The sequence below is a fragment of the Petromyzon marinus genome, chromosome 16 (assembly GCF_048934315.1).
Source record: "Petromyzon marinus isolate PM22_M1 ecotype Great Lakes invasive population chromosome 16, UKy_Petmar_22M1.pri1.0, whole genome shotgun sequence".
Lineage (NCBI taxonomy): Eukaryota > Metazoa > Chordata > Hyperoartia > Petromyzontiformes > Petromyzontidae > Petromyzon > Petromyzon marinus.
In genome coordinates, this window is record NC_133682.1 from 16302162 (window position 1) to 16374250 (window position 72089).

General features: G+C 45.1%; 2 protein-coding genes and 1 long non-coding RNA gene across 3 annotated transcripts; all 3 read right to left on the bottom strand.

Moving 5' to 3' along the window:
• Positions 1–19448: 19448 nt before the first annotated feature.
• On the bottom strand, positions 19449–22062 carry LOC142924694 (exosome complex exonuclease RRP44-like). The gene is made up of 4 exons (XM_076067349.1): positions 22033–22062; positions 21445–21600; positions 19896–20041; positions 19449–19455 (listed from the first exon to the last, which is right to left on the bottom strand). Exons 1-4 carry the CDS (start codon positions 22060–22062, stop codon positions 19449–19451), a joined length of 339 nt encoding a protein of 112 aa, XP_075923464.1.
• Positions 22063–27882: 5820 nt separating this feature from the next.
• LOC142924763 (uncharacterized) lies at positions 27883–29446 on the bottom strand. Its single transcript, XR_012941845.1, has 3 exons — positions 29349–29446; positions 28615–28679; positions 27883–27962 (listed from the first exon to the last, which is right to left on the bottom strand). It is a non-coding gene; the product is annotated as an uncharacterized LOC142924763 (long non-coding RNA).
• A 2874-nt stretch (positions 29447–32320) lies between these two features.
• On the bottom strand, positions 32321–34284 carry LOC142924695 (exosome complex exonuclease RRP44-like). Its single transcript, XM_076067350.1, has 3 exons — positions 34152–34284; positions 33663–33800; positions 32321–32509 (listed from the first exon to the last, which is right to left on the bottom strand). Exons 1-3 carry the CDS (start codon positions 34239–34241, stop codon positions 32321–32323), a joined length of 417 nt encoding a protein of 138 aa, XP_075923465.1. The 5' UTR covers positions 34242–34284.
• Positions 34285–72089: the final 37805 nt, after the last annotated feature.

Below are 72089 nucleotides of genomic sequence, written 5' to 3' on the forward strand. Positions count from 1 at the left end.
TGTGCGTGCTCCTCGGTGTGTGACGTGCGTGCCGCTGGATGTGTGATGTGCGTGCTCCTTGGTTTGACGTGCGTGCTCCTCGGTGTGACGTGTGTGCTGCTCAGTGTGATGTGTGTGGGTGTAGGAGAGGCCCATTACCCTGGCGCATGGCAGTCGATGACAAGTTCTACCGCTTGATCTGCGATGGCTACTGCATCCAGCCACCCCCCTGCTGTCCACCGCAAGTGTAAGCCGCCGCCCCCCCCCATACCTCCGACGCCAGGTTTTATCCACTGCTGGACTGATGCGTTTCTATTGTCGATGCAGGTGGCTGACGGAGGAGAGTGCGAAGTGTTTGTTCTGGGAGATTCTTTGGTTTTAATTGTAGTGATTCAATTAATTGATTGAACAATTGCTTAAGGGTGAATTATGTGATATGTGTTATTGGCAGTGAGTTGTGCTGGCTGGTTCAGTATCGTTGACATTGCCATCATTAACCCTCTTAGTCTGGAATGTCCTACTTCCAGCCGTACGTGATGTTGCGACCCACAGACTCCTCACATACATTGAGGGGAAAAAGTATTTGATCCCCTGCTGATTTAGTACGTTTGCCCACTGACGAAGAAATGATCAGTCTATAATTTTAATGGTAGGTTTATTTGAACAGTGAGAGACAGAATAACAACAAAATCCAGAAAAACGCATGTAAAAATGTTATAAATTGATTTGCATTTTAATCAGGGAAATAAGCATTTGACCCGTGTGCAAAACATGACTTAGTACTTGGTGGCAAAAGCCTTGTTGGCAATCACAGAGGTTCGACGTTTCTTGTAGTTGGACCACCAGGTTTGTACACATCTCAGGAGGGATTTTGTCCCACTGCTCTTTGCAGATCATCTCCAAGTCATTAAGGTTTCGAGGCTGACGTTTGGCAACTCGAAACTTCAGCTCCCTCCACAGATTTTCTATGGGATTAAGGTCTGGAGACTGGCTAGGGCACTCCAGGACCTTAATGTGCTTCTTCTTGAGCCACTACTTTGTTGCCTTGGCCGTGTGTTTTGAGTCATTGTCATGCTGGAATACCCATCCATGACCCATTTTCAATGCCCTGGCTGAGGGAAGGAGGTTATCACCCAAGATTTGACTATACATGGCCCCGTCCATCGTCCCTTTGATGCGGTGAAGTTGTCCTGTCCCCTTGGCATAAAAATACCCCCAAAGCATAATGTTTCCACCTCCATGTTTGACGGTGGCGATGGTGTTCTTAGGGTCATAGGCAGCATTCCTCCTCCTCCAAACACGGTGAGTTGAGTTGATGCCAAAGAGCTCGATTTTGGTCTCATCTGACCACAACACTTTCACCCAGTTGTCCTCTGAATCATTCAGATGTTCATTGGCAAACTTCAGACGGGCATGTATATGAGTTTTCTTGAGCAGGGGGGCCTTGCGGGCGCTGCAGGATTTCAGTCCTTCACGGCGTAGTGTGTTGCCAATTGTTTTCTTGGTGACTATGGTCCCAGCTGCCTTGAGATCATTGACAAGGTCCTCCCGTGTAGTTCTGGGCTGATTCCTCACCGTTCTCATGATCATTGCAACTCCACGAGGTGAGATCTTGCATGGAGCCCCAGGCCGAGGGAGATTTACAGTTCTTTTGTGTTTCTTCCATTTGCGAATAATCACACCAACTGTTGTCACCTTCGCACCAAGCTGCTTGGCAATGGTCTTGTAGCCCATTCCAGCCTTGTGTAGGTCTACAATCTTGTCCCTGACATCCTTGGAGAGCTCTTTGGTCTTGGCCATGGTGGAGAGTTTGGAATCTGATTGATTGATTGCTTCTGTGGACAGGTGTTTTTTATACAGGTAACAAGCTGAGATTAGGAGCACTCCCTTTAAGAGTGTGCTCCTAATCTCAGCTCATTACCTGTATAAAATACATCTGATAGCCAGAAATATTTCTGATTGAGAGGGGGTCGAATACTCACTTCCCTCATTAAAATGCAAATCAATTTATAACATCTTTGACATGCGTTTTACTGGATTTTGTTGTTGTTATTCTGTCTCTCACTGTTCAAATAAACCTAATATTAAAATTATAGACTGATGATGTATTTGTCAGTGGACAAACGTACAAATCAGCAGGGGATCAAATACTTTTTTCCCTCACTGTAGATCCCTGTCACACCCCACTGTAAACAGGCAATTGATCTGACTCCCGGGCACGCAACTTTATCCGGGCCTGCCCACCATCGTGAAGGTCCTTACTCATTGTGAGCAGATGGTAAGGGACTCTGAAAACACGAATAACAATCCAGAGCCCTGCCCTACTGATTGTATCATAGGCCTTGCCCAGGTCGGCGCTGCAACACTACACATGTAACGCATGGATATGTTACACTGTTCAACCACACACACATACACATTTTAAATAAAACAAGTTCCTTATTTGTAAAAAATAATCAGAGTACCAGTCATCAAATAGGCAATTGACACTTGGTCCAAAGAATATGTGATACTGTAATAGAAATACATGAATAGCTAAATTCAGAATTTAGGTTAATAAGGCATAACCCAGTGCACAATATGACATTCATGAAAAGACAAACAGTGCAACAAAGGAAATCAGCTTTCAGTCTGTATCAGACGGTCTCTGACGCTAGTGTTGAGAAGGTGACATGGCAGGCGTTTAGAAATCCGCTGTGCCGGTGGATGTAAAGTCGTTACACACAGTGTCTTTCGAACAATACAACAGTCAGATGCTTGATGCAGCTGGTGACTTTCCAGGTGTTGTAGGGTATTGACGATGTGTAGAACGATGAAATTGTACTTCTCAAATGTCAGGTGTTGTTGTGCTTTGACGATGCGTAGCACGATGGTTTTCCTTCAGTATCCAACGTATAGAGGTGTCTTCACCATGATAATTATTCACAAGCTTGTTGGTTTACAGTCACGTTTTTTCTAAACTCATGTGATTCATGGCACGTGACCTTGCAGCACAGTTTTGAGCAATGCCTTTCCTTCTCCAAGAGGCACACATGTATCCTCTCTTTCCTCCAAGATTTTTTTAGCAACACACTTTAAGTCTTCTATATTTCAGAAATCTCCACTGTTTTTCCACTATATCATCTCCACTGCTTAACCACTATACCTCTGAGTGGTTACTCAGCGTTTCAGCCATTCTCGTGCAAGGAACGACTTCTGTTGAGAGCAACCTCACATGCACGGGAGCACATGCTATCCAGCCAACATAAACATGAGGGTTGCCCCTGGCTCTCTGGCCCCTCTGGGCACTCTCTGGGCTCCGGGCACCCCGGCCCTCCTCTTCTCCTCTACTCCCATGATCTTCTCCTTCTCTAACGTAGTCCACTAATATACTAATTGTATGCATGGACCAGTGTATAAGAATTAATAGTGTATTTCTTATCCGAGTCATGCTATCTCTTGTGAAACAATGGACATCTCATGAATTTAGGCAGACCTCCACAGCTTGGTCATCAATCCATCTTACTTTTTCGGAGATAACGGAAGTTTATGTTTGGCCTGGAGTTTCAGACCTCGCAAACTTAATATAGCCTCCCCAACCAGCCAATAAATCTAATGAAGTTCCGAAATGGTTTAAAACATCTTTACAATGGTTCTTCATTAATTGTATTTTACGGTTACCGTCAGACCGCAGCTCTTTCGCTGATATTGCCTCTTAATACCTCTCACACCACGGTTAATGGTATGGTTTATAACATGGAGTATAACAACGCATTATGGCTGTCTCTCTCCCTCTTCCGTTCCCGAGCATGGATTGAGTCGTCCGTCTGAACGAAGCTCGTTCGTTGTCCGTGGTGCTGGTCGTTGATGGGAAGAAAAACCGCCATTTTTTGCAATATGGCATTGTGATATATAACGACTTATTGTTGGTGGCTCAGCTGATTGGAGAGTATATAGAGTTTATTGATAACATTGAGGTATTCTTAGTTTTTTCGGTAAAGTCACGTTGAAGGGAAACAACAAAATAATAAAATATATATAAAACACTAAAAAATTCTCACGACGTTTCGACCATAACTGAAACGGTCGTCTTCAGGTGTGTTGGTTTGCATAAATTTATTTTTAAACGGCGCATTTATTTATTTATAAATGCATATCCGACCAGGAACACATAAGCAGTGAACTCAAGCACGTACACCAAGCTCTTAGGGCTAATGGTTTCTCCGACTATACAATCCGCAAAGCTATCACTCAAACCATGAAGAAGAACCCTCTTGAGGAGCCTTTTAAAACCATCACTTTACCCTACATTGCGGGGATCACAAAAAAATCTCCAAAATCTTGAATAAACACAAGATCCAGGTCCGTTTCAACACATTACATAAAATCCGTGATCTGGTTCCGTCTGTAAAAGATGTGATTCCGGACATACAATACCCTGGTGTCTACAAACTAAGTTGCCTCTGTGATAGTAGTTACATTGGAGAAACCAAACGCCATGTCTCGGACCGCATTCGTGAACACAAAGCAGACCTTAAACACGGTAGGACCAACACCTCGGCCGTGGCAGATCATTGTTCTAATTCAGTAGGCTCACATGCCATTGACTTTTCCAAGACAGAGGTTCTTTGTAAGCCATCTGGCTTCCATGAGAGATTCGTTCATGAGGCTATCCACATATACAAGCACAGAGACAATTTCAACCGAGAAGATGGATTCTATCTTAGCAATCATTGGAAAGATTTGATAAACCATTTCAGGTCTTAATTGATTGTTCACGCTTACAGTGGCTTTCAGACAGCATACATTATAAAAAATTTCGTCTCCCCCCTCCTCTTTTCAGAATATAGATGGACTAGTCCTAAATAAACTGCCAAATCGTTGCGCGTGGCGCTAACGTTTTTATAAATAAATAAATGCGCCGTTTAAAAATAAATTTATGCAAACCAACACACCTGAAGACGACCGTTTCAGTTATGGTCGAAACGTCGTGAGAATTTTTTGTTTTATATATATTATTATTTTGTTGTTTCCCTTCAACGTGACTTTACCGAAAAAACTAAGAATATGAATTACTGCAGTCACGAAAGCTTTAAATCAAAACATTGAGGTAGTTTATATTTTGGTTTTCATTGGTTTTACTATATGGTATTAATACTGGAAGGAACGAAGTTGTAAACTGAGTGTACCAACCTGCAATAGACAAAATTCCAATGTTCCTACCAGCCCACCCTGCAGGGACCTGTTTATATAGTGTAGTGTATACCCAGTTGCTTTGTGATTAATAGCTCAGCTTATTGAAGAATATATCAAGTACAATTATTATACTGATGTAATATAGACTTAGTTTTTTCCCACATTGGTTTACTGTATGATAGTTGGGTAGTTGGAGGCCCTTTAGCGTCCATATACTAAATGCCTCTGTTGATATGTAAACTTTGACTTTAACACAGCTATTTTTTGTCACAAGCTAATCCCTAGCTATTTCAATGCTAAATTCTCCTGCTTTCTAGGTCATTCACACCTATCACCGAGCTTAAAAGACGCCACGAATCTCAGCAGCACTCATTGAAGCACTGTCGTCCCAACAGTTATGTTCTTTCACCTGAAGAAGGCCGCTTGTGTTGCGGCCGAAACGTCGTGAGAATTTTATTGTCTTATTTTTATTTTATTATTTTATTCTCATTCTACGTGACTTTACCGAAAGAACCAAAGAAGATAAACAGATACTTTAAACACCTTCATTTGGAAGTGCGCGCTTACGTTTACTATTTGCAAAACATAAACCAGGATCAATCCACTGCTGGATGAAGCCCTCTCCATGCTGCGATTCCTTGCGTCCCTGTGATGTGGCAATCCATTCAGCTCCTGTAAGCGACCTATTTTTATTTGACCAGGTAAGGCCCACCGAGATATATAGCTCTTTTCCAGAAGCAGCCTGGCCACATATGATTGCTCAACGTAGTGGCTTATGTGAATATTTATAGCAGTAATTATCTTAACGCATGTTTTTAGATGTGGAGAAAAAAACCGGAGGACCTGGAGAAAAGGATACGTGACCATGGGGAGAACATGCACACTCCAAATACGGGAGACCCTTGAATATCACGAGTTCATAGTTCGTGGTTTAGACCTATCGCCGGCAAGCTCTATGTATATCAATTTACCTATCATGGGGATTAGTTTTGGTCTTTAGCGGGTATACTGTACAAGGAAGTACTATATCATTGTGTGATATTGTGGTGGGGAGCAGGCGAGGGGATTATTTGTTTACTAGCCTTTTGCCCGTCCAAGGATGGGTGTATTGCAGTAAATCAGACCGCGAAATGATATTCATTGCAGCCATTTGTGTGCAATTTGTAAGGCCGCGGTGACAGACCTATTTAATTTAAAGGTTATAATCCCTTGTTCATCATGACGTCCTTTTTACTTTGATGTCTCAATAGCGTTAGGGAGATCGCGTGACGTGAGGGTTCTGCCTTTGTAGTGAGTTTCTAAGTTGACGCTGAGGAGGGGGGAGGAGGCACCTCGCCCCCCCCCCCATGTGGAGTGACGTCACCCGAAAGTTGCTGAGACAAGGTCTTATATAGGCCTGAGATGAGTGCATCAAGGTAGGTGGGTGGAGCTAGAGATGGTCCAACCACAGAGGCTGGGGCAGTGGCCTTTGTATTGTAAGATTAGCATGTCAATGGCTGTGGCAGTGGCCTTTGTATTGTGAGAGATTAGTCTATTCATGAGTATTAATGAGGGGGCCTGCTCGACGTGGAGTGACGTCACGTGCGGGACACAGACATTATTGGCTCATTATAGTAGTAAATTTGGCATTCAGTACAGCACATTTCCATTGTGATGTGTCTATTTTTGGTTGCGTGTATGTAAGCTCATTATTTAGGTCAAGCTTAAGTATTGAATATCACGCTTTTGGCTTTTGCTACACTTTCCAAAAATGTAACCACCTCGATATCCAAGGTACTCCTTATAAAGGCATCAGGGTCGGGATCAAACCCTCGGCCTCCTCCATACCAGGTGAGGTAGTTAACATCTCCTAGCCACCGAGCTGATTCAGTCTCTGTGGCAATGATTGTCCATGCTTTGCACAAGCAAATACTGTAGAAGCATAACTCGCTTTTTGTGTCTCCACATAAATCAGAATACGATGTTTAAATACATCAGCCTAATGGCTTTTCCCACCAACATTCCCCAGCAGCATTTGTTTTAAGCAATATAATTATACCGGCTCCCATTTGGGTTTCATCAGTTAGGCTTGTTAAACTAATGGTGGTTGTTATTCAAAAAAGAACCGGCCATTTGCGTCAGTGCCACAGTCCAAATTTACCAGACTTTAAATAATACTTTCCAATTATCCAATTGGTTAAAACCACAGAGCAGCATTGCCCTTAATGTGAAACCATGGCACACTCTACCCGTTTGTAAAACATATCACCTTCGTGAGAGCCTTGCATTGTAGGAATGGTGCAAATACATCTGGTAATGATTTCATCTAATTAGATCTGAGGAAGAGTTATTACTATAAATCTTGACTTAAAGCTTTCGTGACTGCAGGAATTCATATTATTTGGGTCTTTCGGTAAAGTCACGTAGATAGGTTCAAATTAATAAAAATAAAATAAACAAAAAAGTTCTGACGTTTTAATCACAACACAAGTGATCGTCATCAGGAAGAAGAAAGAGGGGGAAAGCTGCTGAGGCAGACTGTTTTAAAGGTTGAAAATGGGTGTAGCCCAAGGGTCATAAACGACGTGGCTAGTGATGTTAATGTGAGAAATTAGCACATTAATGTAAGATCGGAGAGCGGCCTTCATGACGAGGGCGCGGAGGTGGTTAGGTTAATGTGAGAGATTGGCATGTTAATGTAAGATCGCGGAGCTGCCGCCACGTCTAGGTCAGCATGCGGAAGGGGCTATGTTGGTGTGAAATTTGTTTCACCTGTTAATGTAAGATCGGAGAGCCGAACCTACGGGGAAAATAAAAACTAACATCGGAAGGTGGCAGGATGAGAACAACACCAGTTATGACTTAAACTGGTTGATGACGTTCTTCCAATGATTGCTGAGTTTGTACCCATCGTCTCGGTCGAAAATGTGACTGTGTCTGTATATGTGGATGGCTTCATGAACGAATTTTTTTGATAGCCAGTGGGCTTACAAAGTACCTTCGTCTTAGAGAAATCAATTGGCGTGTGAGCCAACCGCATTAAAACAATGATCAGCCAAGGCTACCGTGTTGGTCCTACCGTGTTTCAAATCTTCCTTATGCTCATGAACACAGTCCGAGACATGTCGGTTAGTTTCCCCAATGTAACTACTGCCACAGACACGGCTTAGTTTGTAGACGCCAGGGTATTGTATATCAGGGACCCAGCGTATCCGCAGGTGGTGGATAGTGGAACGACCTTCTGTGAACTTTAGCTGCAAAATAAGCAGCGGCAACCCTGGCGGATAAGCAGTTGTGGACCAAGCAGTGACAGCACCACCAGGGTGTGGTTAGGACTGAAAATGCCAATGGTTTTCCTCTTGAAAAGCGACATATACCCTTTAACGATGCTTCCACATGGCGAGTATAGGCCGCCATTATAATAAGCATGTCTGCCACCAGCCATGGGTTAACAAGTCCTCAACAGCAGAGCAGGAGGAAGAAGATGTTAACATCTCAACAGCTGTGAAGGCGGACCAAGACTGCAGCAGAACGATATCTCCAATCGTACTGGTCTCCTTGCCATTGGATTCATGGTCCCATTCTCTCAAGAACTGTGTGGAAGCTACTGTACAACAGCTTTTTGGCGTCATCTGGTCCAACACCATGTGAGACTAGGCTCTAAGGAACGCTGTCTCGGGTGTGGACCAATCAATTTCAAGGACAGTGCATACATTATCAGAGTTATGTTTTTTGTTTGCATTCCGACCGCGGGTATTGTGGTCAATGCAAACATGACTCCTTGTAAAAAACAGGTGTCAGTTTTGTTGCCAGATAACAGGGTAAAAAAACAATTATTAGCTTCTCCACAATAAAATAAATCATGCACAGGCGTGTTTCATTAAAGGAACAACATCTTCTGGCCCATTCAATACAGTGTTTTTGGTGACCAGCTAGTGACGACGGGAGCTTGATTGTGAAGTCTGGAAGCTTCTAGTGGCAGCTACAAGAAGGTCGTCTAACACTCAGCAGAAACAAGAGTGTGTTTCTGCAGCTGTACCTGCGACTAAGAAGTCCTTTCAAATGATCCACTCTGCTCACCCCACGTGGGGAAGGAGCTAGGAAAGTGGCCCTAAACATAGTCTGTCTCACTTCTTCCGGACTGGATAACCACGTTCAGAAGGATCCCCATTACTGTGGTGGAAACAAAACTAAAAGTCAGATAATTACCTTTGGGAACTGGAATGTCAGGACCCTTATGGACAAGACTAAAAGTGAACGCCCAGAATGCTGCACCTTAATCGTGGCCCGGAAACTCAGACGACACAACACTGACGTAGCTGCCCTCAATGATACTCGACGAGAAGAGAAGGGGCAGCTCAAGGAACAAGGAGCTGGCTGTACCCTCTTCTGGAAAGGCAGACAGGAAGAACAGCGGCGGCTGCACAGAGTTGGTTTCTCCATCAAGAATTTACTTGATGAGTGAGCGCCTCATGACTCTATGTCTCAAACTGGTGGGGAGCCAATATTCTACTGTCATCAGCGTATATGCCCTGATTCTTCACTCCGATTATGAATGTTACGTCAACCTTGATCAGGTCCTTTCTACTGTTCCTGTGGGAGACAAACTTATTCTGCTCGGTGATATGCATGCCAGAGTTGGAAGAAACATAAACCTCTGTAATGGAACCAACGGGAAAGAAGGAGTGGGTAAAGTCAATTCCAACGGCATCCTTCCCTTGACTAAATGCACGGAAAATGGAGTCATCATCATCAACACCCTGTTACGCCAGAAAAAACAAATACAAAACATCATAGCATCATCCGTGATCTAAGCACCGCCACTTGATCGATTACGTCATTGTCCATGAACAGGATCCCAAAGATGTCTGCATCATCCAGGCTGTTCTAGTAGCTGCTGGTGGCTGGACTGATCATTGACTCATCTGCTCAACCATGCTCATAAAACTGGCTCGCAAGTGACGGCTTCATCAGAAGAGATGTCTACAGAAGATTAACATTGAAGCTTTATAGGACTCCATTAAGCAAGACCTCTTCCACCAATGCCTCAATGAAAAACTGTCAAACTTGATTAACCAAAAGTGGGAGAATGTAGTTCGTCAGAGAAAGTGCTTCAAGGATGTCCTCAAGTCCAACATGAAGAAGTGCTCCATCGACACTAACTCAAGGGAGTATCTTTCCCAGGATCACCTCAGATGGAGACAGTCTATTTCAAGAAGCCAAACATTTTAAAACTTAATAGCAGAAACAGAAAAAGTGGGAATGGCGGAAACAACAGCCTGCAGCCCAACTAATGCAGTTCCACCCACCACTATTTCTGGACACATGTGCCAGAGTTGCGGCAGAATCTGTCGATCCCAGATTGGTCTCTTCAGCCATCTTTGGACCCACAGAAAATCCAAATTTTCTCTGGAAGGCAATCCTCGATTGCGAGGGAAAGCCTATGATGACACTTGGGTCCCTGGTTCCATTGAAAAGGACGCAGTTGGGTTCATATTTTCACTAACACCACACCGTTCCGGGCCCTATCCACTGCTATTTGTGACTTAGTCTATGGGCCTCTGAGTCTATGAGTTTGTATGTACAACGTTAGTTCATGGGCTTCTCTGGACAGGCAAGATATTGGTAATACGAAGCCGTAATTTTCACAGCCCCGATGTGTTTATGTAATTTTTGTTGTGACTGAAATGATGTACATTATATAAGCGATATAGTTTGAAGAGTTGCGATGATTAGAAGGCTCGTGTAGGGGCTAATGTTGATCAAACTGTCGAATGTTTCCCTGCACTCAAGTATACAAACGGGAGAATGTGGAGCGCCATCTGCAGTTGGAAATGATGCGTTGATAGCTCAAGGAGCTGGAGAAAGCCACGGCCACGGTCTCCACCAACACCACCACTGCCTCCAACGCCATCCTGGCAGCCACATGCAGTTCCGCCGCCACCACCAGGGATGCTGTTGGGAGATGCATCGACACCCCCACCCCGACTGCTTCTGGCATATTATTCACCCCCACCGCCATGGCGCTTGATGTTGGCAGATTCAGCGCTGCCACCCCGGCTGCTGCTGGCATCTCCAACACCGCCACCACCGCCCCGGCTGCTGCCGGGAGATCCAACGTTGTCATCCCAACCCAGCTCATGCTGGCAGATGCACCACTGCCTCCCCAGCTTTTGCTGGGAGATCCACCACCGCCTGTGCCAAAGCCACCAGGTTCGGCAAATTGCGTAAATTTATTCGAGAACTTCACTGGTCGGCTACTGCTGGAAGATCCACCGCCGCTACCCCTACATCTGCAGGCCGATCTACCGCCGCCACCCCAGCGTCTGCAGGCCAATCCACCACCACCCCAAGGTCTGCAGGCCAATCCACCACCACCCCAACGTCTGCAGGCCAATCCACCGCTGCCACCTGTGGGTCTGCAGGTTGATGCACCTTCACCACTCCTGGGACTTCATATTCAATACCCGTTGAGAAATACAACTGAGATTCTTGCATTACGTGTGGTCATTACACTTTCGGTGTTTTGCTTTCACTGGTATTTGTCACGCCAAAACAAAGGTCAAATGTTGCTTTTGGGAGGTTATAGCTGGGAGGGAGAGGACAAGTGTGGCAGAAAAGAACCAGAGCTTTGTATGAAGTGATAGGCCATGTAACTTTTATACAGCACTAAGCAGCTGAAAAAAAGGATATGCCACTGAACTAATTCAGAGTAAGACCTCCGCTCTGAAATCGGAGCTGGTCATAAACAACTGCCCAGATATGGGAATACCTCCACTCTTTCCACAACTACCTATCATGCGGAGTTGAGGGGGTGGAGTCCTTGAAGACATACAAAATATCAAGGCAGGTACTGCTTTGATTTGTTTGGTAGGGCGAATGGTAAGGCCCTACCTCTTATTGGCACGATCCAGGTTCACCATCAGACTCTCTCACTCCTTGAAGTGAACAGCCATTACGAGATCATCACCAACATCATCAGCACACAGATCATCCGTTGTTCCCTCCTTCCAGATTAAGAAAAACCATGGGGCATGTTACACGTTAACATTATTGATACATTACGATTCGTAGATCAAAGTAGATTTTAATACAATCAGTCCTCGCTTAGAATGCTCCCGTAGAACACTGATTCGTTACAGTGATAGGTGTGGGGCCAAATGTTCTGGACTGACTTCTACCACCAAGCCAGCTTCACAACATCTGCGCGTTTCTCCGGTTTCCTCCTACGTGCCGAACCCTGATGCTTGAAATTGTCCAAACATCTTCATGCAGCACGGAGCTAATAATGAGTCTCGAGACTCAATGTGGCTCTCCTGGGTACATACAGGATATTTCTAGATTTGATTATATTTATTCATATGATTCAGCCTAGCAGCTGCACTGCGATGTGCCAGCCTTGCCACTGTGTCATGGTGGTAGTGGTGGTAAAACCGATTCGGAATAATATGTTCAGTGCGCGTTGTGATTTTTTCTTTTAAAAGTGTTAATCAAACGAGTTGCAGTGACGTCATGGTCGAGTAAGCAGCAATGACCGCTCCAACCCCTACATTAGAACATTACCTTTTTCGACCCAACATAACCACTCGCTTTCCTGTTTGATAGTTTTCTTATTTTTCTACCTGGCCTCAGGCACTTTATAGGGGGCCTTGGAAAGCTGTTTTTTTTACTTTGGAGCTTCCTAGGGCGATCCACAGCCTCCTTAGGTGTAGGGTCCTCAGTAAGCAACTCGAGCCTGACCTCATGGCTAGGCCAAGGGGACCTTCCGCCTGTATCTTTGTGCTCCATGGAAGACAGATCCCCTGGGAAAAAAGCCATAGCTTTGTCTCCCCCCCCCCCCCACCCCGTTCAAGTTGACACCAGAGATCCCGGTGGGAGGAACGAGAGCTCTTACAAGCCCTTTTGTAAAAAAAAACAAAGAGAATACTGCCCTTCTTCGGGTCCTCAACGAGATGTCGAGTAAGGTTTGCAGGAGGGTGAAGATTCAGGAGGCAGCCACATATGACCCTTCAGACTATGCTAGACGAGCAGAGCGGTGCAATGAAGACCTACGAAGCCAGGCTGCTGGAACTTGAGGAGGCTTACATCAGACTGGACTCTAAGGGACGGGAGTGCCAAGTAAACCATACGGCCTCCCGGAGGGGGTCGAGGGCAACGCTCCTCAAGATGCTCTATCCTACATTCGGCTACATCTGCTCGAAGCTCCGGCATTCCTCTCTACAACTGGGCCATCAACACCTACACTAGTCGGCGCTGCGCTGTGACCACGGCGTGCCTCCACGCGTGCCTGTCGACGGTCGTCCTCAAGACTGCCCGCATCGAACGCGAGCTCATCTCATTCGTATGGCAATGCTTGCTTCCCACAGAGCAGACTCTTGTCCACAACCTCTCTCGCATAGATGTAGCGTAATAAATGCACATCCTATACCGTCGGTATACTTACCTGCAGTTGCGGGCACAAGCCCATAGGGGGTGCCACCCTGAGCTGGGGAAGGACAGAGAGAGCCAGGCCCCAGGTGAGGGGTTGGGGGGTTCTTCCAGAGCCCCCTGGAAGGTTCTAGAGAGGGGGCGGCACCGGGGGCGGAGAGCCCCCGAGAGGTGTATTAAAGGGGCACCTCTGGGACAGCTCGGGGCAGTGCTCCGAAGACGAAGAACAGAAGACCATCCTAGCTAGGACCCTGGGACCCGACATCCTTATAAGGGTCGGGGCCGAGCGCGGACCAGTGGTCAGGACCCGCACCTTGGCTGGGTCGGGTCAGAGTAGCCTCCCTAGCTAGGACCCTGGGACCTCGAGCCCGACGTCCTTGTAAGGGCCGGGCCGAGCACGGACCAGTGGTCAGGACCCGTACCTTGGCTGGATCGGGTCAGTTAGCCTCCCCTAGGGCACAGATAGCCAGAGGGCTGAGAGCCAGGTTTGATCAGTGCGAGGGCACGCTAGCCCGGAGGCTGTACCTCCCTAGATAGTGGGAGTTAAGGGGAGTTCTGTTCATAGTTACAAATAAACCGTGTTGCCTCTAAAGACGTCTCCAGTCTCCGTGGAACCCACTACATATGTGTATTTTTATATTTTTACCACTGTGATATACACGTTGCCTGCGTGCGGCGACGCTGGATGCTTTTCCCTCTTCCTTTTCCTCATCCCTTCACCACAGAATGAACACGGTAACGCGGTCATGCACCTCGGGGGGGGGGGGGGGGGGTCAGGGGTCAGACATTTGTGACGATGTGTGACGTGGGGGAGGGGGGGGGTTTGAGAAATGTGACGTCACATCAAAATGCGCAACTTTAAGTATAGAATTGTTATAACACTAATTGTTATAACACTCCTACATCAGTGCAGCGCCACGCACTACAATGGCAATAGTTGAAGCATGTTTTATTTTCAAAATGGAAATATGGTTTTGGGGGGGGGGCAGAGCTTTGTGACGCCATATTTGAGGGGGGGGGTCTGACTTTTTGTGACGCCGAGTGACGAGGTCAAAAATTGCGTGACGTCATTCATGGACGGCCCCTCAAGTGAATGGCAAAATTGGTTTCGATTTACGTTGTTTCACTTACTGTCGTGTTTTTCAATGTACTAAATCGAGAACTTCAGTGCTTGGGGGATTTTGGAGCTGGCTCACCGCCTGGGCTGCTGCTGCCTTCCCACTCGGCTGTGGTTGCTCGAACCTCCGAGTCGTTCATAGCTCGTGGCTTCTAATATCGGAAGGAAGCGGTGATCGTCTTTGTTCGATGGCCAAGAGCTGCTGCTGCGAGGATGACCGGAGTTTGCGTGATGACCGTTTATGCTCCTGGACACGAGATCAGCAAGGTGTGATGTTTCATTTGTGGGAGTTGCACCGCCTGTACGCGATCAACCGTCGACGCGCCCACCCGGGCCCCACGTTTGCCGTGAGGCACCATGAGGGCCTCCCCGACGGCCAGGGCCTCCGCACGGTCGGAGTGGGCAGAGGCCGGCGTTCGACTGGTGGTTTGAAAAGAACACGGACAAACATTCGAGCTCACGCTTTTGCTTTGGCAACAATTTTCGTTAATTGGGCTCCGAGCGGCTCAACAAGCCTGGAAGCCGGCGCATTTAATCACCTCCGAGATCGAAATGTGGCAAATCGCATGCTAATCAGGAGCAAGTTGGCCCAGGGATTGTGAATCAAATTTGCATGTGAAACGGCGGTGCAGGACTCGATTCGAAGGTGAGTGAATACTGCGCGGTGGTGCATTGCAAGTGGACATTATTATCATCCAACAGTGACCAGCATGGTGAAGTATGGTCAAACTAAAGCTGGCATCCAACATCACGTGGCGAGATGTTCATCCAGCAGTGGAAAACGTAACTTAAAGTAACCAAAATAACAAGATGCATGGAAAATAAATCGGTTTAATTTTGTATATAAACGCGTATAACTCATGTGTACATGCTTGTAAATATACGATTCAGCTAAAAAATGTTAAACACATTTACACAAAGTCGCAAAGACATCAACTCGCTTAAATCTTTACCAGTACTCCAGGAGCTCAGAATTATTGCCCAAGTACTGTATATACGTGAGCAAAGTTATGACCATTTACGAAACAATTTGAAAACATGTCAATATTTTGTCAGAAATTATCTTTGCACGTCTAAAGGACAAGAGAAGCTGTAACGAAATGCGCATTTGTAAACGATTAAACCTTAAAATTTTCTGACACCGACATTTTTTCCAAAAAACATTCCTTGTGTGATTGCACAGAGTCCGATGAGGGGTGGGGCAGCTGTGTAAAAAAACCTGAGGTGAAATTCTCCGTTAAACCGACGATTTAAACAGCAACAGCTCGGGGAATTTTATACTATGTTCTATGCAGCTGACCGCTGCCCCTTCATACAGTAAATGGCATCCTCACAAGAATAAGTAACCTAACATCCCTTGCAGGGAATCCTCTCGCGATAAAAAATCTTCAATTTGCCATCCATCACGAGACCCCTGCGGGTATCACCGTGCACAATCATACTTCGAAGCTCTTGCTCGGATTTCCCAGAGCTTTGCCCTCCGAGTGGCCACCCTAATGGCCCACTCCGACAGGCCAAACCTGGCACAATTGTAGGTTTTCAACTATAATACACATTTTATGGGTTATATCGTTTAAATATATAAATGTGTTGTTAAACCCACCACCACCCGACAGCCAATTAGTAAGGTTTGTCACGTAAACAGAACATGTCAATTCGTTACTAGTACAGTCCACCAGTGTGTTGGAGAGCAAAGCCACACCATTTACAATCTAAGTACAACATTTCGCCAGCACTAACTAGCTTCATCAGGCGACAGCCATCACTTGTGAGCACTTCTTTCGCGAATTGGGAGGGGAATCAATGAATGCATTGACTATGGGTATCCATTGCCGATTGGGTTATTTATATGTTAATCAACACACATTATGCATGCGCATTAAGGGACGAGGATTCTCCACGAATCTGGCTGTCGCCTGATGAAGCTGGTTGTAAATACTGGTGAAACATTGTACTCAGATTGTAAATGTTGTGGCTTTGCTCTCCAAGACACCGGTGTGATGTTACTAGTACCGAATTGGCACGTTCTGTTAATGTGACAAACCTTTCAAATTGGCTGTGTCGGGTGGTGGCGGGTTTACCGACACATTTAAATATTTATTACGCGATCTAACCCAAAAAACCCGTGTTATGGATATTGGTCGCGAAAGCCTACGTGTTAAACTGGTTTTCAACTGTTAGATCAGTGGTAGCCGATATGTGAATCGCGATCCATGGGTGGATGATCGCAAAAGATTTTGATTGTGGATCTCGGGACAAATAGGAATAAACACCTCTAATATAAAGCATTTCTTGTTATAGCAGATGGCAAAACAAAATCCCCGACTAAGAATTAATGGATTAATAATATATATTTTAAACCAATAGATTGCACTAGCACTTGGCATGTCTACAGTGTTCTATTAGTCGGTTAAATCCATCCGGGTAACTGCTGGTCATATATTGCTGGTAGATCACGGAACATGTTGAGATATACCAGAATGGATCACAGTGCTTTGTGGGTTGGACGCTGCTGCGTTAGTCAATAAACACCACCGATTCAGTAACCAATATTTTTGTGAAATCACCTTCATCACAAGGGGGTCAGTGTCTTGGCTGGCAAAGAAGTTGGGCATAAGATATCCTAAACCTTTGATTTAAAGCTTTCGTGACTGCAGTAATTCATATTCTTAGTTCTTTCGGTAAAGTCACGTTGAAGGGAAACAATAAAATAATAATAAAATATATATTTATATATATATATACAATAATAAAATATATATTTTATTATGTTATTGTTTCCCTTCAACGTAATAATAATAAAATATATATTATTTTATTGTTTCCCTTCAACGCGACTTTACCGAAAGAACTAAGAATATATCCTAAACCTTTCATACATCTTGATGCGTATACACCTTCATTGGCTGATTGTACTGGTTGGCAAGGTAAAAATTCTAAATAAAAAAAATTGCGCTACCGTTTGAACCGCTGCGACAGGAGAACAAAGAACCGGTGACCTCTGGATTGCAAGTTCAGAGTGCAAACCGTCTGTTACTTCAGGGTAGCAATTCTCATAACCGCCACTGCTTTTTTCAATTGTTCACCTCTGCTTGCGAGCACAATGTACACTTAATTAACTCTGCAGATGTAAAACCCAGAGTGTGTGCCCACTCATGCACCTGCTCCGACATCTTGTTGACACCGCATCCACGATACACTAGTGCTGTCTGGGTTTCTTAGGCCGGGGAGAAGGCGAGCCCCATGGGGTAGACTCCGCAGGGTTGTAGCCTGGAATCTGTGACAGCGGACACACAAATGGCACAAACGTACAACGAAGATAGTCACCCAAATAAGCCTTTAACAGACTGTGCTGCTGTTAGACGGCATGGCCCACGAGGGGGTAAGTGGCCAACACCTCTCCCCAGTGCTGATGTTTACACACTGCACCAGGTACTCATTTAAGAAAGAGTTGACCTTGGGTAGGAAAAACAGCAGTTCAGATAATCCTCACTGGTGTTGGCGGTGAGTGGGAATTGGGTTGCCGGGTTCATAGCGCAGCGTGCTAACCACTACACCAATGCTCTCACACACACACATGCGGGTATTTCCAACACAAGTGATACGTTATTATTACACTTATTAACACTGAAAAACTTAACAACTCCACACAGTAACACTCTAGTTGGGAATCAAACCCAGTTTTCTTGCTGCAAGACGCAAGGGTTTACCAATGTGCCACCCTGCCGCCCATGGCGATACGTAAACTACCTTAATACCAGTTTCAACGCATGCTTATTTTTAGATATGGGAGGAAACCAGAGAACCCGGAGGAAACCCATGCAGAACAGACTCATGGAGTTTTGTTAAGAAATCTGATATCTACCAAGGCTCCCACACCCTGACTTAGCTTGGTATCTTGAGAACTCGCATTCATCAACAACAGCCCCAAACGATCATTTAAATAGGTCACGTTTCAGATAATGGCCCTTCTTGTGCAATGAACTAGGGCCATAATAAAAATCTATTTTATACAGCACCTTGCATATCGAAACATCTCAAAAAAGCACTGGACATTAAAAAACTACTCAAGTATAGATACAAGCCAATACAAATAAAGTAAAAGCCGATAATAACAATGATAGTGATACTGACACTTTACACAGCATGCAAAATGCAATAAAAGCTAATTATAATGATTCCCCTCACAGTAATAACCAATCAGAATCCAGGAAAAGCCAATTAATAACGACGTTTTCAAGCTGGATTTAAACACACGGACAGTCACAACTGATATAGGTAGGGATAGTATCCCATAGTCTTTGGATATACAGTCTGTTCTATAATACGGTAGTTGCGTACCTCAAGAACACCACGTTTTGGAAAAATCGTGTTATAATAAATAATATATATTATATGGGGTAAAGCGCAGTCCGCAATAACGCGTGAGATGCGTAACACAGGCTGAACAAAGACTAAGGAACGTGGGTAGCATCTAGAAGCATCCAGCAGCATCCCGCCTTGTGTGATGCTACGCCGAGGCAGCCGTTACGACCGCTTATTCCTACTCGCGCAACGTAGTTCCATTCATTCAACCAAGTTAAATCCAGTTCGGATCCGCGTTATACAAAAAATGCGTTCCTTCATACATTCATCATCGCGTTATATCCAATTTGCCAGTGACAGGAGGTATAGGACAACAGACTGCAGCTCAAAATGCTAGCTAAACATATATTTTTTCCATCCAAGACCGGAGTTTATATTTTATTCCTGTGTTATAAGGGTATTACGTTCAGGGGCTAAATGCCAATGTATGGGTCTGATAGCCACGGGAGAGCCTCAGGAGAGAGTTTGTGTCATCTTGCCACCCCCTCCATTGAAGGAGCGCAGACTACAGTGGTGTAAAATGTGGTCCATAGTTTGGGTTGCATGGCCACAATCGTACAGTAGCTTGTTTTTAATGCACTGCTATGTATCTGTATGAGTCTCTATGAATCTCTAGGAATCATAATGGGTCTCTCTGTATCTCCTATGTATCTCTGTGTCTCTATGGGTTTACTATACGGTCCCACAGTTTGGGTTGCATGGCAACAAGCGCTATGCTGTGGCTTGTGTCATTAATTTTCGGCCCGCTGACGTTCCGATGCGGCGAGCGTTTGTTTTTTGTGCACTACTGCTGGCGCAGCAAGCAGCAACAGCAGCATGGTCACAATACAAATCGGTGGTATTCCGAGGTTGCGCGTCACGCCGCACGGTGAGTACCTCCGGGCGGACGAGGTGCATGCGGATCCGCTGGTGCTGCAGGTTGGACGAATTCAGCGACACGCGCACGCACACGCGGTCGAACATGTTCAGCGCGATGCCCTCCACGCACAGCGTGGGGCCCTACACAAAACACAAAGACATATCTCCAATGTAGCCTTAACAGACTGTTGGGGCAAGTGCTGTTGGCGAGGAGGACAGATGAAGGCCGGCACGGCACACAAGGGGGTGGGTCGCCAGCGCCATGCCCGGCCGCCTTTGTCTTCCCAGTGGCGATGTTTACACACCGCACCAGGCATTCAATTGAGTTCCGAGTCAACCTAGGGGAGGCCCAGGACCGGTTCAGATAATCATCACTGGTGTTGACCGTGCGAAGGAATTGAACCCAAGTCGCCGGGATCGTAGCGCAGAGCGCTAACCACTACACTACCGCTGACTGCTCTCTGCCAAGTGCCCTGCACACAAGCACGGATTGACGTAAACCCAACGTTATTATTCATACTATTACATGGGTCACTCAGAAAAGCCTCACTGATTCTCAAAACGTTTGCATTCAAGGTCACTGCTACGTCTTTGTAAAAGGAGGCGAACGATTGATATGTGCTCCCCAAATAAGTAATTTGCATGTAATTTGCCAACCTTGGACCATGATGCTGGCACACGAATAACGTTACAGGATCTTTTAACGTACACTGTTAAAGCGGATAGCCTGTAAATATTTTACGCTTAATACACACCACAGTATTAACCGGAGTGGCCACCGAGTTTGAAACGCAAACCTCCACAACACACAGCGAATGCAATACCGCTTGGGCCACCTCAGCGCGAGCTGAAAACCAGGCATGAGAAGCCCTTTTGAGCTTCTGGTCCAAATTAGGCTGTGTGCATTATCCACGCAGAGTGACAATGTAATGCGGCATGCAAGGCATGCTGGAAAGGACCGGATCCACTGGTCACACATGTGCTTTTTGCCATCTAGAGATCACTTTTTGCATCAACTACTATTTCCCTCATTTGTTTTTATTCTACAAGTACTTTTCTGCCCTTTGAGTTTCTCATTGTTTACAGAAAGCATTAGATTTTCTCTATAATTCTTCCGGATCTGAGGGATTTTACTGTATTTTTAATCTGATGTCCTCTCCGTGACAATACGGGCTCCGTCATGGCAGTTATTTCCAAAGCATATTTAATTGTGACCGTTTTATAATTGAAACGCATTTACATCATTAAATTCAGTTTCAGTTTATTTTGGTATAGCCCTGTGAGCCATCCGGCTCTAATGTATCCACCGGTGTAACTTCCTCTGTAATAGTCCACACTGCCAAATGGCAAAAAAACGGAGCTTCGTATCTCACTGCGTTCTTCCACCTTAAACCAAGTGTCTGTGTGTCTGATAGAAACCTAATCGTAGAGAGATGGTCAGGGGGCTTGGGTCCCAGTGCATTAAGCCAGTCCTGGGTTTAAATGCAGAATTCAGCCGTTTGGGAAATGCCAATGCCTCCCGGTTAAGTGAACACATGCCCTACCTCCTCGTCGAAGGTAACGTTGAGCTTGAGATCTTTGGAGTCAAAGAAAACCGTCCCCTCCAAGCCGTACTTGGGAATGAGCACCACCACGGCGTTCTTGCGCACAAACAGCACGAAGCCCTCTTCGCTCACCACTCCCTTGCTCTTGAAGAACAACTAAGACCACAACAACAGCAGCCGTTAATCACCGCTACGTTGCCAAGAGCAGACACACGCGCATCACTTACCAGGCCCACAATTATTTAACAAAATTTAAGGTATTTTTCTGCATCCCCCCGCTAATTCATTCCAGTTGTGCTATTGGCATCATGTCATGGGGATTAGTTTGAGTTCAATCGTGAAGGTACAATGTCAATTGTATTGACTATAATCCTCCATCACCTGACAGAGCCAATCAAATAAAGTTGTCACATCATGGGCAAATGTGCCAAGTAACCAGGTTTTTCAGCAAACACAGAAGAATGCTGAAAAGCAATGTCAAGTGTAGCCAACCAGTACAGCCACGGCACCACCACACGTAAGCGTGCGAATAGAAAACAATTGATTCTTACTACACGCACAATACGATGCCTGCTTTCGTGACCTTACAAATGGTTTTGAAGAGACGAATGGACGCATTATCAGGTGCCTAAGCACACGCCGTGCAAGCTCCACGTGGCCCACACTTCCGCCTCCCACCTGCATGTGGAAAGCTACAGACGAGCGTTGGGCGTACTGCGCCATCTTGTGGCGGTAGTTGAGGTTGTTGCAGAGCTGCTGCTGATTCTGCTTGTCGGTGAGCGCCGGGTACGTGGGGTCGGCGCCCACGCACACGGCCAGCAGCCGGTGCACAATCACATCCGAGTATCTGTAACGGTACAGGGAGACAACAACAATAATATTCACATTTGTTGTAGCCTCTATTTAATATGAAGATTAAATTTACAGTAGATACAGGCTGCGGTATGGCCACGAGATGCCAACGGAGCAGCGGTATTAATCCACCAAGCACCGCGATTCATTCTGGTGGATCTCAGCGGGTTTGACGATCCACCAGAAAGCTACGCAAACAATGACTCAGATGGATTTAACGCTGTGATAGAATACTGTACTCTGGCCATACCACGTTCTAGCACCATCTGCTGGTGGAAATTATCTTTGTTAATGTATGAATTTAATTCTTTGTTGAGGATTTTTTATTTGTCAACAGATGTAGCGCAAATTGCTGCCTGCTCATATCTGTGTTCTTATTTAAGATCCACAACAAAATCGTTAGCGATCAATGGCAGAATTGCATTTCACTTTTGGCCGCCGCTGCAACACGGCAATGGATTCTTGATTCTGCACGTGGAACACTGTCACCCTCCTTGTAGGTGTTGGTGTTCTCCGGATCCTCTAGTTTTTCCCCAACACAAGCCAAACAACCATTTAAGGAATTGGCCAAACTTCCCGTTTATAGGACCTTTTAGAAAAATAACTCAAAATCTGAATCTTTATCCTGGAGAAATCCGATTCGCGATAAAAGCTCGTTTTGACAGATGTCCAGTAGGTATATGATAGGAGTGCTAAGAAGAGGAAAGGTAAACAAATCAGTAAAAGTAAATAATAGAAAAAAGATATACAAGTTGTATGTTAAACTTAATTCGCACCGTACGTAGCCAACCGTGCTAATTGGAGGTGTGCCGTAATCACAAGTTAACATTGCATAAGTACATCAATTAATAAATAAATTCCTAAACTTGGGAAAGGCAGCACAGTCCCAGACCACACCAAGACAACAACATAGTCCCCTCAATAATCGCGAAGGTCGATTTCACGCGTGTGCCTGACGCCAGAGCACGTCACCGTCGAATGGGCGACGTGAAGTGGGTGTAGATGGCGGTGGCGAGCCCGTAGTGGTGGGTGTCGGGCTCCATGCCGGAGCAGAAGTAGATGGCCTGCATCATGCAGCGCGTGGCCAGGATGCGCAGCAGAGTGTTGAGGTATGGTGGCGCTCCCGGCACCGCCGCCCGGTCCAGGGACTCGGCCAACGCCTTAGCCGAGTCCACCTGGATCTCGATGTTCTGCGCAAAAAAATCGGGCACACCGGCGTTTGTGAGGTGACTATCCCGCACGTGGCTTGTAGTTCAGTGCTGGGGAAGCAGCAAGGGTTGTGGTGTATTGGAAAGAAAACGTTATTCAGCGCACTTCCTGTGGGCATTCAGGTTTCCATAACCTGGCTTGCCAGGAGAAGGCAGTACAGCAAGTGGATTAATCTACATCTGGCACAGTGCCTGGCTGCCTTCCAGCGTTGTCTATGGTTCGTCACACCTTTTGAGTTGTTCTGCCTCTAAGGGCGAGTGGAAACTATACGGCTACATCTCAAGATAAAGGTAAAAGGTGCAGCCCTGCAATTGCTCGCTCAGGCCAATACTGACATCGTTTCAAGACACCTCTGCTTCACAGTAGGGGGTAGCACATTCCCACCCATTTTGAGCATAATGTTCATCACAATAAGTCGACCTGATATTTCAACATTTCAGTGCTGGAATTTATCTAAAATTAAATACAGTACTACATTTATCGTGATGGTTTTTTGTTGCTTATTTCTGTGGAGTAGCTGGGAAACGAGCCGAGTCCTTCAACTCCCTACACTTGATAACACAGTATGTTCAATGTGGCTGCTGGATTTTGAAGCCAGGGTCCTAGCTGTAATCTCTGGGTCATAGGGTGACCCAGGTGACCCTTGCAAATGAGACTATTATGTTCTCTTGAGTTCTCACCCGGTTAAACCAAAAGACCTCAAACAAAAATTTGAGCCACCCGACGACCTCTGAATTCCTTGCGAGGAGGATGATATTGAAGGAAGGTTAACAGCAATCTAGAGACAGTAAAACCCCTCTTAAAGACGGTAATTGGTTCCACGAACACGAGCATTAAAGGATTTGGTCATTAAGCGAGTATAGGAAATGCGTGTTAAAAGCTTAATTCGTTCCGATAGCATCAAAAGTTTCCCTTGTTCACCCAAAAAACGTACTTTATAATATTTAAACAATGGATATTAATACATAAAGATACTAACATTATAAACACATCATATTAAAATAAACACTGTTAATAAATGCATGAATTCATTTTGATTTAAAACTTTCGTGACTGCAGGGATTCATATTCTTGGTTCTTTCGGTAAATTCACGTAGAAGGGAAACAATAAAATAATAAAAATATACAACAATAAAATTCTCACGACGTTTCCACTGCAACACAAGCAATCATCATCAGGTGTGAAAACCACAACAAGAAAATTTGAAAAAAGTGGCGGTTATTTTAACGTTAGCACCACAGAGAGAGATTTGATAAGCCATTTCGGGTCTTAATTGATTGATCACGCTTAAGGTGGCTGTCAGACCGCATCCATTATTTTTTGTCTCCCCCCTCCTCTTTTCCAAACATAGATGGACTCGTCCATCTGAACAAACTGTCAAATCTCTCTCCGTGGTGCTAACGTTAAAAATAACTGCCACTTTTTTCAAATTTTCTTGTTGTGGTTTTCACACCTGATGATGATTGCTTGTGTTGCAGTCGAAACGTCGTGATAATTTTATTGTTTTATATTTATTTTATTGTTTTCCTTCTACGTGGCATTAATTCATATTTACTGTACCTACAAGAGCCCGTCGTTAACAGAGAAATGGTCGGTTAAGCCTACACATTGAGCTCTATGGAGGCCCGTTGTTAAGCGATTAGTTAACAAGGGTGGTCGTTAAAAGGGGTTCTAACTCTACCTTTGATTTCGCCGCCTTCACCAAGATGTCGTAGTTGGAAGGCGGAGGCGCCGGGTGGCGTTGGAGCAGCGCACACTCGGGGAATTCGCCTACGATGCGCTCCGCCACGGAGATGTTGGCGAGCAACATGAACTCCTCCACCATCGAGTTGGTCTCCCTGTGTACACGCACCAGTTTCCGCGACCACAACACATCAACCACAAGGGTCAAGATTCTTTATCTTAGATTATTTTGCTGATAATAAATTTCCCACGTGATAAGCGACTTTGTTCAGCTATCATTTGTGGTCAGGGTTTTACTTGGTAAGATAAAAATAGTTTAGTTTTATTTGTATATTTGTTTAAGTTATTTGTTTACCTTTCCAATACTTTGCAATCCTAACGTGTGCTTGTATTGTTTGTTGTTGTAACGTTGTGACCTGCCCCAACTGGACATCTGTGAAAAAAGAGCTTTATAGCTCATCGGATTCTTCCAGTAGAAATATATATTTTGATTCTGATAGAGAGATCTGCACAACAGTCGGATCGCAGTCATGGGAGGTGTCTTGTTGACGAGACTCACTTGAGTTCCTTGGTCTGCAGGTCGATCGGGTCGTGGGTTTCGCTGTCCATGTGGAATCGGACCTCAGGGGATGCCAGAGTCAATGCCCTACGGGTGGAGAAGGGACATGAGCGATTATCATGTCCAGCCAAAACAACACAGAATCTTAATATAAGACACTTCACAAACTCAGATATTTGAGTTGAACATGCACAGCTCGTTAAGTCAATCCACTGCTGGATGAGGGCCGCCCCATGTCATACGGGTCGTGGGGTGGTTTTACCGTACTTAACCGTGGTGGTCAGTACGCGTTGGCAAAGGTGGGGGAGCACAGACATGGGAGCATTAAGAAGAGTAAAACAATTTATGTCACTGCATTGTCCTCTATTGCCCACAATGTAGCCCCGCAGCAGCCTGTAACACTCCAATCTAGAAGGATGTTATTAACCAGGTAAAACCTTAACTTCTTTATTGTTGCCTTCATTTCCGCATCTCCAGCTTCTTCAGCCTCCCACTCCCAGCCCCACTCACTCCCCCCCCCCCCCCCCGGCATTTTGCCGTGCTCGCCCCTTTAATCCCTCTAGCAGCACCCCACTTCCCCTACCCCACACCCCCCATCTCTATCTCTCCCCCCTTGCTCCCCCCCACTCTCTTACCTATATAGCCTCTTGTTACAACAGCCCTTTTTTGCCCACTTCAGCAATTGTTTCTGGCTGTGGTTGTCCCACCTGAAGAAGGACGCTTGTGTTGCGCCCGAAACGTCGTGATTTAATTTAGTTGTTATTTTATTTTATAGTTTTACCTACGTGACTTTACCGAAAAAAACCAGAGTATGAATCCTGTAACACTTGTTTGTGCATGATATTCACCCAAGCCTCATGCATCATGGGGTCAAAAAAGCAACAGGTGCAGCCTTGCAATTGCTTGCTCAAGCCACTGCTGGAAGAAGGGGGCTCCCATAAGAGGCGGCCCCTCTAAGGATACACCCTTTTACAGTCCCTCTCAATGTATTTTAGCCTACTCTTCCACGCTGGCCGGATGTCTTAGAAGACACGGGAGTAACCACACTTTACCGCGCCACAGGCGACCTGCCGATCGACTAAATGCGGTGCACACATTAATACGGCTCATCGCTCCAGTGGCGGTGGAGGGGATGAGGATCTTGACAATGAGTTACCCGTTTTGAATGCGCCTCTGCTTGAGGATCTTGGCCAGGGAGTTGAGGCCACGCAAGCTGCTGGTGACCGGATCCTTCCGCCCAGCGTCGTCCATCATTAGCTGAGCCTCTGCGTACGTCAGAGACGCCTGCGGGGATACGATGAACACACCACGGGTGAACCATGGGGTCCTCGCAATTACACAATGCCCACGCCTGATCCAAGCCCAAGCCAGAACTCAACAGATGTCTACGTGGCTCCCGATGACCACTGAGGGTTACGCTCACCCAAAGAAAGTAAAATTGATATATTTTTTTAATTCTCAAAGCTGGAATTTAACCAAATTTAGTGCAATGTAATTTGGTGGTCTTTCGTGCAGTGAGTTTAACACGTAGGCTTTCGTGACCAATATCATCCATAATACAGGTTGTTTGGGTTAGATTGTGTAAATACATAAATGTGTCGTTAAACCCGCCACCACCCGACACAGCCGACTAGTAAGGGTTGTCACATAAACAGAACGTGGCCAATTCGTCACTGGTACAACACACCGGTGTGCTGTACTCGTGACGAATTGGCATGTTCTGTTTACGTGACAACCCTTATTAGTTGGCTGTGTCGGGTGGGGGTGGGTTTAATGACACATTTACATATTTACACGATCTAACCTAAAAAAACAAACCTGTGTTTTGTGCAGTGATTGTTGACTGGACAGAGACCATCAACTCACTACTTTCATGTCCTACCTCGCACCTCCGATTAGCACAGTTGGCTACGTACAGTGCGAAAGAAGTTAAACATACATACTACCACTTGTGAACCCGTTTCATCTCGCTACACTTGTGAACTCAGAGGTGCAAGCTCAACGCTCTGACCTCTCAGCCATCCGGAAACCTCAACTGCACTAACATAGCAAGGCACCGATACAATACACGTGAAAGCAAACGAGAGTTTTACAAAAACTGAACGTCTGTGGGGGGGGGGGGGAATCACCTTGGAATTGATGATGCTCTTGGTAAAACGTGTGCTCACAATCTCAGCCTTTGGAGTCATCTCCCATATGCACGAGAACGCCAGCCTGCACGCACACAGCACATGCACCGTCGCCATTCACCGTCGAGTGGCAGAGTCGTCGACATTGGAGTGGTGCAGGGTGTTCACTCAGGAAAGCCTCGCAAAGTCTCGAGACTCTTTTTCAGGAGGGTCTTGCCAAGTTTTTGGTAGTCGAGTCATTCTTTCAGCAGCGGGATGTTTGGCCAAATACCGGTTTGGGTTGTTACAAATTACTCAACTGGAATATATATGTAGCAACCATTGTTCGACTGCAAAAGCTTTGCAGTACCCTCCCGAAGTTATGAGATTCAGTGAGGCTTTCCATGGTTAAGGATCATAGTAGTAATAACACGTTTATGTTAGCGATGAGAGGAAACCTGATAACCTGGAGTCAACCCATGCTAAATAGGGGGAGAACATACAAAATCTACATGGAAAGGCAACCAAGTCGGGCATCAATCTTAGGCCATTCTTGCTGTGAGACATGTGTTACCATTGTGCCATCCTGGTTTGGCTGCTTATGTATGTACACATGCTTGTGTGGATCTGTACAATGACACTTAAACAGTGCCACGCATCATGGGATTACATGTGCACCTGGCAACAACGCACGTTAGCTGCTGAGTATGGGTTGCAATGTGCACACTCGCGAGTTCACAGTTGTTGGTGCATCTCACCGGTCGACGTTGGATCTCAAGGAACACAGGTTTGAGCTCAATAACTCTGGCACCATATCAATCCTCTGCAGGCGCACAAACACATAAACGCAACAATTTCTCTGTCAATAAACACAATCTGGCAAATACATATGCACCAACTCAACGAGTGTTTTGCAAGCAAACCCACACATGATTAAGTCACCTGCAGGTAACTGTTCAGCAAGGGGATGTTTTCGCGAATGCCAGTTAAGATTGTATGGGTTTTATTTAGAGGAAATCTGATGAATCCAGAGGAAACCCATTCACTAACAGGGGGGAGAACAAACAAAGCTGCAAGCAAAAAGGCACAAGAGTTGAGTAATCAAACCCAGCGTCTCCTTGCTGCAAGGCACGAGTGTTACCACTGCGCCGATAGCCTGCCGCTCATGATGTCACGGTACATCATATTATAAGAAATCCACAAAAATCACCTCGTTTAAAACATCATGAGAGATATTTAGCATTGTTGTTGCACATTTTTTAAATTCTAATTCATTTTTAAGTTATCGTTATTCATACGGGAAGTACTGAAAAGCCCGCAAAAAAATGTGGTGAAAATGTCAAATACAATTACAAAGTTGTGGGGAAACTGGTACCGCGATGATCGTTACATCGTAATATTTTACATCATGTCGTAAAGTTAAGAATGAAAGGATGAAATCGGCGGGTCGTAAAACACTTGATATTGTGGCAAGAAGAAATCCACATCTCACCTTCTCACACAGGTAAACTGTGGTACCACGCAGAGATGCCTCCTCATCCAAGGCATTCCCCGGCCGGATAAAAAAGCTCACATCGGTGATGTGTACCCCAACCTAGAACACACATGAACACACCGTCACCACCCTCACATGCATGGATGTGTAATGACAGGGTGATACCTGCCGGCCTGTAAGGGTAATTAAGGTTATAGCTGTATTACATAATGCCTTATTATGAAGGGGCGTATCTGGGGTAAAGGTCAACGGCGGAGTCAGTTAAGAAGCTCCGGGAACCATCCCGAAGGGCCTAGAAGGTTCTAGAAAGGGGGCGTGGCCAGAGGTGGAGCTTGGCCACTCCAGGCAGATATAAAGAGCACCGAATCAGAACTTCGGGGCTGTTAGCGTGGGGTCTGGGTCCTGGTTGCGTCGCTACGGTCGTCATCTCTTCGTCTCCGACCACGTGGCTGGTTCTTCTGCAAGAGCAGCTCTGTCTCCGCCGCTACGCTCGTCAACCAGCCAGCGTAGCTACGCAGGACGCAAATGGGCTGCGTGTTTGTACAGCCTAGGTGTAGCCGCGTTACGAAGTGTATCGCCCTGTGTGCTTTTAATAAATAAGACGCCTTCTACTAGACGTCTGGCGGAAGTCGCTCACTCCACATGCATGCATAACCTCCACCATAGCCACTCCAACCAAAGCACAATAATGTGAAATGAAATGCACACCCATTACTACCTGGTGCATTCATTGTGAACCAGGCATTCGGCCAGTGACGTGGACACTTAGGCCAGTGGGGTCTTAGCCATGGCTTGGCTCAGGCTTGGCTCTCGCGCAACATGCATTGAGATTATTTCTATTATTTTGGCTGCTATAAATGTCCAAATGATGGGCCACTTTGTTGAGCTATTCAGTTGTGGCCAGGTCACTAATCAAAAATAAATCAATACCTCAGTGGGCTTTTCCTGGTAAGATGGGGATGGTTTAGTTGTATTTGTTTGTGTTTGGGTTATTTGTTGATCTTTCTTGTACTTTGCACTACTATTATGTTTTTGTACTGTTTGCTGTTGTAACGTTCTTACCCGCCTCTACTGGACATGTGAAAAATAGCTTTATAGCTCATTGGATTCCTCCAGTATAAATATTCTGATTCTAATTCTCAATAAGCCACATCAAAGCAACGCTTAAAACCCAAGCTGCCTCTAAGCATGGTTCCAGCCCTGAGCCTCCGTGTCCCTTGTGCCTCCACGTATATCTCTGCATGCTCCCAGCCACGCTCAGAATTTCCGTGAGCTGAGCCTGAGCCAAGGCACAGCTGAGCCACTCATACTTCTTTGGAGGCAACGGAGCAGATCAAGCCAGAACCAAGCCATGTTGAAGTCAGTCCTGAGCCGAGCAGAGACCAAGAATACGGGCACTAAGGCAACAATGTTTGGAAACTTAATAACAGGAATATTGTCCACCCCTTTGTCAATCCACTGCAGGATGAGGGCTTCTCCATGCCGTAATGGGTTGCGATTGTCATTTGACCTTGCTTTGTTACGATGGTCAATGCAGGTGGTGAAGGGGAGAACTTGGGCAGTTTTTTTTAGATATCACTCTGTACCGGTGTTAGCCATGACTGGAACTAAACCAGCTTGACAGGATGAATGTGCAGTGCACTTATCATTGTGCCACTTAAACTCCCCTTGTAACCTCCGCTAGCATTGACAAAACCATGAAAGGAATAGGCACGAATTACCGCGACCGTGACCACAATTACCACCACCAAATGAATACCTCGGTGTTCCCATTGTCGAGCGGTTTGCAGTGTAGGGCATCGTCGATGTCTGTGCAGCCTGGAGGATCCACACTGCAGATGGACAACGCACGAAGGTCCTCCCTGCCAGCCTGGTCCTTGTACGGGACACACACAGCACCAGGTTCAACAAAACGCTGCCTTACAACAAACAAAACACAGGGTGAGCCATACATGGGTAAACCAACTTCATTCTAATGGCGTTCTATCTTCTCAATAGGCGACTGAATATTCTGAAAGTACAGTCCGTTCTCCTATAACTCCGCGTGTTTTCATATCGTGAATTAGATATAATGCGATGAATGCATTAGGGAACACATTTTTTCATAACATGGATGCGAATTGGATAAAAGGCGATCGAGTGAACAGAACTGCGTTGTGCGAGGCAGAATAAGCGGTTGTACGGTTGCCTCGGTGTAGCATCACACAAGGCGGGATGTTTCTGGATGCTTCTAGATGCTACTCACGTACCCGAAGTCTTTGTTAAGCCTGCGTACGCATCTCACGTGTTATCGCGGACTGTGCTTTACCCTATATTATTTATGCGATTTTTCCACAATTCGGTGTTCTTCAGGAACGCAAGTACAGCGTTATAGGAAAAAAGTCTGTAGTCCCCTTGCTCCATTCATTTATGTACTGGACCATCTCCACGGCTACTGCAAAGTCCTCCATATCCTGGCTCACCACTTTGATCCGCATCTCTCGAGGCCTGCCTCTCGGGTCTCCGCCCTGGTGCTTCCATAAGTCCATCGCCTTCATTCCTCCGATGTGAATTTCCTCTCTTCTTACGATGATGTGTCCGAGCCATCGACTTTCTTTCAGGTCGACGGCTTTTCTATATACGGTCTGCGGTAAAGGCGTAGAGCCCCGTGGCTTCTCGTTCATGACAGTGCAACGGAAGGACCTCGACTGGAGGGAGAGCTCCAGAGAGGTCCTCTAGAAGGTATTCTACGCAGGCCAAACATCTTGAAACTATTGCGGTTTGACAGCACGATGATGATTATGGGGGGTGTTTTCGCATTTGTCTATTGTCGGGGGCCTATACGTCGGGGGCCACACGTCATGGGCCACACCAAAGGCCACCCAGGGGCCACCAGTGGCCCGTGGGCCTTGTAATAAAGAACATTGAAGTAAAGGATTCTCACATGCACGACCGAACACACCAACACACCGCAGGCATAAGAATTGAACTCAATCGATGAATTGACATATCGTCACACGTCTCATGCGTACCTCTGCTGTGATGCTGAACGTGGGAGGGGGCAGGCATGCAAGTACGGCCTGGCTGAAGGGCTGGTGTGGCACGTCGTGCTCCAGCAGCAGCACCTCCGTCTCCGTCTCCTTATCCCCACATTCGCCCAGAGAGCGCACAAAATGGCCCTGCACAAGCACACCGACGATTAGCACGGTTGTCTACATATGGTACGGAAGAAGTTCAACATGCATATGCACATACGTGGCCAATCGTCACCGGTATCCCTTTTCCACTGGTACATTGGAACCCAGACAGTGCAGATCTCTCGAAGTGTCTGTGGTCACCCACTGGCTTTTTGCCGTGTCGAACCAGAACCAAACCGTAGTATGCTGGCCCCACAAGGCATCCAAATATATCCGGGGGCCGAGCAGGGCCAGGGGCGGGGCTAGCGACACGTTAATTGTGTGACGGCAGTCAGTACACCGCGGGGACGTGGCACCACAGCGTCATCTGCACGTGCCTAGCCTTGTTCAAAGCATTGACCGTCCATGGCATGGATCCGCTTTTGCAGTGGATAAACAACCTGCAGCCTACTAAACCGTGCCAGCCATGGTGTCGCTCGGTTGTGCAGTGGCAAATAGGTATGAAAAGCACAACTACAATGCCAACCTTGTACCTAACGTACATTATATAGAATATTAACCGACATCTGTTTAAACAAAGATACAACCCAAATAATACATCTTAACAATATATTTAACTTTTCACCAATTTTGTTTCTCATTGTGTTAATGGTATCGCACAAGACAAGCAATCTATACAAACCCTTCGTGGTCAAGGACGACCCACAGGAGCAGACATAACAGAGCTACTTCTAAGATCCATTGAAGTGAAATGCAGTCCAAATTGTAGGGGGGCAGTGCTTTTCCAACCACTCTGCCAATCAAAGTAATGTTCATCACATGGCAGTCAAACGCAGTAGTTTTCTCAGAGATGGAAATCAAACAATCGAAGTGCACGACCAAATTTAATATCGTTTTTGGTACAGTTATTGGTGACTGGGCTGAGACTATCAACTTACAACACCTTAATAACCTAGGTTGAATCACAGGTGAGTTTGCCATGCTTTCAAACAAAAAAATATCACAGTGGTGCCACTTCATCCACCCTGACTTCCAATTCACCGTGTCACCGTTCGTGTTTTGGGTTCGACGGCTGTATTGCATACAGATCCGCGTGGCCGCGCGTCAAGTGACAGAAGGATGAGCCCGACGATGCCGACCACGGGACAGACGGGTGAGGTGTCACGGCGTCCGGGGCGTCACGGTGCAGTCGTACGTTCAGGTAGCGGGAGTGTCGCAGCCAGCCACCGATGGCCACCACGATGCGGTGGGCCTGCAGGGATGCTGCTTGTCTTGTCTCCACCCGCACTCGTGGCATGCGGCGGTCCGCGGGCGTGAACAGGTGGCGGGTGGCCTGCAACACGCCCAAAGAGCCCCCAGTAAGGCATTCAACAAACTGTTTGGGCAAGTGCCGTCAGCACACACCTATTCAAGCTGGTACGGCAAACGACGGGGTGGGTACGGCCAGCACCATGCCCGACCGCCTTTGTCTCCACAGCGCTGATGTTTACATGCCACATCAGAGACTCATTTATGGCCGAGTCGACCTAGGGAAGGGCCCAAGACAGGTTCAGACATTTGGCGCTGTTTATTGGTTATGAGCGATAAATATAATCCAACTCGGGTCCCAGGATTCGTAGCGCAGCGCGCTAACCGCTACATTACCGCTCCCCACACGTACACACACACATGCAGATCAGCCCACCTCCTTGATTGGGCTGGGCATGAGCATGCCGCACAGCGGCCTCGAGTTCCGCTTGATGATGCCGACCACTTTGCCAGTGGGCCGACGCATCTTCCCACTTTCGGCTTTCAGCTGGAGACCAAAACAAAGGACAAACATCGTGTTGCGTAATCTAAGCAAGAGCGACGACAGCAGCAGCAGCTGGGATAGCACCGGGAGATGACAACGCAAACTCAAATGAGCACTCACCACAGTAGCATCTCTCTCACACACTGAAATAATGAAATAACTATTTTTTTTACCAACTCACTGCATAACACAATACAATTTGGCTTGAAGGGGAAGGAGCAATCCAAAACAATAGCGCTTAACCTGCGGATGTGGTTTCATGCTGTGTCTCATCAATGTCAATAATGAGACTGACGCTTTGTTAAAATGACAAAAGATCACAGTGAGGAGTCCTCCGTAAATATTTATAAGTTAAAACAGTTCTGGCGATTGATAGAATCAACCGGAACACGCCCATCAGATACCACACGTTTAAAAAAAAAACGCGTAAGCTTTTGCGACCAATATTATCTACAACAAAGGTTACCCTCCCATCTAATTCACAATTTGATGCTTAATCTCTCGATTCTTTATGATTTCACTGATTGACATTTTCTCTTACCTGCTTAGCACATCAGTCACCCTATATGTGTTTAATGTTTACGTAACGTTTTAATAAGTATAACTGTGCAATGATCAGCCTATAAATAATCTGCCCAAGCCAACTTGCACTACATGCGATTTAATATCTAACACTTGTTTATGTTTGTGCAATATTGTCGACTTTTCATAAACCACAGTTGTCTTCGTGCCAATTTCAATTAACTTCATTGCTGTACTTTATTATGTTTTGCATTTTGTCACTGTGGTATGTATGCATGTAGAACTTATTTCGCACCGTACACAGCCAACCATGCTAATCGGAGGTGCGCGGAAAGGACAACAATCTAAATACAAAAATCAGTTCTAAAGAAATTAGTTTTCAATATAGAGGCCACCCTGTGACCCAGGTCACTCTCGCAAATGATACGTGTCCTGATCTCTTGAGTTCTAATTAAGTTAATTAAAATAAACATTAAAAAGGAGCTCAGACCGTGGAAGCGCCACCGTGTTGAGCCTGGATATGCATAACAGGTGGTATAGGCTCTGCGCCAAAATGGCAGGCAGCAGAGCGCAGTACAGCAAAATGAACTGTTGTCCTGTCCTTCTATGCTCCTGATCTATGCCCCCCCCCGTTCACCAACCCGCATCGAAGTATGGTCAAATAACCCCTACGTACATACAAAAATAGTATGAAATGATTAGCACTCCTGACTTGATTTTGAAGTAATGTAATGTAAAGTCATTTAATAAACGCAAAATCAAGCTAACAGCATCTCTAATGTGGATTGTTGTCTGGTCACACGGTGTTCATTATGTTTAAGGTCTCTCTTGAAGTGGTTGAGTTTTTGTTGTTATTCTTTGTTTAAACTATATTAAAACTATAATCTTAGTTTTTTTTTTCGGTAAAGTCACGTTGAAGGGAAACAACAAAATAATAAAATATATAAAACAATAAAAAATTCTCACGACGTTTCGAACATAACTCAAACGGTCGTCTTCAGGTGTGTTGGTTTGCATACATTTATTTTTAAACGGTGCATTTATAGTTAGACGTTAACAAAGTCGTAATTAATCGCAGTAACAGTTCTATTTCCGATAGTCTGAAATCCGTTTTAGCTAAAGGTCTAAACTTTGCAGTCACACCTAAACACATACCAGTTAATGATATAATTGCCCAAGTAGACGTTGCTCTCAGGGGCCTGGGTCACATCGCTGCAGACGTAGCAAGATCTGAAATCGCTGCAACCCTCAAAAACGCTAAGATGCCAGCTAGCAACCTCAGCAAAGATGAGCGTTTTGAATTATATAAATTAAAAAAGAGGAATGATATTGTAGTCCTCTCAGCTGACAAAGGCAATGCTACTGTCATCATGGATAAAATAGAATACAACAACAAAATTAAAGAATTACTCGACGATGGTAGTTATACAAAAATAAAAAGAGATCCCACCAACAGCCTCGTCACACAAACCAACAAAATAATTTCTGATTCAACCGCATTAATTGATCAATCTAAACAGTTTTCGTTGAAACCTTCTGCTGCCAGGCCACCAAGATTATACGGCTTACCAAAAATACATAAAGTAGATACACCCCTTCGTCCCATAGTCTCTACTATCGGCTCCCCCACCTACAAACTAGCTCGTTTTTTGTCTGAAATCCTGCGTCCTTTCACTGGAAAGACCACCTCTGTGGTACAAAATTCGACTCACCTGGTATCGACAATCAAGGGTATTTCCCTGTCCCCAGACGACCTGCTTATCAGTTTTGATGTAGTTTCCTTATTCACCAAGGTTCCTGTACCTGACACCATTGCAATCATTGAAGACTTGGTTCATCAAGGACTAAACACTGAGGTACCCCCCCTGGTGAGACACTGTTTAACCAATACATACTTCACTTGGAATGGAACTTTCTACAAACAAACTGAGGGCACCCCAATGGGCTCCCCCCTTTCTCCAGTTATAGCTAACATTTTCATGGAGAAATTTGAGACTGACGCCATCCAGACTGCCACTCTGCGCCCAACCTTATGGAAGAGGTACGTGGATGACACTTTTGTCATCTGGCCACATGGCCGGCTTGCTCTAGACCAATTCTTCGACCACATCAATTCCATACACCCAGCCATCAGATTTACCATGGAAGTCGAAATAGATGGCAAGATACCTTTTTTGGATGTCCTAATTAAAAAGAGACCTGATGGTTCAATGAGCCACTCTGTCTACAGGAAAGCTACCCATACGGATGCTTATCTGAAACCGGATTCCCACCACCATCCATCACAGAAGAATTCTCTCATCAAGACTCTGTATCATAGAGCCCAATGCATATCCGACCAGGAACACATAAGCAGTGAACTCAAGCACGTACACCAAGCTCTTAGGGCTAATGGTTACTCCGACTATACAATCCGCAAAGCTATCACTCAAACCATGAAGAAGAACCCTCTTGAGGAGCCTTTCAAAACCATCACTTTACCCTACATTGCGGGGGTCACAAAAAAGATCTCCAAAATCCTGAATAAACACAAGATCCAGGTCCGTTTCAACACATTACATAAAATCCGTGATCTGGTTCCGTCTGTAAAAGATGTGATTCCGGACATACAATACCCTGGTGTCTACAAACTAAGTTGCCTCTGTGGTAGTAGTTACATTGGAGAAACCAAACGCCATGTCTCGGACCGCATTCGTGAACACAAAGCAGACCTTAAACACGGTAGGACCAACACCTCGGCCGTGGCAGATCATTGTTCTAATTCAGTAGGCTCACATGCCATTGACTTTTCCAAGACAGAGGTTCTTTGTAAGCCATCTGGCTTCCATGAGAGATTCGTTCATGAGGCTATCCACATATACAAGCACAGAGACAATTTCAACCGAGAAGATGGATTCTATCTTAGCAATCATTGGAAAGATTTGATAAACCATTTCAGGTCTTAATTGATTGTTCACGCTTACAGTGGCTTTCAGACAGCATACATTATAAAAAATTTCGTCTCCCCCCTCCTCTTTTCAGAATATAGATGGGCTAGTCCTAAATAAACTGCCAAATCGTTGCGCGTGGCGCTAACGTTTTTATAAATAAATAAATGCGCCGTTTAAAAATACATTTATGCAAACCAACACACCTGAAGACGACCGTTTGAGTTATGGTCGAAACGTCGTGAGAATTTTTTTATTGTTTTATATATTTTATTATTTTGTTGTTTCCCTTCAACGTGACTTTACCGAAAAAAACTAAGAATATGAATTACTGCAGTCACGAAAGCTTTAAATCAAAATTTATATTAAAACTATTTAAAAACTATAAACTAAATAACTTTATCAGGTAAGGACCCTGAGAGCTCTATAGCTCTTTTTAAGTGACCTGGCCACAAATGATCGTTCAGTGAAGTATCTTATCACATTTGAAATTGATAGCAGCCACATACTCTAAGTGCATGTCAGATTGTAACTGTGGAGGGAAAAGCCGGAGGACCTGGAGAAAAATCCATGCGACCACGGGGAGACACGCACACTGCAGGTGTCTGGGTTTGATTTTGGTTCGGCAGTGTTGACGCTCCATTCAACACATCCTCTTCATTCTCTTCTGCAACGTCCCCTGCGACGCCCTCATCGTGCAGGACCAGCGAGGAGGGGGCAACCCAGCGCTCCTCGGGGAACATCTCCACGCACACGATGTCGTCGTGCATCGCGCGGTTTAAATGCTGCAGCCCCTGGATCAACACCTGCACGCAGACAAAAAAGATCCCCCGTATAGTCTTAACAGACCGCTGGGCCAAGTGCTGTTAGTGAGCAGCATATACAGTAAAACCTTGGATTGCGAGTAACTTGGTCTGCGAGTGTTTTACAAGACAAGCAAAATTTTTAATAAATATTAATTTGATAAACGAGCGAGGGTCTTGCAATACGAGCAGCTTTGTACTGCCGAGCGTCACGTGATCACAACTGATATACGAGTGCTTTGATATACGAGTGCTTTGGATTACAAACACGTTTCCGGAACGAATTATGCTCGCAATCCAAGGTTTTACTGTACAAGAGTTTTAATACCACGAATAAACAATTTAAAATGTAGGACTATGAGCCCATGAATCTTCTGAAACCAATGTTTTTCAGTAACATATGTTCAAGTAGGGCAATTTCTAGACTGGGTTTTTTTTTTCCAACAAAGGGCCAATGTACCTAATTGTTATTTAACGTTACATTTTGGAGGTGGAAATAGACCATTCATTTTGTTAACAAAGTAGTCACAACCATCATTAGACCTCCTTTGCCAGTACCAAAATATAATAGGGTTTTTCCCCTTTTTTCTGGCAACAAAACTGAAACCTCTTACAAGGAATCAGGTGTGCATTAACCACAATACTTGTGGTCAAAATGCAAACAAAAACACACTGATAATATTTGCAATATATGCGTACGCCTTTTGGCGTCCTCTGGTCTCGCACCAATTGGGTCGAGGCTCAAAAGAAAGCCGTCCCTGGTGTGAACCAATCAGTCTCAAGGACAATGCATATATTATCATAGTGTGTTTTTTGTTTGCATTTTGACCACAAGTATTGTGGTTAATGCACACATGATTCCTTGTAAAAGGTTTCAGTTTTGTTGCCAGAAAAAAAAGGGAAAAACCCTATTATTAAAGTAGTCACAATTAACGTATATACTGTAGTTGTGGTGGCGTAGCTATCGAGTGTGCAGGCAGTGCAACTGCACCAAGACTCACAGGCCGGGGGGGCAGGAGCCAGGCTATGACACCTACGTAGGGTGCAAAAGACGTTCAAAATACAAATATTTTAGCCCAGTAGCTCTTAACCTTTACTGCAGCCTTGCAGTAAAGGTTAAGAGCTACTGCTCATGCCAAGAACGCTATGCCACTGCTTAATTATAAATTTGTTTTAAAAACTCACACAGATACGATCGGACAGCATTGTTCCTTCCAGACGCAGGCTTGTGAAACGTGTACCTCTTTATCACTGTCACCGTCCCCTCGCACCCTCAGAGTCCCCTCCAGGTAATTCTCACGACTCGCAAGGAAGGTTCCCTGGACAAACCGGCCGGAGCGCACACCTTGCTGCAGCTGGGACAGCGGGAGATGTTCGGGGAAGATTACCCGGGACTCCACCACATCCTGCACACGTACACAGCAACCGCCATCACGTAACGAGACGAAGGATCCAGTCTGATTTATCTCAGAGCAGTACGGCCACCCGTGTTAGAGAACGTTCCACAAAAGCGGATATCATAGAGCTACCTCTAGAGTTTCACCCTTCCGTCTCTGCTTTTTGGTAAATATGCCACGTTATAAATCTAGGATTTATTTGATTGATTGACCATTGATGGTGAGGATGAGACGTTCTAAATGGGAGCTGTTTAACACGTGTTCTTTTGCGACCAATATTATCCATAATAAAGGTTTTTTGGGTAAGAGCGCGTAAATGTGCGTAGTTAACCCGGCACAGACAATTAGTAAGGTTTGTTACGTAAAACAAAACGTGTAAATTAGTTACTACTGCAGCACGCCAGTGTATTGGAGAGTAAACCCACAACACTTACAAATCGAGTATATCGTTTCCCTGGCGATTACAACCAGCGAAACGTCGTACTCAGCGCAAGGCAAGTGTCCCTTTCTTCAGTGAGGCAGCTGGATGCAACGCGGAAGTGAGGGGTCGGACAAGGGTACAGGCCCGCACCATAAATATGAGGGGGGCGGCAGAGCTGATGCACGCATACGGAGTCTCACCTGCTCCGAGGCCAGTGCCAGACGGTCAATCAACTCAGGGTTGTCCAGCAAGCTGCGCACGTATTCCTCCACTGGGGGTACACAGACACGCGCAGATAAACGCAGAAATTATAATTGGCGACACGATTTACCGGACGATTTAGAGTGCCACCCAAAATGTAAATGTGTTACTTTTCAAGTCATGCCTGCTGGATTTATTAATTTTCCTGTTTAACTGAAGCACTGTTTAACAAGAGGCACTACAGACTTGATTCAAAGCTTTCGTGACTGCAGGAATTACTCTTTGTTTTTTTTCGGTAAAGTCACGTATAAATAAGAAATAATAAAATAACATAATAGCGTACGACGTTTCGGTTGCAACACAAGCAGCCATCATCAGGTACAGAAGAGCCAAATTTACGAGAGAGAGGAAACACATAACCCCATATGTATATACAGACACACAAGTAGGGGGAAACTAACACAGATACAACAGGGGACACAGAGAGAGAAGCATACCAAACAAACAGTATTTAGCAAAATTTGGAAACCATATAAAGCAACACAGACGGTCGGTCAAAACACAATTAACGCATAGTCTGGTTGATTACGCTATTACAAAGATTGATGAACTGCAAGTTAAGTATGAAATTTTGTGGTGGGTCCACACACTAATCATAATAATAGGTAACAGTAGAAATGAGTAACACTGGTCAGGTATAGTGGCTGCTGTTATAGATGTGACCTTGGTAAATAAATAAAAAATACATTTTGATTTAAAGCTTTCGTGACTGCAGGCATTCATATTCTTGGTTCTTTCGGTAAAGTCACGTAGAAGGAATGATTGATTGCTTGTGTTGCAGTCGAAACGTCGTGAGAATTGTATTGTTTTATATTTTTATTATTTATCTTCTACGAGACTTTACCGAAAGAACCAAGAAAATAAAAAATAGTTTAGTATTTTTTTTTATCATTGGTGTGGTCCCCTTATGCACCACGGGTCACACCTGATTGGGCTCTCACCTAGTTCAGGAGCAATGATTTTCCTACCTTACCAGTTGAGGTGAGGAAGGTGAAGTGAGAAGTAAAATTGCCTGACCTCACCTGGTAGAGGAGGACAAATCTGTCTCTCACCTGATTCAGGAACCCCTCATCCATATGATGAAGTGGTGCTGGACACCTGTGAAAAAGAGCTTTATAGCTCATCGGATTGATCCAGGAAAAATATTCAGATTATGATGCTGCCATAATGTGACGGTTATCACACTGGGCTTGGCAACCCAAATGCCGCCGGTTCATCCTCCAAGCGCGGCAGGTGATTGAACCGTTTCTTAAATCCCCCCTCACTGGCCCTGCCGTTGTCCACTCAGCACTGTCAATGGGTAGTCCATCGGCAGGTCGTGTGTGGTGGGGTAAAATGTGGGTTACTCCCACCTCTTCCAAACGTCTGGCTCAACAACATATCCTCCAGAAGGGAGCTTGCAGTGGCACGAGCCAATATATTTTCAGGGCTGCCTGCACCTTAACCTTCAACCTTTTAGAGTGAGATGGTGGTTTGAGTGAGATGGTGGTTTGAGTGAGATGGTGGTTTGAGTGAGATGGTGGTTTGAGTGAGTTGGTGGTTTGTGTGAGATGGTGGTGGTTTGAGTGAGATGGTGGTTTGAGTGAGATGGTGGTGGTTTGAGTGAGTTGGTGGTTTGAGTGAGTTGGTGGTTTCAGTGAGATGGTGGTTTGAGTGAGATGGTGGTTTGAGTGAGATGGTGGTTTGAGTGAGTTGGTGGTTTGAGATGCTGGTTTGAGATAGTGGTTTGAGTGAGTTGGTGGTTTGAGTGAGATGGTGGTGGTTTGAGTGAGTTGGTGGTTTGAGTGAGATGGTGGGTTGAGTGAGTTGATGGTTGAGTGAGTTGGTGGTTTGAGTGAGATGGTGGGTTGAGTGAGTTGATGGTTGAGTGAGTTGGTGGTTTGAGTGAGAGTGAGTTGGTGATTTGAGTGAGATTGAGTTGGTGGTTGAGTGCGTGAACGGGTGAGTTTGTGAGCATAAGATGTCCTAAACTATTCATATATAGTGACGCTTATACACCTCACCTGGCTGTTTGTACTGGTTGGCAAGGTAAAAATTGTAAATTTAAGAAAATTGCGCCACTGTTTCAAACGCTGCGATGGGAAAACGAACCAGTAACTTCTGGATTGCAAGTTCAGAGTGCAAACCGCCCGTTACTTCAGGGTAGCGTTTCTCATAACCGCCACTGATTTTTTTTTATTGTTCACCTCTGCTTGCGAGCACACTGTACACTTAACTAACTCTGCAGATGTAAAACCCAGAGTGTGTGCCCACTCATGCACCTCTTACCTCTTGCTGACACCGCATGCATGATGCACGAGTACTGTCTGGGTTTTTTGGGCCGGGGAGAAGGGGAGCCCCATGGGGTGGACTCCGGAGGGTTGTAGCCTGGAATCTGTGACAGCGGACACACAAGATGGCACAAGCGTACAACAAAGATGAAGATCACCCAAATAAGCCTTAACAGACTGTGCTGCTGTTAGGCGGCATGGCCCACGAGGAGGTGGGTGGCCAGCACTACGCGCATGCAGCCACCTCTGTCTCCCCAGTGCTCATGTCTACACACTGCACCAGGTACTCATTTAAGACAGAGTTTACCTAGGATAGGGACAACACCGGTTGAGATAAGGCAGACTGTCTGCCTCAGCAGCTGTCCCCCTCTCTTTTTTTCTTCCTGATGACAAAAGCTTGTGTTGTGATCGAAACGTCGTAGTTTTTTGTTATTTTTGGTTATTTCATTTGAACCTATTTACGTGACGTTACCGAAAGACCCAAAGAATGTCTTCCTGCAGTTACAAAAGCTTTAAGTCAAGATTTATTATTACATTTGTTTACTGTGCAAAAACTCAAGACTTCTTCATGAGGGTCCTGCGAAGTTTTTGCTGTCACTGTGTAGTCCCAATTGAGTAATTTGCAGGTGATTTTTCAGTATTGGGATGTTTTGCCCAATGCCAGACTCGTTGTATTGGGTATTTTTTTACTATGGGAGGAAACTCGAGAACACGGAGGAGACCCAGAAGAGGGGGAGAACATACAATCTTCACACACTCACACATTCACGCTAACTCACTCGCTCACACACTCACTCAAACACTTCATTGCACTTACACACTCTGACGAACAGAGGGAGAGAAGATGACAACTCCACGCCGAAACGCGCCCGAGTCGGGAATCAAACCCAGCTTTCTTGCTGCAAGGCGCAAGGGTTACTTACCAATGTGCCACCATGCCGCCCATGGCGATTCGTAAACTACATCAGTACCAGTTTCCATGGACTGGGGGCAGCTGCCCCTGTGCAGCCACAGCCTTGCAAGCGGGCTTTACCCTGCCAAGTGGGTTTGTGATGTTATTAGGCAGCTTCCCCGATGGAATAATTTGCGAGTAAATTTCTCAAATTTGGGTAATTACACCACACAACACTTGGCCGACTCTCTTTTTCTAATCATGTACGTGTTCGCTCTAACTGTGTCTACTGCGAAGTAGACCGCGTTATTAACCAGAGCGGCCACCGACTTCATTTCAGTGTTAAATATTACGGACGGTACATTATACACTAAATACAACTTTAAAAAATGACAATACTGCACGTATATACATCACTCCATTCAGAGTCTTCGAGATTGGATTGGTAAGTACGGTACAGTAAATAGGTTACATTTTACAGTAGGATATTTATTTCTGTGTATTTGTATGTTTATTCACACCAATTTCATATAGTAAACTAATTTAAAAGACAACAAAACATTCACAACATTTAAAAACAATGCTATGCAAGAATGTGCAAAAAATTAGCTTTTTAAAATTATTATGTAGTGAATATCCGGCGTTGTTAAAAAATTTGGCGTCCCCTTCCCCCCCGTAGCCGCCGAATAATCGATGATCTACTATAGATACTCTATAGTTAGGGCATTTCTGAATCGTCCGGGCTTCCTTGTGCGCCGCAGGCTGGGACGCGTCGTCGTCGGAGAGAGAAGCGATCGTGAGCGACTCTACTCCATCCGGGGTGGACAACCTCCCGAGCTTCTCGGAGCAGGTCGCGAGCGGTATGGCCTTCCTCGCTCACAAGAACGTGAGTCGCGAGAGGAGTGAATCAGCAGTGAGCCTCTCTCCTCGGTTAAAAGAGTGGTGGAACATAATGATGAAAATACGTGATGATTTTAACCTGTCTCTGTGTCTCTCTGTATGTATCTCCGTGCCTGTCTGTCTCTATCCCTACAGGGCCATGACCATCTTTAAGAACCTCCGGAAATTCACCTCTGTGTTTCAATTTGACCATGTGTGACTGCGCGTGTTTAACTGTCTTGATTTGAAGCCCTCGTCGAGGAGGCCGCTCTCCGATCTTACATTTACATGCCAATTTCTCACATTAACATCACTAGCCCCGCCCACTTCTTTATGACCCTTAGGCTACACCTATTTCAAACCTTTTAAAACAGTCTGCCTCAGCAGCAGATCATGCTTTCCCACCTGATGAGGGACACTTGTGTTGCGCCCAAAACGTCGTGATTTGTTTTATTTTATACCTATGTTACTTTACCGAAAGAACCAAAGAGTATGTTTAACTGTATCTCTGTGACTGTGCGTGTTTAACTGTGTCTTTGTATGTGACTGTGTCTGTGGTGCACGTCTTTGTTGCCCTTAATATGTCTGTCTGGGTGGCGAGTGGTCGCTCAGTGGTTAGTTCACTGCACTACGAACCCAATGGCCAGAGTTCGATTCCCGCTCACGGCCAACACCAGTGACAATTATCTGAACCGGTCATGGGCCTCCCCAGATGGACTCAGTCTCAAATGAGTACCTGGTGCGGTGTATAAACATCTACACTGGGGAGACAAAGGCGGCCGGGCGTGGTGCTGGGCACCCACCCCGTCGTGTACCGTGGCCGACCTTCACAGAAGTTGCCCCAAGTTTGTTGAAGGCCACACAGGGAATTTTTTTCTTTTTTTTAGTGCATCCACCGCGACCTGGCTGCGAGGAATTTGCTGGTAACGCATGGACACATCGCCAAGATTTGCGACTTTGGGCTGGCACGGAACGTCCAGACTGACCCCAACTACGTGGTGAAGGGCAAAGTGAGTCCTTCACCTTACTTAGCATCATCAGCATCATTATCAGTATCGCCAATGTCATCACCATCATCGGAATGGAAGGCCCATCACTTTCATTGTACTCAATGTTTTTATTTTATTTTGCACAGCCCCTAAGAAAAAAAGAGCGGGGGTGCTGCCACAAACGGTGGTGCAATGGCTCTCCCACCCTGGACTTGCAATCCAGAGGTCGGCAATTGGATTCAATCTCCCTGCTCTGCCGACAGTTCAAAATATGGGGCAATTTCACAAATCCCCTTTCTCCTCCCCACCCCATGTGGTACACGGGGTAACTGGCCCAGAATAAGAACCTGTGGTGGTGACCACCAGGCTAACTACACTAATTACAACATGACTAGCTACGACAGAACGGGACCACAGCTCGGGTCCCAGTCCATGTGTTGGAGACTCGGTAGAACGTAGACGTAGACAAAGGTTCTTCAGGATGAACAACAACGCCGGTCCCTCTGGGGGACCCAGCTTATATTCTCTGTGGCGTGGCTGGCTCCGCCCTTGGCCACGACCACCTTCAAGAATCATCGAGCAGCAGGATCTGGACCCCGACCACGTGACCACCCCTAGACCCCACTTGGGGCCCCTTTGTAGACTTAACCGGTCACGTGTCCTCTCGGGTCAACCAGAGTGCCATAGCATTTAGTAACCCGTTTCCTACGGCACTCCCACACCCTATCCTGTTGGGTTGGCACTGCACGCCAAGCGTGATGCCATCCAGCGGGATCAATCAGCGCTGACCGAGCCCCTCTAGGGCCGGTACTACACCCACACCAGAGTGGTATCCGCGATGTCAATACACCGCACGCCGTGCCTCTCTAGGGCCGGCACTACACAGTGACATCCCGTGATGTCACTACACATTTAACCCTTCAGGGTAGTGGAGGGCTAGATGACGCTAATTTGGCCAGATGAATGTGGCCTGACGCAAAAAACGTATGACGAATCGCGATGCATCGGCCTGAACTGAATTTACTGAACGTATTGTTGTTGTGCTTGTGGCCATGCGGTCATGTCCATTAGGTGCCTCTGCCTGTAAAGTGGATGTCTTCAGAAAGCATGTTCCATGGGCTCTACAAGGTGCAGAGCGACGTGTGGTCATACGGTATGCTACTGTGAGAAATCTTATATTTTGCTGAGACAAACTTTCACTTGCCACAAACATTCGGGGCCCTGAGTACAGAAGATCCTCACAGCAGACAACAATTGTAGTCTTATCTTACACTATGATTTTTAATTGCGTAAAGTTCAGATTTAAAGCTTTCGTGACTGCAGGGATTCATCTTCTTGGTTCTTTCGGTAAAGTAACGTAGAATGGATATAAAATAATAAAAAAAACGTAATAAAAAATAAAATTTTCACGACGTTTCGGCCACAACACAAGTAGCCTTCTTCAGGTGAAGGAACAGAACTGTCGGGACGACAGCACTTCAATGACTGCTGCTAAGATTCGCAGTGTCGTTTAAACTAGGTGGGAGAGGTAAAGCGCCTTGACAAAGGAGTTTACATATCAAACAGGATAATTTAGCATTGAAATAGCTGTGTTAAAGTGTTGGATCAGCAGGGTGTTAAAGTCAGAAATTAGCATGTAACTGGGAGATTAGCATGATGTTAATGTGAGGGATTAGCATGTGACTGGTCACGGAAATAGCTATGTTAAAGTCAAAGTTTCCATCTCAACAGAGGCATTTAGTATATGGACGCTAAAGGACTGCAACTACCCAACTATCATACAATAAACCGATGTGAAAAAAAACTAAGTAGAAACTTCATCAATATAATAAATGTACTCAATATATTCTTCAATAAATTGAGCTATAAACATAAAGTAACTGGGTATACACTACACTATCTAATGAATACCATATAGTAAACTAATAAAAAAACTAAAATACAAACTACATCAATGTCATCAATAAACTCTATATACTCTCCATCAGCTGAGCTACTAACAATAAGTCGTTATACATTACAATGCCATATGGCGAAAAAAATGGGTGGCGGTTTTTTCCTTCTTTCCAACGTTAGCACCACGGAGAGCGACGAGCCTCGTTCAGACGGACGAGTCCATCCATGGAGGAGGGGGGAGAAACTGCCACGATGCGCTGCTCTGTCCTGTGTTGCGTTACAACCATGCCATAAACTAGACTACTAAACATTGTAATGTTATACCTTCCAATCTAAACTACATTGTATAATATCGTATACACAGCCCAATGTAAGCTCGAACATTATGCAGTATATTGATATGTCTCCAACTAAACTTTTTCCTACATTACACAACTATACACCGTAATATACACTACCATAGACAAACCCACCCTTGAATTATACAATGCGTTACTTTAGACTACCCTATACTTTAGACTGTAAAATATTAGACTTGTAATATTACACTATGTATTATTCTACCAACCCTACTGTATACCACACAGCTGTATATTCACTATAAAATTACAATACTATATATTGCCTTATGAATTATGTTAAACATTACAATGTTATACTATTTATTATTATATAACATGCTATAAACCAGGGGTGTCCAAACTACGGCCCGCGGGCCAAGTGCGGCCCGCCATCCATTTTTAATTGGCCCGTATCAAAGTTTAAAAATATAATGGACTATGGCCCACTGTATTGCATTTCTTAATTTAAGCACTAGATGGCGCTATTGTCTTGAACAAGGCAGCGTCTCCACAAAGCAAGCATTCGAAGAAAACATTTGCTCAGGGTCACCAGAAATGCCGGAACCGAAGAGACGCAAGATTGCAAGCGAGTGCAGAAAATTTCAGACTCGGTGGAAAAATGATTTTTTTTTCATAGAAACCAAGGGGAAGTGTGTTTGTTTGATTTGTAATGAGAGTGTTGCCGTGATGAAAGAGTACAATGTACGACGGCATTATGAAACGAAACATCAGACCTTCACGTCCTACACGGGCGCCGAGCGGAGAGAGAAGGTAAAGCAAATGGCAAGCTAGCCTGCTAACGCAGCAGCAGGGTTTTTTTTCCGTGCTAACAAAGCTCAAGAAAATGCAACAATAGCCAGCAATGAAGTAGCTCAACTCATTGCCCAACATGGGAAACCTTTCTCAGACGGTGACTTCATCAAACAGTGCCTCACTAAAGTCGTGGGAATGTGCCTGGAGAAAATGCAGGATTTTAACGATGTTAGTATGTCCAGAAATAAGGTTGTGCGGCGAATTGAAGACTTGTCGGCTAACTTAAAACAGCAAGTGTCAGATAAAGCTTGTGCTTTCGATTTTTACTCGATTGCATGTGATGAGAGCACAGATGCCACGGACACTGCACGGCTGTTAATTTTTTTGCGGGGAGTTGATGAGAATTTTTGCATTACGGAGGAACTGCTTGATCTTCGGAGTCTAAAGGGGGCAACAACTGGGAAGGATATGTTTTGAAGCTGTGTCAGATTCAATTAACCAGGCTGTTCTTAAATGGGACAAGCTGTGTGGAATTACAACGGATGGGGCTCCAGCAATGACAGGCGAGCGCAAAGGAATGGCTTCTATGGTGAGTGCCAAGGTGCAGGAGAGCGGAGGTGAGACTGTTAAAATGCACTGTATCTACCAAGAAGCCCTCTGTGCCAAGATAATCCAGCTTGACGATGTGATGAACACAGTTGTGAAAACTGTCAACATAATTCGGGCACGAGGGCTTTACCAGAGAATTGCAAGCGTTCCTCTCTGATGTCGATGCTGAATACGGGGACCTACTTTACCATTCTCAAGTGCGCTGGCTCAGTCGCGGCTCCGTGCTGCAGTGGTTTTATTCCCTGAGATCAAATATCGACAAGTTTTTGAAAGAAAAGGGCAGACCTCTCCATGAGATCAGTGACCCTTTATGGTTGGCAGGCCTGGATTTTTTAGTTGATCTCACTGATCATCTCAACACCCCGAACAAGAGACTACAAGGCAAAGAGCAGCTGGTACCACAGCTGTATGTGAACATGAAAGCATTCCGTGCGAAGCTCCGTCTCTTCGAGTCACAACTGCGCAACTTCAATGTAGCGCACTTCCCCACGCTGACCGAAATCAATGCGCATTTCCAAATGCCAAGCTCTCTGCAAAAATGGGAGAATATGTGTCTGTGATCACATCTCTCATGACAGAATTCAGTCAGCGCTTCCAAGATTTTTCTGTCATTGAGAAGGAAATCACACTGTTTGCGGCTCCGTTTTCAATGGATGCAAAAGAAGTGGAGGAGAGTCTGCAATTAGAACTGATCGAAATTCAGTGTGATGATTCTCTGAAGAATCAGCATCAGCTTCTCTCCCTACCTGACTTCTACCGGAGGTTGGAAAAGGCCAAGTTTCCTCTGACGAGACGCCATGCAAAACGAATGATGAGTCTGTTCGGCTCAACATACATATGTGAGCAGACATTCTCTCTGTTAACGCTGAACAAAAGCAGGCTGAGAACCAGAACGACCGACAGCCATCTATGTGACGTCCTTCGCATCTCAACCACCAAACTTACTCCTGACCTGCCAGCTATCCTTCAGACCAAAGCGCAGCATCACTGCTCCCACTGAGCGTAACATTATTCCCATTACAGGTGAGTTAAAAATATACACACCGTTTTCATTTGTTAATAAGCCCAATTACTTCATAAATTCAGTCAATTAAAGTTGATGACAATTTTTTTAACAAACGTTAGTTGATGTGTTAACAAGCCCAATAATTTATTTGTGTAATAAGCTTGAAATATCCACATCCCCTATTTGTCTTCTTGTCTCTCCCTTCATATGGACAATGAAGGGGGATCAGCACCCTAAGAACCAATCTGAGGCTGTCACTGAGAGAATTACCTGCCAACCTTTTGGTAAAAAATAAAATTAAAATCTACTAATGAAGAGCTATGATGGAGGCTTTTTTTCTTCAAACATGTTCAATAATCAAACGTAATTTACCAGCATTTGATTTATTTTGACAATATTAGTGCATGAGAAGTGAGGCAGTATACCTCACGTCTAGTGAGTGGCCCAATCCTTCGTGTATTTTTCTGTATGTGGCCCTCGGGAAAAAAAGTTTGGACACCCCTGCTATAAACCATACCATTGACCGTCGTGTAAAAGGTATTAAGAGGCAGTGGCAGCGAATGGACTGCGATCTGAAAGTCACCATAAAATACAATCAATTAAGTACCAAAATGGTTTATAACGTCTTTCCAATGGTTACTAAGCCAGAATCCATCTTCTCGGTTGAAACTGTTTCTGTGTTTCTATATGTGGATGGCCTCATGAACGAATCTCTCATGGTAGCCGGATGGCTTGCAGAGAACGTCCGTCTTGGAGAAGTCAATGTCATGTGAGCCCACTGAATTATAACAGTGATCTGCCACGGCTGAGGTGCTCGTCCTACCGTGTTTCAAGTCTGCTTTATGTTCACGGATGCGGTCCCAGATATGTCGTTTGGTTTCTCCAATGTAACTGCTACCACAGAGGCAACTTAGTTTGTAGACGCCCGGGTACTGTATGTCTGGAACCACATCTTTTACAGACGGAACCAGATCACGGATTTTCTGTACTGTGTTGAATCGGACCTGGATCTTGTGTTTATTCAGGATTTTGGAGATCTTTTTTGTGACCCCCGCAATGTATGGTAAGGTGATGGTTTTGAATGGCTCCTCAAGAGGATCCTTCTTCATGGCTGGAGTGATGGCTTTGCGGATTGTGTAGTCGGAGTAACCATTAGCCTTGAGAGCTTGGTGTACGTGCTTAAGTTCACTGGCAATGTGTTCCTGGTCGGAAATGCATTGGGCTCTATGGTATAGAGTCTTGATGAGGGAGTTCTTCTGGCATGGATGGTGGTGGGAATCCGGTTTTAAGTAAGCATTCGTATGCGTAGCTTTCCTGTCGACAGAGTGGCTCATTGAACCATCAGGTCTCCTTTTAATTAGGACATCCAAAAAGGGTAGCTTGCCATCTTTTTCGACCTCCATGGTGAATCTGATGGCTGGGTGTATGGAATTGATGTGGTCGAGGAATTGGTTTGTGTTATGGTCGAAACGTCGTGAGAATTTTTATTGTTTTATATATATTTTATTATTTTGTTGTTTCCCTTCAACGTGACTTTACCGAAAGAACTAAGAATATTAATTACTGCAGTCACGAAAGCTTTAAATCAAAATTTCATTGGAAAGACGTTATAAGCAATTTCAGTTCTTAATTGATTGTATTTTATGGTGACATTCAGACTGCAGTCCATTCGCTGGCACTGCCTCTTCACACGACGGTCAATGGTATGGTTTATAGCATGTTATATAATAATTGTATAACATTGTAATGTTTAACATAATTCATAAGGCAATATATAGTATCGTAATTGTATTGTGAATATACAGCAGTGTGGTATACAGTAGGGTTTGTAGAATAATACATAGTGTAATATTACAAGTCTAACATTTTACAGTCTAAAGTATAGGGTAGTGTAAAGTAACGCATTGTGTAATTCAAGGGTGGGTTTGTCTATGGTAGTGTATATTACGGTGTATAGTCGTGTAATGTAGGAAAAAGTTTAGTTGAAGACATATAAATATACTGCATAATGTTCGAGCTTACATTGGGCTGTGTATACGATATTATACAATGTAGTTTAGATTGGAAGGTATAACGTTACAATGTATAGTAGTCTAGTTTATGACATGGTTGTAACGCAACACAGGACAGAGCAGCACATTGTGGCTGTTTCTCCCCCCTCCTCCGTTCCGAGCATGGATGGACTCGTCCGTCTGAACGAGGCTCGTCGCTCTCCGTGGTGCTAACGTTGGAAAGAACGATAAAACCGCCACCCATTTTTTTGCCATATGGCATTGTAATGTATAATGACTTATTGTTAGTAGCTCAGCTGATTGGAGAGTATATAGAGTTTATTGATAACATTGATGTAAATTTTGATTTAAAGCTTTCGTGACTGCAGTAATTCATATTCTTAGTTTTTTCGGTAAAGTCACGTTGAAGAGAAACAACAAAATAATAAAATATATATAAAACAAAAAAATTCTCACGACGTTTCGACCATAACTCAAACGGTCATCTTCAGGTGTGTTGGTTTGCATAAATTATTTTTTAAACGGCTCATTTATTTATTTATCCACATATACAAGCACAGAGACAATTTCAACCGAGAAGATGGATTCTATCTTAGCAATCATTGGAAAGATTTGATAAACCATTTCAGTTCTTAATTGATTGTTCACGCTTACAGTGGCTTTCAGACAGCATACATTATAAAAAATTTCGTCTCCCCCCTCCTCTTTTCAGAATATAGATGAACTAGTCCTGGGTAAACTGCCAAATCGCTGCGCGTGGCGCTAACGTTTTTTATAAATAAATAAATGTGCCGTTTAAAAAATAATTTATGCAAACCAACACACCTGAAGATGACCGTTTGAGTTATGGTCGAAACGTCGTGAGAATTTTTTTGTTTTGTTTTATATATTTTATTATTTTGTTGTTTCTCTTCAACGTGACTTTACCGAAAAAACTAAGACTATAACATTGATGTAGTTTATATTTTAGTTTCATTAATTCGTTTACTATATGGTATTCATTATATAGTGTAGTGTATACCCAGTTACTGTATGTTTATAGCTCAACGTATTGAAGAACATATTGAGTACATTTATTATATTGATGTAGTTTATACTTCGTTTTTTTCACATCGGTTAATTGTATAATAGTTGGGTAGTTGCAGTCCTTTAGCGTCCATATACTAAATGCCTCTGTTGAGATGGAAACTTTGACTTTAACATAGCTATTTCCGTGACCAGTCACATGCTAATCCCTCACATTAACATCATGCTAATCTCCCAGTTACATGCTAATTTCTGACTTTAACACCCTGCTGATCCAACACTTTAACACAGCTATTTCAATGCTAAATTATCCTGTTTGATATGTAAACTCCTTTGTCAAGGCGCTTTACCTCTCACACCTAGCCTAAAAGGCGCTGCGAATCTTAGCAGCGTTCAATGAAGTGCTCTGCTGATTGGAGAGCATATAGAGTTTATTGATGACATTGATGTAGTTTATACTTAGTTTTTTTTCCACATCGGTTTATTGTATGATAGTTGGGTAGTTGCAGTCCTTTAGCGTCCATATACAAAATGCCTCTGTTGAGATGTAAACTTTGACTTTAACATAGCTATTTCCGTGACCAGTCACATGCTAATCCCTCACATTAACATCATGCTAATCTCCCAGTTACATGCTAATTTCTGAATTTAACACCCTGCTGATCCAACACTTTAACACAGCTATTTCAATGCTAAATTCTCCTGTTTGATATGTAAACTCCTTTGTCAAGGCGCTTTACCTCTCACACCTAGCCTAAAAGACGCTGCGAATCTTAGCAGCAGTTATTGAAGCGCTGTCGTCCCGACAGTTCTGTTCCTTCACCTGAAGAAGGCTACTTGTGTTGTGGCCGAAACGTCGTGAGAATTTTTTTTATGTTTTATTTTTATTATTTTATTTCCATTCTACGTGACTTTACCGAAAGAACCAAGAAGTTGCATAAAGTTGTTGCATGTTTGGGCTCCAGATGCCGAAATTACCTTTTAAAAAACGGCTACCAGTCTCATCAGATATCAGAAGCTAAGCTTGCAACGCCCAGCCCCGATGGTAACCCGGGGATACAAATTAATATGGAGAAACAAATGTTCGCTTGTGACGACCAAGACTACGCCTGTCCTCCCAAGGACAGGCCTCACTGATTCCAAGACTTTTATTTTCAGGAGGGTCCTGCCGAGTTTTTTGCAGTAGGGAGGCGATGTTGTGCTGTGCAGTGCTGGAGAGTAAGCTCATGCAGCCGGTCCACCCTGTCCTCTCTCCTCCCGTCGGGACGGGTCGGTCACAATAGCGTTCAGAAACACCCTCCACGTCACAACACAGTTCAATTTCTCAATCCGGAGGTCAGCTCAAATCTGTACTGTGGGCGTTCCCTTGTACTCTACTGTGTACGTGGGGCTCTGGTTCCAATCCCCTGATCACCATTGCATTCACTTAAATAATAATACATTCTCCTGGCCACCCGTAGAAAATAAGAGTGCACAATTATTCGTGTTATTCATCACAGGTGAGCTCACACCGGCTACACTTACAGCTTAGGGCCTCGCATTAAGAGAGGGGGGGTCTCTAAATACGAAACAAGAAATGGACACGAGGTTTCGAGTTTTAACATAATTGTTTAAAAAATAAAGATCTGTGAGAAATAAAGACTCTCCAAAGCAGTTATTTTCATTCTGCTGACAAAAATATACAGGCATTCATAGAAGGGGCCTCTTAAACTTGACAATGGCATAGGGCCCCAGCAATGCCATCATCCGGCTCTGCTGCCGAGTGTCATCCCAGTGAAGTAATTTGCAGGTAACTTTAGCATTGGGATGCTTGGCCAATACCCAGTTACATTGTGATAGTGTGTTTTCTAGCTACGTGAGCAAACTGGATAACCCATACATCCGCAAAGTGCCAGTCGGATGATTAACCAAGGCCCTTCTTGTTGCGAGGGTCAAAGATCACCGCTGCAACACCCTGCCACCTGAAACGATAATAGTTCGCTTATAATTATGATTTTTTTTATTTTAGTGTGCACATTTACACGCGATAATCACATCTCATCTCAAGCATTTGAAAAGGGCACCCTCAGTGGCAACTGTTCTCTGTGTGACACACGGTTATTCAGCACCTAACCTGCAAGCAGGTCAAGTGCTGTTTGCTGCGAGCAATCCCAAATGAGTAATTCCCAGTGAAGTTTTTTTTACATGCCAATTTTCGCCTGTGATGCTGACACACGATGGCCATACTTTATTTTAAATAATGTCTTGGGATCGTTTTTATTTTTTTACATTAAATTTTAGTGGGTAAATCACGAGCCCGTTACAGTGCGCCACGGGACTGCACGTCATTCGTGTGGTGCATTCACAATGCAACCGGACCATTTATTAGGGGGGGCTGACGCGAAGGGGGGAGTGAGGCCCGCGGCCCCCCATAAACTGGGGGGGGGGGAGAGGGGGGCATTGTGACAGGCGTAGAGTTGTAGTTGTAATCTGCTCCACGTTTGTCTTGATAAAGGAGACCTGTGCAACCTGTGTGTGTGACGTGCGTGCCGCTGGATGTGTGATGTGCGTGCTCCTTGGTTTGACGTGCGTGCTCCTCGGTGTGACGTGTGTGCCGCTCAGTGTGATGTGTGTGGGTGTAGGAGAGGCCCATTACCCTGGCGCATGGCAGTCGATGACAAGTTCTACCGCTTGATCTGCGATGGCTACTGCATCCAGCCACCCCCCTGCTGTCCACCGCAAGTGTAAGCCGCCCCCCCATACCTCCCACGCCAGGTTTTATCCACTGCTAGACTGATGCGTTTCTATTGTCGATGCAGGTGGCTGACGGAGGAGAGTGCGAAGTGTTTGTTCTGGGAGATTCTTTGGTTTTAATTGTAGTGATTCAATTCATTGATTGAACAATTAGTTAAGAGTGAATTATGTGATATGTGTTATTGGCAGTGAGTTGTGCTGGCTGGTTCAGTGTCGTTGACATTGCCATCATGAACCCTCTTAGTCTGGAATGTCCTACTTCCAGCCGTACGTGATGTTGCCACCCACAGACTCCTCACATAAAGTGATGGAAAAAAGTATTTGATCCCCTGCTGATTTTGTACGTTTGCCCACTGACGAAGAAATGATCAGTTTATAATTTTAATGGTAGGTTTATTTGAACAGTGAGAGAGAATAACAACAACAAAATCCAGAAAAACGCATGTAAAAAATGTTATGAATTGATTTGCATTTTAATCAGGGAAATAAGTATTTGACCCCTCTGCAAAACATGACTTAGTACTTGGTGGCAAAAGCCTTGTTGGAAATCACAGAGGTCAGACGTTTCTTGTAGTTGGACCACCAGGTTTACACACATCTCAGGGGGGATTTTGTCCCACTCCTCTTTGCAGATCTTCTCCAAGTCATTAAGGTTTCGAGGCTGACGTTTGGCAACTCGAACCTTCAGCTCCCTCCACAGATTTTCTATGGGATTAAGGTCTGGAGACTGGCTAGGCCACTCCGGGACCTTAATGTGCTTCTTCTTGAGCCACTCCTTTGTTGCCTTGGCCGTGTGTTTTGGGTCATTGTCATGCTGGAATACCCATCCACGACCCATTTTCAATGCCCTGGCTGAGGGAAGGAGGGTACATGGTCCCGTCCATCGTCCCTTTGATGCGGTGAAGTTGTCCTGTCCCCTTGGCAGAAAAACACCCCCAAAGCATAATGTTTCCACCTCCATGTTTGACGGTGGGGATGGTGTTCTTGGGGTCATAGGCAGCATTCCTCCTCCTCCAAACACGGTAAGTTGAGTTGATGCCAAAGAGCTCCATTTTGGTCTCATCTGACCACAACACTTTCACCCAGTTGTCCTCTGAATCATTCAGATGTTCATTGGCAAACTTCAGACGGGCATGTATATGAGCTTTCTTGAGCAGGGGGACCTTGTGGGCGCTGCAGGATTTCAGTCCTTCACGGCGTAGTGTGTTACCAATTGTTTTCTTGGTGACTATGGTCCCAGCTGCCTTGAGATCATTGACAAGCTCCTCCCGTGTAGTTTTGGGCTGATTCCTCACCGTTCTCATGATCATTGCAACTCCACGAGGTGAGATCTTGCATGGAGCCCCAGGCCGAGGGAGATTGACAGTTCTTTTGTGTTTCTTCCATTTGCGAATAATCACACCAACTGTCGTCACCTTCGCACCAAGCTGCTTGGCAATGGTCTTGTAGCCCATTCCAGCCTTGTGTAGGTCTACAATCTTGTCCCTGACATCCTTGGAGAGCTCTTTGGTCTTGGCCATGGTGGAGAGTTTGGAATCTGATTGATTGATTGCTTCTGTGGACAGGTATTTTTTTATACAGGTAACAAGCTGAGATTAAGAGCACTCCCTTTAAGAGTGTTCTCAAAATCTCAGCTCATTACCTGTATAAAATACATCTGGGAGCTAGAAATCTTTCTTATTGAGAGGGGGTCGAATACTTACTTCCCTCATTAAAATGCAAATCAATTTATAACATTTTTGACATGCGTTTTTCTGGATTTTGTTGTTGTTATTCTGTCTCTCACTGTTCAAATAAACGTACCATTAAAATTATAGACTGATGATTTATTTGTCAGTGGGCAAACGTACAAATCAGCAGGGGGTCAAATACTTTTTTCCCTCACTGTAGATCCCTGTCACACCCCACTGTAAACAGGAAATTGCTCTGACTCCCGGGCACGCAACTTTACCCGGGCCTGCCCACCATCGTGAAGGTCCTTAATCATTGTGAGCAGAGGGTAAGGAACTCTGAAAACACGAATAACAATCCAGAGCCCTGGCCTACTGATTGTATCATAGGCCTTGCCCAGGTCGGCGCTGCAACACTACACATGTAACGCATGGATTTGTTACACTGTTCAACTACACACACAGACACATTTTAAATAAAACAAGTCCCTTATTTGCAAAAAATAATCAGAGTACCAGTCATCAAATAGGCAATTGACACTTGGTCCAAAGAATATGTGATACTGTAATAGAAATACATGAATAGGCATAACCCAGTGCACAATATGACATTCATGAAAAGACAAAGTGCAGCATCCAACGTATAGAGGTGTCTTCACCATGAATATTATTCACAAGCTTGTGGTTTACAGTCACGTTTTTTTAAACTCATGTGATTCATGGCACGTGACCTTGCAGCACAGTTTTGAGCAATGCCTTTCCTTCTCCAAGAGGCACACATGTATCCTCTCTTTTCTCCAAGATTGTTTTAGCAACACACTTCAAGTCTTCTTTCTTTCACTTGCCATAAGGATCGGCTCAATATAATTCGACAACTGCAAATCTTAAACTTTGCTTCAGAAATCTCCACTGTTTTTCCACTATACCGTCTCCACTGCTTAACCACTATACCTCTAAGTGGTTACTCAGCGTTTCAGCCAATCTCGTGCAAGGAACGACTTCTGTTGAGAGCAACCTCACATGCATGGGAGCACATGCTATCCAGCCAACATAAACATCAGGGTTGCCCCTGGCTCTCTGGCTCCTCTGGGCACTCTCTGGGCTCCGGGCACCCCGGCCCTCCTCTTCTCCTCTCCTCCCTTTATCTTCTCTAATGTAGCCCACTAATATACTAATTGTATGAATGGACCAGTGTATAAGAATTAATAGTGTATTTCTTATCCGATTCATGCTATCTCTTGTGAAACAATGGACATCTTATAAATTTATGCAGACCTCCACAGCTTGGTCATCAATCCATCTTACATTTTCGGAGATAACGGAAGTTTATTTATGTTTGGCCTGGAGTTTCAGACCTCGCAAACTTAATATGGCCTCCCCAACCAGCCAATAAATTTAATGAAGTTCCGAAATGGTTTAAAACATCTTTCCAATGGTTCTTAATTTATTGTATTTTACGGTTACCGTCAGACCGCAGCTTTTTCGCTGATATTGCCTCTTAATACCTCTCACACCACGGTTAATGGTATGGTTTATAACATGGAGTATAACAACGCATTATGGCTGTCTCTCTCCCTCTTCCGTTCCCGAGCATGGATTGAGTCGTCCGTCTGAACGAAGCTCGTTCGTTGTCCGTGGTGCTGGTCGTTGATGGGAAGAAAAACCGCCATTTTTCGCAATATGGCATTGTGATATATAACGACTTATTGTTGGTGGCTCAGCTGATTGGAGAGTATATAGAGTTTATTGATAACATTGAGGTAGTTTATATTTGGGTTTTCATGGTTTTACTATATGGTATTAATACTGGAAGGAACGAAGTTGTAAACTGAGTGTACCAGCCTGCAATAGACAAAATTCCAATGTTCCTACCAGCCCACCCTGCAGGGACCTGTTTATATAGTGTAGTGTATACCCAGTTGCTTTGTGATTAATAGCTCAGCTTATTGAAGCACATATCAAGTACAATTATTATACTGAGGTAATATAGACTTAGTTTTTTCTCACATTGGTTTACTGTATGATAGTTGGGTAGTTGGAGGCCCTTTAGCGTCCATATACTAAATGCCTCTGTTGATATGTAAACTTTGACTTTAACACAGCTATTTTTTGTCACAAGCTAATCCCTAGCTATTTCAATGCTAAATTCTCCTGCTTTCTAGGTCATTCACACCTATCACCGAGCTTAAAAGACGCCACGAATCTCAGCAGCACTCATTGAAGCACTGTCGTCCCGACAGTTCTGTTCTTTCACCTGAAGAAGGCCGCTTGTGTTGTGGCCGAAACGTCGTGAGAATTTTATTGTCTTATTTTTATTTTATTATTTTATTCTCATTCTACGTGACTTTACCGAAAGAACCAAATAAGATAAACAGACACTTTAAACACCTTCATTTGGAAGTGCACGCTGAAGTTTACTATTTGCAAAACATAAACCAGGATCAATCCACTGCTGGATGAAGCCCTCTCCATGCTGCGATTCCTTGCGTCCCTGTGATGTGGCAATCCATTCAGCTCCTGTAAGCGACCTATTTTTATTTGACCAGGTAAGGCCCACTGAGATATATAGCTCTTTTCCAGAAGCAGCCTGGCCACATATGGTTGCTCAACGTAGTGGCTTTTGTGAATATTTATAGCAGTAATTATCTTAACGCATGTTTTTAGATGTGGAGAAAAAAAACGGAGGACCTGGAGAAAAGGATACGTGACCATGGGGAGAACATGCACACTCCAAATACGGGAGACCCTTGAATATCACGAGTTCATAGTTCGTGGTTTAGACCTATCGCCGGCAAGCTCTATGTATATCAATTTACCTATCATGGGGATTAGTTTTGGTCTTTAGCGGGTATACTGTACAAGGAAGTACTATATCATTGTGTGATATTGTGGTGGGGAGCGGGCGAGGGGATTATTTGTTTACTAGCCTTTTTGCCCGTCCAAGGATGGGTGTATTGCAGTAAATGTATTGCAGTAAATCAGACCGCGAAGTGATATTCATTGCATCCATTTGTGTGCAATTTGTAAGGCCACGGTGACAGACCTATTTCATTTAAAGGTTATAATCCCTTGTTCATCATGACGTCCTTTCTACTTCGATGTCTCAATAGCGTTAGGGAGATCGCGTGACGTGAGGGTTCTGCCTTTGTAGTGAGTTTCTAAGTTGACGCTGAGGAGGGGGTAGGAGGCACCTCGCCCCCCCATGTGGAGTGACGTCACCCGAAAGTTGCTGAGACAAGGTCTTATATAGGCCTGAGATGAGTGCATCACGGTAGGTGGGTGGAGCTAGAGATGGTCCAACCACAGAGGCTGGGGCAGTGGCCTTTGCATTGTGAGATTAGCATGTCAATGGCTGTGGCAGTGGCCTTTGTATTGTGAGAGATTAGTCTATTCATGAGTATTAATGAGGGGGCCTGCTCGACGTGGAGTGACGTCACGCGCGGGACACAGACATTCTTGGCTCATTATAGTAGTAAATTTGGTAATCTGTACAGCACATTTCTATTGTGATGTGTCTATTTTTGGTTGCCGTGTATGTAAGCTCATTATTTAGGTCAAGCTTAAGTATTGAATATCACGCTTTTGGCTTTTGCTGCACTTTCCAAAAATGTAACCACCTCGATATCCAAGGTACTCCTTATAAAGGCATCAGGGTCGGGATCAAACCCTCGGCCTCCTCCATACCAGGTGAGGTAGTTAACATCTCCTAGCCACCGAGCTGATTCTGTCTCTGTGGCAATGATTGTCCATGCTTTGCACAAGCAAATACTGTAGAAGCATAACTCGCTTTTTGTGTCTCCACATAAATCAGAATACGATGTTTAAATACATCAGCCTAATGGCTTTTCCCACCAACATTCCCCAGCAGCATTTGTTTTAAGCAATATAATTATACCGGCTTCCATTTGGGTTTCATCAGTTAGGCTTGTTAAACTAATGGTGGTTGTTATTCAAAAAAGAGCCGGCCATTTGCGTCAGTGCCACAGTCCAAATTTACCAGACTTTAAATAATACTTTCCAATTATCCAATTGGTTAAAACCACAGAGCAGCATTGCCCTTAATGTGAAACCATGGCACACTCTACCCATCTGTAAAACATATCACCTTCGTGAGAGCCTTGCATTGTAGGAATGGTGCAAATACATCTGGTAATGATTTAATCTAATTAGATCTGAGGAAGAGTCATTACTATAAATCTTGATTTAAAGCTTTCGTGACTGCAGGAATTCATATTATTTGGGTCTTTCGGTAAAGTCACGTAGATAGGTTCAAATTAATAAAAATAAAATAAACAAAAAACTCTGACGTTTTAATCACAACACAAGTGATCGTCATCAAGAAGAAGAAAGAGGGGGAAAGCTGCTGAGGCAGACTGTTTTAAAGGTTGAAAATGGGTGTAGCCCAAGGGTCATAAACGACGTGGTTAGTGATGTTAATGTGAGAAATTAGCACATTAATGTAAGATCGGAGAGCGGCCTCCATGACAAGGGCGCGGAGGTGGCTATGTTAATGTGAGAGATTGGCATGTTAATGTAAGATCGCAGAGCTGCCGCCACGTCGAGGTCAGCACGCGGAAGGGGCTATGCTGGTGTGAAATTTGTTTCACCTGTTAATGTAAGATCGGAGAGCCGAACCTACGGGGATAATAAAAACTAACATCGGAAGGTGGCAGGATGAGAACAACACCAGTTATGACTTAAACTGGTTGATGACGTTCTTCCAATGATTGCTGAGTTTGTACCCATCCTTTCGGTTGAAATTGTGACTGTGTCTATATATGTGGATGGCTTCATGAACGAATTTTTTTGATAGCCAGTGGGCTTACAAAGTACCTTCGTCTTAGATAAATCAATTGGCATGTGAGCCAACCGCATTAAAACAATGATCAGCCAAGGCTACCGTGTTGGTCCTACCATGTTTCAAATCTTCCTTATGCTCATGAACACAGTCAGAGACATGTCGGTTAGTTTCCCCAATGTAACTACTGCCACAGACACGGCTTAGTTTGTAGACGCCAGGGTATTGTATATCAGGGACCCTGCGCGTCCACAGGTGGTGGATAGTGGAACGACCTTCTGTGAACGTTAGCTGCAAAATAAGTAGCGGCAACCCTGGCGGATAAGCAGTTGTGGACCAAGCAGTGACAGCACCACCAGGGTGTGGTTAGGACTGAAAATGCCAATGGTTTTCCTCTTGAAAAGCGACATATACCCTTTAACGATGCTGCCGCATGGCGAGTATAGGCCGCCATTATAATAAGCATGTCTGCCACCAGCCATGGGTTAACAAGTCCTCAACGGCAGAGCAGGAGGAGGAAGATGTTAACATCTCAACAGCTGTGAAGGCGGACCAAGACTGCAGCAGAACGATATCGCCAATCGTACTGGTCTCCTTGCCATTGGATTCATGGTCCCATTCTCTCAAGAACTGTGGAAGCTACTGTACAACAGCTTTTTGGCGTCATCTGGTCCAACACCATGTGAGACTAGGCTCTAAGGAAAGCTGTCTCGGGTGTGGACCAATCAATTTCAAGGACAGTGCATACATTATCAGAGTTATGTTTTTTGTTTGCATTCCGACCGCAGGTATTGTGGTCAATGCAAACATGACTCCTTGTAAAAAAAAGGTGTGAGTTTTGTTGCCAGATAACAGGGTAAAAAAAACAATTATTAGCTTCTCCACAATAAAATAAATCATGCACAGGCGTGTTTCATTAAAAGAACAACATCTTCTGGCCCATTCAATACAATGTTTTTGGTGACCAGCTAGTGACGACGGGAGAATGATTGTGAAGTCTGGAAGCTTCTAGTGGCAGCTACAAGAAGGTCGTCTAACACTCAGCAGAAGCAAGAGTGTGTTTCTGCAGCTGTACTTGTGACTAAGAAGTCCTTTCAAATGATCCACTCTGCTCACCCCACGTGGGGAAGGAGCTAGGAAAGTGGCCCTAAACATAGTCTGTCTCACTCCTTCCCGACTGGATAACCACGTTCAGAAGGATCCCCATTACTGTGGTGGAAACAAAACTAAAAGTCAGATAATTACCTTTGGGAACTGGAATGTCAGGACCCTTATGGACAACACTAAAAGTGAACGCCCAGAATGCTGCACCTTAATCGTGGTCCAGAAACTCAGACGACACAACACTGACGTAGCTGCCCTCAATGATGCTCGACGAGAAGAGGAGGGGCAGCTCAAGGAACAAGGAGCTGGCTGTACCCTCTTCTGTAAAGGCAGACAGGAAGAACAGCGGTGGCTGCACAGAGTTGGTTTCTCCATCAAGAATGAACTTGATGAGTGAGCGCCTCATGACTCTATGTCTCACACTGGTGGGGAGCCAATATTCTACTGTCATCAGCGTATATGCCCTGATTCTTCACTCCGATTATGAATGTTACATCAACCTTGATCAGGTCCTTTCTACTGTTCCTGTGGGAGACAAACTTATTCTGCTCGGTGATATGCATGCCAGAGTTGGAAGAAACATAAAGCTCTGTAATGGAACCATCGGGAAAGATGGAGTGGGTAAAGTCAATTCCAACGGCATCCTTCCCTTGACTAAATGCACGGAAAATGGAGTAATCATCAACACCCTGTTACGCCAGAAAAACAAATACAAAACATCATAGCATCATCTGTGATATAAGCACCGCCACTTGATCGATTACGTCATTGTCCATGCCCAGGATCCCAAAGATGTCTGCATCATCCAGGCTATTCTAGTAGCTGCTGGTGGCTGGACTGATCATCGACTCATCTGCTCAACCATGCTCATAAAAGTGGCTCCCAAGTGACGGCTTCATCGGAAGAGATATCTACAGAAGATTAACATTGAAGCTTTATAGGACTCCATTAAGCAAGACCTCTTCCGCCAATGCCTCAATGAAAAACTGTCAAACTTGATTAACCAAAAGTGGGAGAATGTAGTTCGTCAGAGAAAGTGCTTCAAGGATGTCCTCAAGTCCAACATGAAGAAGTGCTCCATCGACACTAACTCAAGGGAGTATCTTTCTCAGGATCACCTCAGATGGTGGCAGAGTCTATTTCAAGAAGCCAAACATTTTAAAACTTAACAGCAGAAACAGAAAAAGTGGGAATGGCGGAAACAACAGCCTGCAGCCCGACTTACTAATGCAGTTCCACCCACCACTATTTCTGGACACATGTGCCAGAGTTGCGGCAGAATCTGTCGATCCCAGATTGGTCTCTTCAGCCATCTTTGGACCCACAGAAAATCCAAATTTTCTCTGGAAGGCAATCCTCGATTGTGAGGGAAAGCCTATGATGACACTTGGGTCCCTGGTTCCATTGAAAAGGACGCAGTTGGGTTCATATTTTCACTACCACCACACCGTTCCGGGCCCTATCCACTGCTATTTGTGACTCAGTCTATGGGCCTCTGAGTCTATGAGTTTGTATGTACAATGTTAGTTCATGGGCTTCTCTGGACAGGCAAGATATTGGTAATACGAAGCCGTAATTTTCACAGCCCCGATGTGTTATATGTAATTTTTGCTGTGACTGAAATGATGTACATTATATAAGCGATATAGTTTGAAGAGTTGCGATGATTAGAAGGCTCGTGTAGGGGCTAATGTTGATCAAACTGTCGAATGTTTCCCTGCACTCAAGTATACAAATGGGAGAATGTGGAGCGCCATCTGCAGTTGGAAATGATGCGTCGATAGCTCAAGGAGCTGGAGAAAGCCACGGCCACGGTCTCCACCAACACCACTACTGCCTCCAACGCCATCCTGGCAGCCACATGCAGTTCCGCCACCACCACCAGGGATGCTGTTGGGAGATGCATCGACACCCCCACCCCGACTGCTTCTAGCATATTATTCACCCCCACCGCTATGGCGCTTGATGTTGGCAGATTCAGCGCTGCCACCCCGGCTGCTGCTGGCATCTCCAACACCGCCACCACCACCCCGGCTGCTGCCGGGAGATCCAACGCTGTCATCCCAACCCAGCTCATGCTGGCAGATGCACCACTGCCTCCCCAGCTTTTGCTGGGAGATCCACCACCACCACCGCCTGTGCCAAAGCCACCAGGTTCGGCAAATTGCGTAAATGTATTCGAGAACTTCACTGGTCGGCTACTGCTGGAAGATCCACCGCCGCTACCCCTACATCTGCAGGCCGATCCACCACCGACACCCCTGCGTCTGCAGGCCGATCTACCGCCACCACCCCAGCGTCTGCATGCCAATCCACCACCACCCCAACGTCTGCAGGCCAATCCACCGCTGCCACCTGTGCGTCTGCAGGCTGATGCACCTTCACCACTCCTGGGACTTCATATTCAATACCCGTTGAGAAATACAACTGAGATTCTTGCATTACGTGTAGTCATTACGCTTTCGGTGTTTTGCTTTCACTGGTGTTTGTCACGCCAAAACAAAGGTCACATGTTGCTTTCGGGAGGTTATAGCTGGGAGGGAGAGGACAAGTTTGGCAGAAAAGAACCAGAGCTTTGTATGAAGTGATAGGCCATGTAACTTTTATACAGCGCTAAGCAGCTGAAAAAAAGGATCTGCCACTGAACTAATTCAGAGTAAGACCTCCGCTCTGAAATCGGAGCTGGTCATAAACAACTGCCCAGATATGGGAATACCTCCACTCTTTCCACAACTACCTATCATGCGGAGTTGAGGGGGTGGAGTACTTGAAGACATACAAAATATCAAGGTAGGTACTGCTTTGATTTATTTGGTAGGGCAAATGGTAAGGCCCTACCTCTTATTGGCACGATCCAGGTTCACCATCAGACTCTCCCACTCCTCGAAGTGGTGTAGTAGTGGTGGTAAAACCGATTCGGAATAATATGTTCAGTACGCGTCGTCATTTTTTTATTTTAAAAGTGTTAATCAAACGAGTTGCAGTGACGTCATGGCCGAGTAAGCAGCAATGACCGCTCCCACCCCTACATTAGAACATTACCTTTTTCGACCCAACATAACCACTCGCTTTCCTGTTTGATAGTTTTCTTATTTTTCTACCTGGCCTCAGGCACTTTATAGGGGGCCTTGGAAAGCTGGTGTTCTACTTTGGAGCTTCCTAGGGCGATCCACAGCCTCCTTAGGTGCTAGAGTCCTCAGTAAGCAACTTGAGCCTGACCTCATGGCTAGGCCAAGGGGACCTTCCGCCTGTATCTTTGTGCTCCATGGAAGACAGATCCCCTGGGAAAAAAGCCATAGCTTTGTCTCCCCCCCCCCCCCCACGTTCAAGTTGACACCAGAGATCCCGGTGGGAGGAACGAGAGCTCTTACAAGCCCTTTTGTAAAAAAAAAAACAGAGAATACTGCCCTTCTTCGGGTCCTCAACGAGATGTCGAGTAAGGTTTGCAGGAGGGTGAAGATTCAGGAGGCAGCCACATATGACCCTTCAGACTATGCTAGACGAGCAGAGCGGTGCAATGAAGACCTACGAAGCCAGGCTGCTGGAACCTGAGGCGGCTTACATCAGACTGGACTCTAAGGGACGGGAGTGCCAAGTAAACCATACGGCCTCCCGGAGGGGGTCGAGGGCAACGCTCCTCAAGATGCTCTCTCCTACATTCGGCTACATCTGCTCGAAGCTCCGGCATTCCTCTCTACAACTGGGCCATCACCACCTACACGAGTCGGCGCTGCGCTGTGACCACGGCGTGCCTCCACGCGTGCCTGTCGACGGTCGTCCTCAAGACTGCCCGCATCGAACGCGAGCTCATCTCATTCGTATGGCAATGCTTGCTTCCCGCAGAGCAGACTCCTGTCCACAACCTCTCTCACATAGATGTAGCGTAATAAATGCACATCCTATACCGTCGGTATACTTACCTGCAGTTGCGGGCACAAGCCCATAGAGGGTGCCACCCAGAGCTGGGGAAGGACAGAGAGAGCCAGGCCCCAGGTGAGGAGTTGGGGGGTTCTTCCAGAGCCCCCTGGAAGGTTCTAGAGAGGGGGCGGTACCGGGGGCGGAGAGCCCCCGAGAGGTGTATTAAAGGGGCACCTCCGGGACAGCTCGGGGCAGTGTTCCGAAGACGAAGAACAGAAGACCAGCCTAGCTAGGACCCTGGGACCCGACATCCTTATAAGGGTCGGGGCCGAGCGCGGACCAGTGGTCAGGACCCGCACCTTGGCTGGGTCGGGTCAGTTAGCCTCCCCTAGGGCACAGATAGCCAGAGGGCTGAGAGCCAGGTTTGATCAGTGCGAGGGCACGCTAGCCTGGAGTCTGTACCTCTCTAGATAGTGGGAGTTAAGGGGAGTTCTGTTCATAGTTACAAATAAACCGTGTAGCCTCTAAAGACGTCTTCAGTCTATGTGGAACCCACTACATATATATGTATCTTTATATTTTGACCACTGTGTGATAAACACGTTGCCTGCGTGCGGCGACACTGGATGCTTTTCCCTCTTCCTTTTCCTCATCCCTTCACCACAGAATGAACACGGTAACGCGGTCATGCACCTCGGGGGGGGGGGTCAGACATTTGTGACGATGTGTGACGAGGGGGAGGGGGGGGGTTTGAGAAATGTGACGTCACATCAAAATGCGCAACTTTAAGTATAGAATTGTTATAACACTAATTGTTATAACACTCCTACAACATGAGTGCAGCGCCACGCACTACAATGACAATAGTTGAAGCATGTTTTATTTTCAAGATGGAAATATGGTTTTGGGGGGGGGGGGCAGAGCTTTGTGACGTCATGTTTGAGGGGGAGAGGTCAAAAATTGCGTGACGTCATTTATGGACGGCCCGTCAAGTGAATGGCAAAATTGGTTTCGATTTACGTTGTTTCACTTACCGTCGTGTTTTTCAATGTACTAAATCGAGAACTTCAGTGCTTGGGGGATTTTGGAGCTGGCTCACCGCCTGGGCTGCTGCTGCTTTCCCACTCGGCTGTGGTTGCTCGAACCTCCGAGTCGTTCATAGCTCGTGGCTTCTAATATCGGAAGGAAGCGGTGATCGTCTTTGTTCGATGGCCAAGAGCTGCTGCTGCGAGGATGACCGGAGTTTGCGTGATGATCGTTTATGCTCCTGGACACGAGATCAGCAAGGTGTGATGTTTCATTTGTGGGAGTTGCACCGCCTGTACGCGATCAACCGTCGACGCGCCCACCCGGGCCCCACGTTTGCCGCGAGGCACCATGAGGGCCTCCCCGACGGCCAGGGCCTCCGCATGGTCGGAGTGGGCAGAGGCCGGCGTTCGACTGGTGGTTTGAAAAGAACACGGACAAACATTCGAGCTCACGCTTTTGCTTTGGCAACAATTTTCGTTAATTGGGCTCCGAGCGGCTCAACAAGCCTGGAAGCCGGCGCATTTAATCACCTCCGAGATCGAAATGTGGCAAATCGCATGCTAATCAGGAGCAAGTTGGCCCAGGGATTGAGAATCAAATTTGCATGTGAAACGGCGGTGCAGGACTCGATTCGAAGGCGAGTGAATACTGCGCGGTGGTGCATTGCAAGTGGACATTATTATCATCCAACAGTGACCAGCATGGTCAAGTATGGTCAAACTAAACCTGACATCCAACATCACGTGGCGAGATGTTCATCCAGCAGTGGAAAACGTAACTTAAAGTAACCAAAATAACAGATGCATGGAAAATAAATCGATCTAATTTTGTATATAAACGCATATAACTCATGTGTACATGCTTGTAAATATACGATTCAGCTAAAAAATGTTAAACACATTTACACAAAGTCGCAAAGACATCAACTCGCTTAAATCTTTACCACTACTCCAGGAGCTTAGAATTATTGCCCAAGTACTGTATATACGTGAGCAAAGTTATAACCATTTACGAAACAATTTGAAAACGTGTCAATATTTTGTCAGAAATTATCTTTGCACGTCTAAAGGACAAGAGAAGCTGTAACGAAATGCGCATTTGTAAACGATTAAACCTTAAAATTTTCTGACACCGACATTTTTTCCAAAAACATTCCTTGTGTGATTGCACAGAGTCCGATGAGGGGTGGGGCAGCTGTGTAAAAAAAACCTGAGGTGAAATTCTCCGTTAAACCGACGATTTAAACAGCAACAGCTTGGGTAATTTTATACTCTGTTCTATGCAGCTGACCGCTGCCCCTTCATACAGTAAATGGCATCCTCACAAGAATAAGTAACCTAACATCCCTTGCAGGGAATCCTCTCGCGATAAAAAATCTTCCATTTGCCATCCATCACGAGACCCCTGCGGGTGTCACCGTGCACAATCATACTTCGAAGCTCTTGCTCGGATTCCCCAGAGCTTTGCCCTCTGAGTGGCCACCCTAATGGCCCACTCCGACAGGCCAAACCTGGCACAATTGTAGGTTTTCAACTATAATACACGTTTTATGGGTTAGATCGTTTAAATATATAAATGTGTTGTTAAACCCACCACCACCCGACAGTCAATTAGTAAGGTTTGTCGCGTAAACAGAACATGTCAATTCGTTACTAGTACAGTCCACCAGTGTGTTGGAGAGCAAAGCCACACCATTTACAATCTAAGTACAACATTTCGCCAGCACTAACTAGCTTCATCAGGCGACAGCCATCACTTGTGAGCACTTCTTTCGCGAATTGGGAGGGGAATCAATGAATGCATATGACTATGGGTATCCATTTCCGATTGGGTTATTTATATGTTAATCAACAAACATTATGCATGCGCATTAAGGGACGAGGATTCTCCACGAATCTGGCTGTCGCCTGATGAAGCTGGTTGTAATTACTGGTGAAACATTGTACTCAGATTGTAAATGTTGTGGCTTTGCTCTCCAAGACACCGGTGTGATGTTACTAGTAACGAATTGGCACGTTCTGTTAATGTGACAAACCTTTCGAATTGGCTGTGTCGGGTGGTGGCGGGTTTACCGACACATTTAAATATTTATTACGCGATCTAACCCAAAAAACCCGTGTTATGGATATTGGTCGCGAAAGCCGACGTGTTAAACTGGTTTTCAACTGTTAGATCAGTGGTAGCCGATATGTGAATCGCGATCCATGGGTGGATGATCGCAAAAGATTTTTTATTGTGGATCTCGGGACAAATAGGATTAAACACCTCTAATATAAAGCAATTCTTGTTATAGCAGATGGCAAAACAAAATCCTCGACTAAGAAGTAATGGATTAATAATATATATTTTAAACCAATAGATCGCACTAGCACTTGGCATGTCTACAGTGTTCTATTAGTCGGTGAAATCCATCCGGGTAACTGTTGGTCATATATTGCTGGTAGATCACGGAACATGTTGAGATATACCAGAATGGATCACAGTGCTTTGTGGGTTGGACACTGCTGCGTTAGTCAATAAACACCACCGATTCAGTAACCAATATTTTTGTGAAATCACCTTCATCACAAGGGGGTCAGTGTCTTGGCTGGCAAAGAAGTGGGGCATAAGATATCCTAAACCTTTCATACATCTTGACGCGTATACACCTTAATTGGCTGATTGTACTGGTTGGTAAGGTAAAAATTCTAAAAAAAAAAATTGCGCTACCATTTGAACCGCTGCGACACGAGAACGAAGAACCGGTGACCTCTGGATTGCAAATTCAGAGTGCAAACCGTCTATTACTTCAGGGTAGCATTTCTCATAACCGCCACTGCTTTTTTTTCAATTGTTCACCTCTGCTTGCGAGCACAATGTACACTTAATTAACTCTGCAGATGTAAAACCCAGAGTGTGTGCCCACTCATGCACCTCCTCCGGCATCTTGTTGACACCGCATCCACGATACACTAGTGCTGTCTGGGTTTCTTAGGCCGGGGAGAAGGCGAGCCCCATGGGGTGGACTCCGTAGGGTTGTAGCCTGGAATCTGTGACAGCGGACACACAAATGGCACAAACATACAACAAAGATAGTCACCCAAATAAGCCTTTAACAGACTGTGCTGCTGTTAGGCGGCATGGCCCACGAGGGGGTAAGTGGCCAACACCTCTCCCCAGTGCTGATATTTACACACTGCACCAGGTACTTATTTAAGAAAGAGTTGACCTTGGGTAGGCAAAACAGCAGTTCAGATAATCCTCATTGGTGTTGGCGGTGAGTGGGAATTGGGTTGCCGGGTTCATAGCGCAGCGTGCTAACCACTACACCAATGCTCTCACACACACACATGTGAGTATTTCCAACACAAGTGATACGTTATTATTACACTTAATAACACTGAAAAACTTCGCCAAGTCTGAAGACTTTTGAGGAACAGGGGGAGAGAAGATGACAACTCCACACAGTAACACACTCTAGTTGGGAATCAAACCCAGTTTTCTTGCTGCAAGATGCAAGGGTTTACCAATGTGCCACCCTGCCGCCCATGGCGATACGTAAACTACCTTAATACCAGTTTCAACGCATGCTTATTTTTAGATATGGGAGGAAACCAGAGAACCCGGAGAAAACCCATGCAGAACAGACTCATGG

Coding starts and splice junctions, on each gene's coding strand:
- LOC142924694 (XM_076067349.1), bottom strand. CDS start 22,062: ATGCGTCCATTCGTCTCTTCAAAACCATTT. Junction 21,601..22,032: donor TCGTCTCTTCAAAACCATTT/GTAAGGTCACGA, acceptor TTGTGGTCTTAG/TTGTTCTTCAAGAGCAAGGG. Junction 20,042..21,444: donor ACGTTACCTTCGACGAGGAG/GTAGGGCATGTG, acceptor TGTTTTGTGTAG/GGCCCCACGCTGTGCGTGGA.
- LOC142924695 (XM_076067350.1), bottom strand. CDS start 34,241: ATGCGTCGGCCCACTGGCAAAGTGGTCGGCATCATCAAGCGGAACTCG. Junction 33,801..34,151: donor TGCCCAGCCCAATCAAGGAG/GTGGGCTGATCT, acceptor GGCGTGTTGCAG/GCCACCCGCCACCTGTTCAC. Junction 32,510..33,662: donor GACACTCCCGCTACCTGAAC/GTACGACTGCAC, acceptor GTGCTTGTGCAG/GGCCATTTTGTGCGCTCTCT.